The sequence below is a fragment of the Ascaphus truei genome, chromosome 22 (assembly GCF_040206685.1).
Source record: "Ascaphus truei isolate aAscTru1 chromosome 22, aAscTru1.hap1, whole genome shotgun sequence".
NCBI lineage: Eukaryota > Metazoa > Chordata > Amphibia > Anura > Ascaphidae > Ascaphus > Ascaphus truei.
The window spans coordinates 12,338,784-12,410,872 of NC_134504.1; the positions used below are offsets into that span (position 1 = coordinate 12,338,784).

At 49.3% G+C, this 72,089-nt stretch overlaps 2 protein-coding genes across 2 annotated transcripts; both read left to right on the top strand.

The window, feature by feature from the left end:
• Positions 1-12,554: 12,554 nt before the first annotated feature.
• On the top strand, positions 12,555-21,273 carry P4HB (prolyl 4-hydroxylase subunit beta). Its single transcript, XM_075579998.1, has 11 exons — positions 12,555-12,782; positions 15,140-15,346; positions 15,608-15,741; positions 16,092-16,229; positions 17,754-17,858; positions 18,361-18,486; positions 18,959-19,159; positions 19,431-19,551; positions 19,659-19,840; positions 19,929-20,015; positions 20,344-21,273. The coding sequence occupies exons 1-11, from the start codon at positions 12,578-12,580 to the stop codon at positions 20,419-20,421; spliced, it is 1,584 nt and encodes a 527-aa protein (XP_075436113.1). The 5' UTR covers positions 12,555-12,577; the 3' UTR covers positions 20,422-21,273.
• Positions 21,274-22,013: 740 nt separating this feature from the next.
• Positions 22,014-48,500, top strand: PPP1R27 (protein phosphatase 1 regulatory subunit 27). The gene is made up of 3 exons (XM_075579999.1): positions 22,014-22,335; positions 22,994-23,144; positions 46,017-48,500. Exons 1-3 carry the CDS (start codon positions 22,161-22,163, stop codon positions 46,138-46,140), a joined length of 450 nt encoding a protein of 149 aa, XP_075436114.1. The 5' UTR covers positions 22,014-22,160; the 3' UTR covers positions 46,141-48,500.
• The last annotated feature ends 23,589 nt before the right edge of the window (positions 48,501-72,089 follow it).

Sequence of the window (72,089 nt, forward strand, 5' to 3'; positions counted from 1 at the left end):
TCACCCGGAGGCTAACCCTAACCCATGGGGGGCTAACCCTAACCCCGGGGGGGCTAACCCTAACCCATGGGGGCTAACATTAACCCCGGGGGGCTAACCCTCACCCGGAGGCTAACCCTAACCCCGGGGGGCTAACCCTAACCCATGGGGGGCTAACCCTAACCCCGGGGGGCTAACCCTAACCCCGGGGGGGCTAACCCTCACCCGGAGGCTAACCCTAACCCATGGGGGGCTAACCCTCACCCGGAGGCTAACCCTAACCCATGGGGGGCTAACCCTAACCCCGGGGGGGCTAACCCTAACCCATGGGGGGCTAACCCTAACCCTGGGGGGCTAACCCTAACCCCGGGGGGCTAACCCTCCCCCGGAGGCTAACCCTAACCCATGGGGGCTAACCCTAACCCCAGGGGGCTAACCCTAACCCCGAGGGGCTAACCCTCACCCGGAGGCTAACCCTAACCCCGGGGGGCTAACCCTAACCCATTTGGGGCTAACCCTAACCCCGAGGGGCTAACCCTCACCCGGCGGCTAACCCTAACCCCGGGGTGGCTAACCCTAACCCATGGGGGGCTAACCCTAACCCCGGTGGGGGGTAACCCTAACCCCAGGGGGCTAACCCTAACCCCGGGGGGGGTAACCCTAACCCCAGGGGGCTAACCCTAACACCGGGGGGGGCTAACCCTAACCCATGGGGGGCTAACCCTCACCCGGAGGCTAACCCTAACCCCGGGGGGCTAACCCTAACACCGGGGGGGCTAACCCTAACCCATGGGGGGCTAACCCTAACTCCGGGGGGGCTAACCCTAACCCCGGGGGGGCTAACCCTAACCCATGGGGGGATAACCCAAACCCCGGGGGGCTAACCCTAACCCATGGGGGGCTAACCCTCACCCGGATGCTAACCCTAACCCCAGGGGGCTAACCCTAACCCCGGGGGCTAACCCTAACCCATGGGGGGCTAACCCTAACCCATGGGGGCTAACCAGCAGGTGCAACAGGCACATGACAATGTAAGGCTAAAGGAGACACTGTTCCAAAGAGCTTACACTCTAAGTAAGTCCTGGTAAATGTTTCTGGTGAGCTGTGCGTATCCTGCTCACACACTGAGCTGTGAGTAGCCTGCCCACACACTGAGCTGTGAGTAGCCTGCTCGCACACTGAGCTGTGAGTATCCTGCTCACACACTGAGCTGTGAGTAGCCTGCTATCACACTGAGCTGTGAGTATCCTGCTCACACACTGAGCTGTGAGTAGCCTGCTCACACACTGAGCTGTGAGTATCCTGCTCGCACACTGAGCTGTGAGTAGCCTGCTCGCACACTGAGCTGTGAGTATCCTGCTCACACACTGAGCTGTGAGTAGCCTGCTCACACACTGAGCTGTGAGTAGCCTGCTCACACACTGAGCTGTGAGTATCCTGCTCACACACTGAGCTGTGAGTAGCCTGCTCACACACTGAACTGTGAGTAGCCTGCTATCACACTGAGCTGTGAGTATCCTGCTCACACACTGAGCTGTGAGTAGCCTGCTCACACACTGAGCTGTGAGTATCCTGCTCGCACACTGAGCTGTGAGTATCCTGCTCGCACACTGAGCTGTGAGTTTCCTGCTCACACACTGAGCTGTGAGTAGCCTGCTCACACACTGAGCTGGGAGTATCCTGCTCGCACACTGAGCTGTGAGTATCCTGCTCGCACACTGAGCTGTGAGTAGCCTGCCCACACACTGAGCTGAGTAGCCTGCTCACACACTGAGCTGTGAGTATCCTGCTCACACACTGAGCTGTGAGTATCCTGCTCACACACTGAGCTGTGAGTATCCTGCTCACACACTGAGCTGTGAGTATCCTGCTCGCACACTGAGCTGTGAGTAGCCTGCCCACACACTGAGCTGAGTAGCCTGCTCACACACTGAGCTGTGAGTATCCTGCTCACACACTGAGCTGTGAGTATCCTGCTCACACACTGAGCTGTGAGTATCCTGCTCACACACTGAGCTGTGAGTAGCCTGCTCACACACTGAGCTGTGAGTATCCTGCTCACACACTGAGCTGTGAGTATCCTGCTCACACACTGAGCTGTGAGTAGCCTGCTAACACACTGAGCTGTGAGTATCCTGCTGTGATTATACACTGAGCTGTGAGTATCCTGCTGTGAGTATACACTGAGTACAGTCACAGCCGGATCTCCTGTCAGCACCGACACAGCCTGACCTGCTTCACACTCCGCTGCATCCCAGGGTAACACCGACCAGTTCCACGTGTCCCAACTCCCAAATTCAACCAGCACCCCCCCCCCCTTCACCCCCGTAACACACATACAGAGAGTTATAGAGACTGCTCAGAGTCATAGAGACTGCTCAGAGACTGCTCAGAGTCACAGAGACTGCTCAGTCACAGAGACTGCTCAGTCACAGAGAATGCGGAGAGACTGCACAGTCACAGAGACTGCTCTGAGTCACAGAGACTGCTCTGAGTCACAAAGACTGCTCAGAGACAGCTCAGACACAAAGACTGCTCAGAGACTGCTCAGTTACAGAAACTACTCAGAGTGACAGGCTGCAGACAGTCACAGAGACTGCAGATAGAGTACTGTCACAGAGACTGCTCAGTCACAGAGACTGCTCAGTCACAGAGAATGCGGAGAGACTACACAGTCACAAAGACGCTCAGAGTCACAGAGACGCTCAGAGTCACAGAGACTGCACAGAGTCGCAGAAAGAGCACAGAGTCACCCCTAGCGTGTTCTGTAGATGTATAATAACACGCAGAGCGATATAACACGCAGAGCAATATAACCACACACAGAGTAATATAATAACACACTGAGCGATATAACACACACACAGTCATATAATAACACACAGAGATATAACAACACACAGAGTAATATAATAACACACAGAGCGATATAACACACAGAGCAATATAATAACACACTGAGCGATATAACACGCAGAGTAATATAATAACACGCAGAGCGATATAACATGCAGAGTAATATAATAACACACTGAGTGATATAACACGCAGAGTGATATAACACACAGAGTAATATAATAACACGCAGAGCGATATAACATGCAGAGTGATATAACACACAGAGTAATATAATAACACACAGAGCAATATAACCACACACAGAGTACTATAATAACACACTGAGCGATATAACACACAGAGTAATATAATAACACGTAGAGCGATATAACACACAGAGCGATATAACAACACACAGAGTACTATAATAACACACTGAGTGATATAACACACAGAGTGATATAATAACACTCAGAGCGACATAATAACACACTGAGACATAACAACACACAGTCATATAATAACACGCTGAGCGATATAACACGCAGAGCAATATAATAACATGCAGAGATATAGAATAACACGCAGAGATATAGAATAACACGCAGAGAGATATCATAACACGCAAAGCGATATAACAATACGCAGAGATATAGAATAACACAGAGATATATAATAACACGCAAAGCGATATAACAACACACAGAGATATATAATAACTTGCGGAACGATACAACACAGAGTAATATAATAACACACAAAACTATATAACACGCAGAGTGATATAACAACACAGAGTAATATAACACGCAGAGCGATATAACCGCACACAGCGTAATATAATAACACGCAGAGCGATATAACACGCAGAGCGATATAACAACACACAGAGTAATATAATAACACACTGAGCGATATAACACACAGAGTAATATAATAACACGCAGAGTGATATAACACACAGAGTAATATAATAACACACTGAGCGATATAACACACACAGAGTAATATAATAACGCACAGAGTAATATAATAACATGCAGAGTAATATAATAACACACAGATAGATATAACACACAGAGTAATATAATAACACACAGAGCGATATAACACACAGAGTAATATAATAACACGCAGAGCAATATAACATGCAGAGATATAGAATAACACGCAAAGCGATACAACAACACACAGAGATATATAATAACACACAGAGTCATATAATAACATGCAGAGATATATAATAACACACGGAGTAATATAATAACACGCAGAAAAATATAATAACACGCAAAGCGATATAACACAGAGATATATAATAACACACAGAGATATAATAACACGCAGAGAGATATAATAACACGCAGAGATATAATAACACGCAGAGATATATAATAACACGCAGAGATATATAATAACATGCAGAAATATATAATAACACGCAGAGCAATATAATAGCACGCAGAGCAATATAATAACGCGCAGAGATATAATAACGCGCAGAGATATAATAACGCGCAGAGATGTATAATAACACGCAGAGACATAATAACGTGCAGAGATATAATAACGCGCAAAGACATAATAACGCGCAGAGATGTAATAACGCAGAGAGATGTAATAACACGCAGAGAGATATAATAACACGCAGAGATATAATAACACGCAGAGATATGTAATAACGCGCAGAGACATAATAACGCGCAGAGATGTAATAACGCAGAGAGATGTAATAACACGCAGAGAGATATAATAACACAGAGATATAATAACACACAGAGATATAATAACACGCAGAGATATAATAACACGCAGAGATATAATAACACGCAGAGATATATAATAACGCGCAGAGATATAATAACACGCAGAGATATAATAACACGCAGAGATATATAATAACGCGCAGAGACATAATAACGCGCAGAGATGTAATAACGCAGAGAGATGTAATAACACGCAGAGAGATATAATAACACGCAGAGATATAATAACACGCAGAGATATAATAACACGCAGAGATATAATAACACGCAGAGATATATAATAACGCGCAGAGACATAATAACGCGCAGAGATGTAATAACGCAGAGAGATGTAATAACACGCAGAGAGATATAATAACACAGAGATATAATAACACGCAGAGATATAATAACACGCAGAGATATAATAACACGCAGAGATATATAATAACGCGCAGAGATATAATAACACGCAGAGATATAATAACACGCAGAGATATAATAACACGCAGAGATATAATAACACGCAGAGATATAATAACGCGCAGAGAGATAATAACGCGCAGATATATAATAACGCGCCGAGATATATAATAACGCGCAGATATATAATAACGCGCCGAGATATATAATAACACGCAGAGACATAATAACGCGCAGAGATATAATAACACGCAGAGAGATATAATAACGGGCAGAGATATAATAACACGCAGAGATATAATAACACGCAGAGAGATATAATAACGGGCAGAGATATAATAACGCGCAGAGATATAATAACGCGCAGAGATATAATAACGCGCAGAGATATAATAACACGCAGAGATATAATAACGCGCAGAGATATAATAACGGGCAGAGATATAATAACGGGCAGAGATATAATAACACGCAGAGAGATATAATAACGGGCAGAGATATAATAACATGCAGAGAGATATAATAACACGCAGAGAGATATAATAACACGCAGAGATATATAATAACATGCAGAGAGATATATAATAACACGCAGAGATATAATAACACGCAGAGATATAATAACACGCAGAGAGATATAATAACGGGCAGAGATATAATAACGGGCAGAGATATAATAACACGCAGAGAGATATAATAACGCGCAGAGATATAATAACGGGCAGAGATATAATAACGGGCAGAGATATAATAACACGCAGAGATATAATAACACGCAGAGAGATATAATAACGGGCAGAGATATAATAACGGGCAGAGATATAATAACACGCAGAGAGATATAATAACACGCAGAGATATATAATAACACGCAGAGATATAATAACACGCAGAGAGATATAATAACACGCAGAGAGATATAATAACGCGCAGAGAGATATAATAACGCGCCGAGATATATAATAACAGGCAGAGATATAATAACACGCAGAGATATAATAACGCGCAGAGATATAATAACACGCAGAGAGATATAATAACGGGCAGAGATATAATAACACGCAGAGATATATAATAACACGCAGAGATATATAATAACACGCAAAGATATATAATAACGGGCAGAGATATAATAACGGGCAGAGATATAATAACGGGCAGAGATATAATAACACGCAGAGATATATAATAACACGCAAAGATATATAATAATGGGCAGAGATATAATAACACGCAGAGATATAATAACACGCAGAGATATAATAACACGCAAAGATATATAATAACGCCCAGAGATATAATAACACGCAGAGATATAATAACGCGCAGAGAGATATAATAACGCGCAGAGATATATAATAACAGGCAGAGATATAATAACATGCAGAGATATAATAACACGCAGAGATATAATAACACGCAGAGAGATATAATAACACGCAAAGATATATAATAACAGGCAGAGATATAATAACACGCAGAGATATAATAACACGCAGAGATATAATAACACGCAGAGATATAATAACGGGCAGAGAGATATAATAACACGCAGAGAGATAATAACACGCAGAGATATAATAACACGCAGAGATATAATAACACATAGAGATATAATAACGCGCAGAGATGTAATAACACGCAGATATAATAACGCGCATAGATATAATAACGCACAGAGATATAACGCGCAGAGATGTAATAACACGCAGAGAGATAATAACACACAGAGATATAATAACACGCAGTGATATAACACGCAGATATAATAACACGCAAAGATATATAATAACGCGCAGAGATGTAATAACGTGCAGAGATATAACACGCAGATATAATAACACGCAGAGATATATAATAACACGCAGATATAATAACACGCAGAGATATAACACGCAGATATAATAACACGCAGAGATATATAATAACGCGCAGAGATATAATAACACGCAGAGATATAATAACGCGCAGAGATATTATATCACGCAGAGATGTGATAACACGCAGAGATATAATAACACGCAGAGATATAATAACGCGCAGAGATATAATAACACGCAGAGATGTAATAACACGCAGAGATGTAATAACACGCAGAGATGTAATAACACGCAGAGATATAATAACGCGCAGAGATATAATAATGTGCAGAGATATATAATAACGCGCAGATATAATAATGTGCAGAGATATAATAACACGCAGATATAATAACACGCAGAGATATAACACGCAGATATAATAACACGCAGAGATATTATAACACGCAGAGATATAATAATGTGCAGAGATATATAATAACACGCAGATATAATAATGTGCAGAGATATAATAACACGCAGAGATATAACACGCAGATATAATAACACGCAAAGATATAATAACGCGCAGAGATATAATAACACGCAGAGATATAACACGCAGATATAATAACACGCAGAGATATAATAACGCGCAGATATATAACACGCAGAGATGTAATAACGCGCAGAGATATAATAACGCGCAGAGATATATAATAACGCGCAGATATAATAACACGCAGAGATATAATAACGCGCAGAGATATAATAACGCGCAGAGATATAATAACGCGCAGAGATATAATAATGTGCAGAGATATAATAACGCGCAGAGATATAATAACACGCAGAGATATAATAACGCGCAGAGATATATAATAACGCGCAGAGATATAATAACACGCAGAGATATAATAACACGCAGAGATATAATAACACGCAGAGATAATAACACGCAGAGATATATAATAACGCGCAAAGATATATAATAACAGGCAGAGATATAATAACACGCAGAGATATATAATAACACGCAAAGATATATAATAACGCGCAGAGATGTAATAACGTGCAGAGATATAACACGCAGATATAATAACACGCAGAGATATATAATAACACGCAGATATAATAACACGCAGAGATATAACACGCAGATATAATAACACGCAGAGATATATAATAACGCGCAGAGATATAATAACACGCAGAGATATAATAACGCGCAGAGATATTATATCACGCAGAGATGTGATAACACGCAGAGATATAATAACACGCAGAGATATAATAACGCGCAGAGATATAATAACACGCAGAGATGTAATAACACGCAGAGATGTAATAACACGCAGAGATGTAATAACACGCAGAGATATAATAACGCGCAGAGATATAATAATGTGCAGAGATATATAATAACGCGCAGATATAATAATGTGCAGAGATATAATAACACGCAGATATAATAACACGCAGAGATATAACACGCAGATATAATAACACGCAGAGATATTATAACACGCAGAGATATAATAATGTGCAGAGATATATAATAACACGCAGATATAATAATGTGCAGAGATATAATAACACGCAGAGATATAACACGCAGATATAATAACACGCAAAGATATAATAACGCGCAGAGATATAATAACACGCAGAGATATAACACGCAGATATAATAACACGCAGAGATATAATAACGCGCAGATATATAACACGCAGAGATGTAATAACGCGCAGAGATATAATAACGCGCAGAGATATATAATAACGCGCAGATATAATAACACGCAGAGATATAATAACGCGCAGAGATATAATAACGCGCAGAGATATAATAACGCGCAGAGATATAATAATGTGCAGAGATATAATAACGCGCAGAGATATAATAACACGCAGAGATATAATAACGCGCAGAGATATATAATAACGCGCAGAGATATAATAACACGCAGAGATATAATAACGTGCAGAGATATAATAACACGCAGAGATAATAACACGCAGAGATATATAATAACGCGCAGATATATAATAACGCGCAGAGATATAATAACACGCAGAGATGTAATAACGCGCAGAGATATAATAACGCGCAGAGATATAATAACGCGCAGAGATGTAATAATGCGCAGATATATAATAACGCGCAGAGATATAATAACGCGCAGAGATATAACGCGCAGAGATATATATTAACACCGCGCAGAGATATATAATAACATGCAGAAATATATAATAACACGCAGAGCAATATAATAGCACGCAGAGCAATATAATAACGCGCAGAGATATAATAACGCGCAGAGATATAATAACACGCAGAGATATTATAACACGCAGAGATATAATAATGTGCAGAGATATATAATAACACGCAGATATAATAATGTGCAGAGATATAATAACACGCAGAGATATAACACGCAGATATAATAACACGCAAAGATATAATAACGCGCAGAGATATAATAACACGCAGAGATATAACACGCAGATATAATAACACGCAGAGATATAATAACGCGCAGATATATAACACGCAGAGATGTAATAACGCGCAGAGATATAATAACGCGCAGAGATATATAATAACGCGCAGATATAATAACACGCAGAGATATAATAACGCGCAGAGATATAATAACGCGCAGAGATATAATAACGCGCAGAGATATAATAATGTGCAGAGATATAATAACGCGCAGAGATATAATAACACGCAGAGATATAATAACGCGCAGAGATATATAATAACGCGCAGAGATATAATAACGCGCAGAGATATAATAACACGCAGAGATATAATAACGTGCAGAGATATAATAACACGCAGAGATAATAACACGCAGAGATATATAATAACGCGCAGATATATAATAACGCGCAGAGATATAATAACACGCAGAGATGTAATAACGCGCAGAGATATAATAACGCGCAGAGATATAATAACGCGCAGAGATGTAATAATGCGCAGATATATAATAACGCGCAGAGATATAATAACGCGCAGAGATATAACGCGCAGAGATATATATTAACACCGCGCAGAGATATATAATAACATGCAGAAATATATAATAACACGCAGAGCAATATAATAGCACGCAGAGCAATATAATAACGCGCAGAGATATAATAACGCGCAGAGATATAATAACACGCAGAGATGTAATAACGCGCAGAGATATATAATAACGCGCAGAGATATAATAACACGCAGAGATGTAATAACGCGCAGAGATATAATAACACGCAGAGAGATATAATAACGGGCAGAGATATAATAACACGCAGAGATATATAATAACACGCAGAGATATATAATAACACGCAAAGATATATAATAACGGGCAGAGATATAATAACGGGCAGAGATATAATAACACGCAGAGATATATAATAACACGCAAAGATATATAATAACGGGCAGAGATATAATAACACGCAGAGATATAATAACACGCAGAGATATAATAACACGCAAAGATATATAATAACGCCCAGAGATATAATAACACGAGAGATATAATAACGCGCCGAGATATATAATAACAGGCAGAGATATAATAACATGCAGAGATATAATAACACGCAGAGATATAATAACACGCAGAGAGATATAATAACACGCAAAGATATATAATAACAGGCAGAGATATAATAACACGCAGAGATATAATAACACGCAGAGATATAATAACACGCAGAGATATAATAACGGGCAGAGAGATATAATAACACGCAGAGAGATAATAACACGCAGAGATATAATAACACGCAGAGATATAATAACACATAGAGATATAATAACGCGCAGAGATGTAATAACACGCAGATATAATAACGCGCATAGATATAATAACGCCCAGAGATATAACGCGCAGAGATGTAATAACACGCAGAGAGATAATAACACACAGAGATATAATAACACGCAGAGATATAACACGCAGATATAATAACACGCAAAGATATATAATAACGCGCAGAGATGTAATAACGTGCAGAGATATAACACGCAGATATAATAACACGCAGAGATATATAATAACACGCAGATATAATAACACGCAGAGATATAACACGCAGATATAATAACACGCAGAGATATATAATAACGCGCAGAGATATAATAACACGCAGAGATATAATAACGCGCAGAGATATTATATCACGCAGAGATGTGATAACACGCAGAGATATAATAACACGCAGAGATATAATAACGCGCAGAGATATAATAACACGCAGAGATGTAATAACACGCAGAGATGTAATAACACGCAGAGATGTAATAACACGCAGAGATATAATAACGCGCAGAGATATAATAATGTGCAGAGATATATAATAACGCGCAGATATAATAATGTGCAGAGATATAATAACACGCAGATATAATAACACGCAGAGATATAACACGCAGATATAATAACACGCAGAGATATTATAACACGCAGAGATATAATAATGTGCAGAGATATATAATAACACGCAGATATAATAATGTGCAGAGATATAATAACACGCAGAGATATAACACGCAGATATAATAACACGCAAAGATATAATAACGCGCAGAGATATAATAACACGCAGAGATATAACACGCAGATATAATAACACGCAGAGATATAATAACGCGCAGATATATAACACGCAGAGATGTAATAACGCGCAGAGATATAATAACGCGCAGAGATATATAATAACGCGCAGATATAATAACACGCAGAGATATAATAACGCGCAGATATAATAACGCGCAGAGATATAATAACGCGCAGAGATATAATAACGTGCAGAGATATAATAACGCGCAGAGATATAATAACACGCAGAGATATAATAACGCGCAGAGATATATAATAACGCGCAGAGATATAATAACACGCAGAGATATAATAACGTGCAGCGATATAATAACACGCAGAGATAATAACACGCAGAGATATATAATAACGCGCAGATATATAATAACGCGCAGAGATATAATAACACGCAGAGATGTAATAACGCGCAGAGATATAATAACGCGCAGAGATATAATAACGCGCAGAGATATAATAACGCGCAGAGATGTAATAATGCGCAGATATATAATAACGCGCAGAGATATAATAACACGCAGAGATATAACGCGCAGAGATATATATTAACACCGCGCAGAGATATATAATAACATGCAGAAATATATAATAACACGCAGAGCAATATAATAGCACGCAGAGCAATATAATAACGCGCAGAGATATAATAACGCGCAGAGATATAATAACACGCAGAGATGTAATAACGCGCAGAGATATATAATAACGCGCAGAGATATAATAACACGCAGAGATGTAATAACGCGCAGATATATAATAACGGGCAGATATATAATAACACGCAGAGATATAATAACGCGCAGATATATAATAACGCGCAGATATATAATAACGCGCAGAGATATAATAACGCGCAGATATATAATAACGCGCAGATATATAATAACACGCAGAGATGTAATAATGCGCAGCGACATATAATAACACGCAGAGACATGCTTCTGTATCAGTGCTAGGGGTGTCTCCTCTCTCAGGTTATTGTCTGATTAATATAATTAAGTGTAATTACACAATATAATGCCACTCTGCACTGACAGGTGCCGCAGCCAATCAGAACTATTCCCGCCTCCTGTAGTCACTTCCGGTCTGAGGGCGGGACCGGAAATGGAACGTTGTCCAGTCAGAATTCACCACGAGCAGTTTCCCTGGTGATATAAAGCGCATGCGCAGCGCCACGTCCCGGACACCGGAACTCTCCCTTCTCGCCGTCATGCTGCGCACCGTGCCCCGGCTCTCCCCGCTGCTCATCTCCGTGCTGCTGCTCGCGGTACGGGCGCAGATCCCCGAGGAGCGGGATGTGCTGCTGCTCACCAAGGCCAACTTCGGGGAGGCGCTGGGGGCGCACAAGTACCTGCTGGTGGAGTTCTGTGAGTCCCGGGGGGGAGAGAGAGGCGCCGGGGGGAGAGAGAGGCGCCGGGGGGAGAGAGAGGCGCCGGGGGGAGAGAGAGGCGCCGGGGGGGGAGAGAGGCGCCGGGGGGGGGGAGAGAGGCGCCGGGGGGGGGGAGAGAGGCGCCGGGGGGGGGGAGAGAGGCGCCGGGGGGGGGTGAGAGGGGTTGAGGAAGAGAGCGAGTATAGCATAGATTGGGGAGAGGGAGGAGGAGAGGGAGCATAGCATAGGCTGAGGGGGGGGGGAGAGGAGAGGAAGCTGGGGTCGGGGGCTAGAGGCAGAGGCCTGGGAGGAGAGGGGGGGGGCCGAGGCCGGGGAGGAGAGGGGAGGCCGGGGAGGAGAGGGGGGGCCGGGGCGGGAGGGGGGGGGGCGGCTGCTGTGACTGGAGTCCGCAGACACTGAGCGGATTTAGCCCCGGGGCGGCGGCTGTCACCTCCTGATATCATAGCAGGACCCCTCCAATCCCCCAATTTCTCCCCGCAGGGGGTCCCCCCTTTGCTTGCTCTCTGCTCCCCCCCGCAGGGGGTCCCCCCTTCTCTTGCTCTCTGCTCCCCTCCCCCGCAGGGGGTCCCCCCTTCTCTTGCTCTCTGCTCCCCTCCACCGCAGGGGGTCCCCCCTTGTCTTGCTCTCTGCCCCCCCCCCCCGCAGGGGGTCCCCCCTTTGGCTCTCTGCTCCCCTCCCCCGCAGGTGGTCCCCCCTTCTCTTGCTCTGCTCCCCTCCCCCGCAGGGGGTCCCCCCTTCTCTTGCTCTGCTCCCCTCCCCCGCAGGGGGTCCCCCCTTCTCTTGCTCTCTGCTGCCCCTCCCCCCGGGACACAGCACGTATTTGATTTGACGTGCGGCGATATTGCCCGTTCAACTGTGCCGCGCCTCGGCCAATCGGTTTGAGGGGGCGTGGCCAGGGCGGTGCCGGTTAGGGTGACGTGTACAGTGCAGACATGCCACTCCTGACCCCACGTGGTGTGCCCTCTGACCCCCGGCTCTGCCTGACACCTCCCTGTGCACCCCCGGGCTGTGAGCATGTTCCCAGCAAAGGCTTTATTACACCGGGACCGTTCCAATCACTGCAGGGCCCTGAGCAGGCTGACCCTGGGGGAGGAGGGCCCTGAGCAGGCTGACCCTGGGGGAGGAGGGCCCTGAGCAGGCTGACCCTGGGGGAGGAGGGCCCTGAGCAGGCTGACCCTGGGGGAGGAGGGCCCTGAGCAGGCTGACCCTGGGGGAGGAGGGCCCTGTTGAGCTTCAGCCCTGACTGCCCCAGTCTTATTCACACAGTTGTCCTACCGCTCAACCTATTAATCAGTGGTGCAAAGTGGATAAGGATACATATATAAAGGTTTCCCTAATCGGGGAGACACACGATTCCCTTGTGGATGCACTCTTTCAGATAAGTTACAGCTATGTGTTGAGAACAAATTGAATCTGAGCGATAGCTCAAACTCCTACTGTACTCTTAAAATCAAACAATTAAGTATTTCATTAACAAATATTCCATAATATATACAAAATATAAAAATTAATGACTGATATATATTTATTGATTTTAAGAGTACAGTAGGAGTTTGAGCTATTGCTCAGATTCAATTTGTTCTTAACGCCTAGCTGTAACTTATCTGAAAAAGTGAATCCAGAAGGTAATCTTTTGTCTCCCTTTTTAGGGAAACCTTTGTTTGATGCCCCAGTCGCATCCCTGGAGCATTGCACCGGTCCATTATTCTGGGGCTAAATGTGAAATGCAACACAACCATGAAATCTGTGCCTGCTGTTGTGCAGTTGTTCCTTGCTGTGTGTTCTCTCCTGCTCTGAAGTACCCGTTTACACTGTCTTACTAAAGTATTTCGTGTGATGTTTGCATGAAGTGATCTCTGCTTTGTCACGTGTCCTGAATGAAGTGGTTTGGTGGCATGAGCCACTAATGGTTAGAACAATATCTTTCTTCCCATCTAAGCATTTGTGCAGTTTCTGCTGTTAATCTGGTGGGCTGGATACTATTTGTGCTTCTCTGGGGGCTTGCACAAATCTATTGTGCCAGCTGCCATGTCTTTATATAGGATTTGGTATTGAAGTAAAGCTCTGCACAGTAACATCTCAACCATGTGCCTAATCTAATGCTTTAATGAGTTTTAATACAGGCTCTTATCTGCCTGGACTTTTCTGTCTGGGTCATCTGTGGTATCTGCAATAGCTCACCTGTACATTTACTAATTCTCCAATAAGCACATGCCAGGAAGGTCCCACATCCAGGGAAAAGATGGCTGCCCCTCTCTGGCTCTGCTTTAACCTGTTAACACCAGCATGTGTGTTCTGTCTGTTTCCTGACTTTGTGCTGCTGTGTATCTGCAGACGCTCCCTGGTGTGGTCACTGCAAGGCGCTGGTCCCCGAGTATGAGAAGGCTGCTGCAACACTGAAAGCAGAGGGTTCTGAGATCCGACTGGGTAAGGTAGATGCCACAGAGGAGTCTGAGCTGGCCCAGGAGTTTGGTGTCAGAGGCTACCCAACTATCAAATTCTTCAAGAATGGTGACAAGTCTTCCCCCAAAGAATACTCTGGTAAGCGTCTGTGAGCACAGACGAGGGTGAGATCTGTGGGTCAGCGTTCTGGGGAAAGGGTCGGAGGCAATCTATGCATACTGACCCTTAACTACAGGACAGGCTGGGAGGCTCAGCATGGGAGTTGTGTAGTGAAGATCTGTCTTTTAATACTATAGTAATATTTTTGGGTTGTTGGCAATTCATCATGAAGTCTCTGCAGAGGTGTCTGTCCTGGGTCACTGATATGTACAATGCATGCAATGCCTGTTCCCTGTGCAGCTGGTAGGGAGGCCGCAGACTTTGTGAGCTGGCTGAAGAAGCGCACAGGTCCGTCTGCCACCACCCTGACTGACGAGGCGTCTGCAGCTTCTCTGGTGGAGGCGAGCGACGTTGCAGTGATCGGATTCTTCAAGGTGAGACGATGGTCCCCCAGTGTCACTGACACGCATACAAACCCAAGTCCTGGCATTCAGTTTGTGTACTGGGCTGCTTGGCAGGAATCGTTACACAGACCCAAGCTTTGGAACAGCCTCTAAGGAAGCAGAACTAAACATTTTGCCACAAGGAAGATGGGTTTCCTTTTCAGAGAACGCCTAGTAAATTCCTATTGTCACTGTCACGTCTCGTATAAAATATGTAGCGTTTGTGCATTGGTTTCCTTGGTTCCTGAGACTGCTCGTGAAACTTGTTCAATGTCTAAAACGTTGGCGCGGTCAGTGAAGTGCAGTGGTACGGCTTTCTAAATGAATCTCTGCTCCCCCAGGATGTCGAATCTGACCCGGCCAAGGTTTTCCTGCAAGCAGCAGAGTCTGTGGACGATGTTCCCTTCGCCATCACTTCCAGCGACGTGGTCTTCACCAAATACAAGCTTGACAAGGACGGTATTGTCCTCTTTAAGAAGGTGAGGAGTGGCCCATCTCAGGATATGTCTTTGCAAGGAGCCTGCTCTGAGATTAATCGGCAGGAGGCTGCTTCTGTATGTTGCAATGAACCTTCTCACGGGGTTTGAGGAGAGGAGGGTCTCTGATAAAGAGAATAGCTTATTTTTATATGCTCAGAGGATCCTCATCAATGTAAGTAAATAATGACCTAGTGAGGTGGGCAGGAGGGGGCCAGAGGCAGGTCGTTTCTGAACACTAGGCATTTAACCCTTCTGTTGCTAGGGGGCTTGCAACACCATTGCAGGTCCATGTTACATGCCCCTCCTTGACAGTGATTGGGTTAACCCAGGGATGTTTTGTAGCGTGCATGATCTCTTCCGTGACCTATGTAGGTTGATACAAGCTTTATGGCAGCTTGTTAGCAGTCACCTGATCCCCATGTGAGACGCTCTGTCCTACCAACTTTCCTCTGCGGCTAAAGCATCAGGAAGTGGATACGTGGCTGTACACCCTGGCCCGGGTATTGCCCTGTTGGCAGAGGGTGTCTTGCGTGGGGGGTACATCCTGCTCTGGGTTTTGCCCTCTTGCTTTCGTGGTAAGAGGAGGGAGGTTCTCAGAAGCTGCATGTAGATGTTTGCTGCCTGATTATGACGCTGGGTTTGGCACAAGCAGCGCAGTTTTTCTGTCCCTCTGTCGGCGTATTAACTTCCTGCTGGCATGAAGCTGCCTGTCACGCCTGGTTAGTCAGTGGATGCCTTCAATATGAAATCATTTCTAACTTGGGTTTTAGAGCAGTGTTATTCAGGCCTTGCCCCAGCGCGTTATGGCAATGTCCGTGAATGGTTTCTGAGGGACTCTTCTAGTCTTGTTCGCATCCCTTCCCGCTGTGACACTGCCACCGGTACGCATCCCTTCCTGCTGTGACACTGCCACCGGTATGCATCCCTTCCTGCTGTGACACTACCACGGTACGCATCCCTTCCTGTTGTGACACTGCCACGGTACACATCCCACTGTCACGGGTACGCTTCCCTTCCCGCTGTGACACTGCCACGGTACACATCCCACTGTGACACGGGTATGCATCCCTTCCCGCTGTGACACTGCCACGGTACACATCCCACTGTGATACGGGTACGCTTCCCTTCCTGCTGTGACACTGCCACGGTACACATCCCACTGTGACACGGGTACGCTTCCCTTCCTGCTGTGACACTGCCACGGTACACATCCCACTGTGACACGGGTACGCTTCCCTTCCTGCTGTGACACTGCCACGGTACACATCCCACTGTGACACGGGTACGCTTCCCTTCCCGCTGTGACACTGCCACGGTACACATCCCACTGTGACACGGGTACGCTTCCCTTCCCGCTGTGACACTGCCATAAGTTATCGCAGCTAACGGGCCTGGTGCAGAAATGGTGGTAAACGGCTTGTTCGCATTGTGGCTTCTGGCAGTTGGTGGCAAAGTGATGTGCACAATTCCTACATGCACTGGCTACTCATTTCTGTTGGATTTTAACCCTTCTTTCTCCCTTAGTTTGATGAAGGTCAGAACCACTTTGAGGGAGAAATCACAAAGGAGAACATCCTGAACTTCATAAAGTCCAACCAGCTGCCTCTTGTGATAGAGTTCACAGAACAGGTACGTCTCTCCTTCCTCTTGCGCTTTAGTATTTTTTGTGTTGCTCCATGTACAGGCATACCCCGCTTTAAGGACACTCACTTTAAGTACACTCGCAAGTAAGGACATGTCATCCAATAGGCAAACGGCAGCTCGCGCATACGCCTGTCGGCACGTCCTGAACAGCAATACCAGCTCCCTACCTGTACCGAAGCTGTGCGCAAGCGGGGAGACTATAGAGCCTGTTACACATGCGTTATTTACATCAGTTATGCACGTATATGATGATTGCAGTACAGTACATGCATCAATAAGTGGGGAAAAGGGAGTGCTTCACTTTAAGTACATTATCGCTTTACATACATGCTCCGGTCCCATTGCGTACGTTAATGCGGGGTATGTATATATGCGTACGTTAATGCGGGGTATGCCTGTGTTACATACATGCTCTGGTCCCATTGCGTACGTTAATGCAGGGTGTGCCTGTACTAAACTTTATTTATTTATTTTTTTAAATCTGCAGACCGCACCAAAGATCTTTGGTGGGGAGATAAAGACTCACATTCTCTTCTTCCTGCCGAAAAGTGTCCCGGACTACCAAGACAAGCTGGACGACTTCAAGAAAGCTGCTGCCAGCTTCAAGGGGAAGGTGAGGGACCCGCGGACAGTTCAGGGGCACCCAGGAAACTGGATGTAATGGACTTTAAAAAAGCCACATCCTGCAGCCGTGAGTGACCTGTGACATCCAATATTTGGGACGGAGTCTGGCACAGGAGTAACGAAAACTGACCGCAGGACGTTCAGATGCGTCTTGGGCTACGGCCCCATTCAATGCGCGCGCGACCTGGCGCCGTGTGCACTAGTCTGGGCTGTGACCTGTGGTGAAGAGTAGATCATGACGGGGCGGCGCATGGCCATGACATCCCGTGGCAGGTTCACCCTCATTGGCTGAACTGCCGCTGTGACGTGGCCAATGCAAGGCCGCCGCGCCCACACGTTGACTGGGGCTAGAGGGCTGTACCTTGTGTGCAGCTGCGGCCCCCGGGGACGAAAGCCTGAAGTCCCTTCATGGGATCCCCAACGTGCTCATACCGGTGGGGTTTTTTTTTGTTCCTTATTAGATCCTCTTCATCTTCATCGATAGCGATCACAGCGACAATCAGCGGATCCTTGAGTTCTTTGGCCTGAAGAAGGAAGAGTGCCCAGCCATCCGCCTCATCACCTTGGAGGAGGAGATGACCAAGTATAAGCCGGATTCTGATGACCTCTCGGCTGATAAGATCAAGGAGTTCTGTGACCGCTTCCTTGAGGGCAAAGTCAAGGTGGGTCTGGCGAGCTACGGAGGACTGCAGTGATTGATGGGCTGTGCAGAAAAGGGAGTGTGCAAGGGGCATGACTAGTGTCGGTGGATAACTCAGAAGTGATTGGATTAGATACCGATTGTAAGTTACGTTAGTTTCTTGCACCTGCGCACAGATTTGCATTTTGATTCACAATCTTGGTTCTTGACTCTCGGAGGCATCTAATACCGTAAGTAAGTGGGCCGAATCCCAGGCACGGTGTGCTGATCCGTGTCTGCTTACTCTCCTCCAGGCCCATCTTATGAGCCAGGACGAGCCAGAAGATTGGGACAAGACCCCTGTGAAGGTCCTGGTGGGGAAAAACTTTGAGGAAGTGGTCTTCGATGAGAAGAAGAATGTGTTTGTAGAGTTCTGTGAGTTTCCTGCGGGACTTTTGTTTTATCAGCCGCTCCTGCAGAGTTTAGCTATAAATGAACCGCTGCTGCTTTTTTTTGACATGCTGCTTATCTTCCGCATTCAGACGCTCCATGGTGTGGTCACTGCAAGCAGATAGCTCCCATCTGGGACCAACTAGGGGAGAAGTTCAAGGACCACGAGGACATCGTCATTGGCAAAATGGATTCCACTGCTAATGAGATTGAAGCTGTGAAAATCCACAGCTTTCCCACACTGAAATTCTTCCCAGCAGGGGCTGAGAAGAAGGTATGTTGTGAGCATGGAGTGGCCAGGGATGAGCAGCACGAGCTCACCGTGCTTATCGCAAGACTTTGAACTCTTGTGTGTGTTTCAGGTGGTGGATTATAACGGGGAGAGGACGCTAGAAGGATTCACAAAGTTCTTGGAGAGTGGAGGACAAGAGGGGGCAGCTGCTGAGGAGGTGAGTTGGGGGTGATCAACTGTGCCAGGGGTACTGTGAATACGTGGGCTCTGCTTGGGCAACTCGTCCTGTCACCAGCCACCCGCAGTTAATAGCGATGTGACCATCACCATGTTTCATTAAGTGACCCAGCTATGCTATACTAGTCTTCAGTCATGATGGGTGTCTGTATATTAAATATATCTTGGTGGCCTTTATTGTAAATACTATATTGTAGCACCAATCCTGATGGTGCCATGCACCTGGTTATTAGTGCGAGTTGTGACATTGGCCTGTGCAATGCTGACAGACGCTCTGCCTTCAGCCTAACGTTGGGTTTCTATTGTAGGATCTGGAGGATTTGGAGGAGGCAGAGGAGCCCGAGTTGGAGGATGGAGATGACCAACATACAAAAGATGAATTATAAGAATGTGAAGTGAAACTTGCAGGAAACACTACAGGAGTGGGAAGGAAGTCTAAAGAAATTCTACAATGTCAGAATGCTGAGAATCCAGAGGAAATGATTGCAAACCGTTTCATCCATCTGTGTATATGGAATCTTGTTTGGGGAGGGGGGAGGGAGCTTTTGGTTTTGTGATGGTCAGTTTAATAGATTTGTTTTGTTTTTCACGGTTTTTGTTTTTTTTTAACACTTGTTTTACTTTTTTCCAGTGATTTGTTTCATGATGTAAAGTTCTGTATTTGTTCTCGCTTCCCCAAATAGTGTCGTCGTCCTGGCTGTCCTTGGCTTTATTGTGAACTTTATACTGTATATGGAATTCCTTGCATGGCTGGTGACTTAACAAAAATGGGCTTTATCCCACCCCCACAGCCGCTGTAGCTTATTTCCCTGGGCTGCCTTCTCCTCTAGAAGTGGGGGGTGGGGTGGAGGGGTCCTCACTTCAGTCGTGTCCATGCTGTAGCCTGGCGGGTGGGGGTACCTGGTGACAGCAGTCAGTATTTGATGCAGTGAGCTCCCTGTGTTTGGGGAGGGGGGGGGGGCAGAAGGAAAGGGATACTCACTGATCACACTACCCAAAATATCCCTGAGTTCAGGGCCCCCTCTCTGATCACCTTAGGCGGTACACTTCTCTCAATGCAATTTGTTTCCCATTGTTTCTGTTTGGGACAGGCCCTCTGATAAAGCAACCAATGACACGTTGGCCTCTGGACAGGGGTGGAGGTTTAAGCAGGATCAAAATGTGTAAATTCTACAAGCATTCCTCCATCTTTAAGTTGGAATGTGAAGTGTTGGCCAAATAAAGTTAATTTTAATACAGTGGTGTGTTGTGTTTATTGAGTCGTGTGCGAGTAACATGGGTATAGTTCACTTTTACTGCAGGCTATTGGACATGTTAGCATCCAGCTGTGCCAACATGGAATGGATATCCAGAGGTTTAAGACTAGAAGAACACAAGTAGGAAAGACAATGTCTGTATATTTATAGATATAATCCCCGGCTGTTCTAGTAAAAGGTGAGATATTTGATGCTAGAGGGTGGTGCTCAGAATGGTTCAGTTACTTCTCATGGAGCCGTGTGCTGTGGTTACAATGCGTGGCTTATTATGCAGCCGTGTTTCTCTGTGAGCTGCGGTTACAATGCGTGGCTTATTATGCAGCCGTGTTTCTCCGTGAGCTGCGGTTACAATGCGTGGCTTATTATGCAGCTGTGTTTCTCTGTGAGCTGCGGTTACAATGCGTGGCTTATTATGCAGCCGTGTTTCTCTGTGAGCTGCGGTTACAATGCGTGGCTTATTATGCAGCCGTGTTTCTACGTGTGCTGTGGTTACTGTCTTGCTGCTCTGTGACCCTGAGAAGCACTAAACAGCAGCTGCTTTCCTAATCAGTTGACCTGGTAAGATGAGACTAGCTTGTGCTGCACAGTGGGCGTCGGGAAGGGCTGGCTGCCTTGCAGCGCGATGAGATGTGTCCCTGAAATAGCTGGGAAGGGAGAGCTATAAAAGGGTTTGTGCTGCTGCCCTCGCTAGGCGCACTGTGTGTGCTTTGCTACATGTGGGATTCAGTGGCGTTCTGTGCTACAAGAGGGGAAGCATCGTGGGAGGGAAGGGAGATAAACACGATTCTGTGCAGACGGAGACCACGTACCCCACAGCGCTGGCGCTGAGCCCTCTGCCTGCCGCCGTCTCCAGTCACGGCATTCTCAGGATGAGGTATTACCAGGCTCCCACCCGCCGCTCCGCGCGGAGTCTGAGGTCCATGCGCACCGTACGCTTTCCAAATGACATTGTGTTCCAGGACCACATCCGGCAGGGCGACCTGGAGCAGGTTGGGAGGTTTATTCGGGCCCGGAAGGTGACACTGGACAGCGTCTATATATCGGGTGAGTGAGGGGCGGCAGAGACCCGGGATATAGAACGTACAAGGATTCTGCTTTCAATGTGTTCTGATCAACCACAACATAGCAGCTGTTCTATACCTTGGCTGCGCTGATCCTGCCGGGGTTTAAATGCACGCAAACACCCTTTGCTAATCTGTATGTTATTGTGGTTATTGGGCCATTCCCCTAACTGCATTAGCACAGGATCCTCAAACTAGATATAGCAAAGCCGAGGGCACGTGGGGTAACGAGAGAAGGTAACGCGTCCGAGGCAATGGATCTAAGGTCCTAAAATAGGCCGCTCCAGCTTTGCACCCCTCCGTTCCTCCTGTCATAAAACAAACTGACTGCAGGGAAGAAGAATCTGGCCCAGGCACGGAATATTCCTGTCATTCTAGATGTATCTGGGTGAAACGGGTAACGTGCGACCATCACAAAATGAATATATATCTTTATTAGAATTAACAGGCGTCCACCCCCCCCCGTGTCTGAGATTAGTTGTTGGGCGATTCATTATCGGGATTAGTTCTGAAGGGCTTTCTCATTTGAGTGGCAAGCTCTATTGTGTGATATATTGACGCTGTGACGGGGTGTGAGTTGGGGGGGACCTTATCTCTAACCCCAGTCTGAGGCTGCTGTCACCGCGCACTTTGTCACTCAGGTATGGCTGCTCTGCATGAAGCCGTTCTCTCGGGGAATCTGGAATGTGTGAAGCTGCTGATCAAATATGGAGCAAACATCGAGCAGAGAGACGAGAACGGCTGGACCCCTCTGCACATGGCCTGCAGCGAGGGGCACCCACACATCGCCAGGTGAGGGGGTACCTGCACATCGCCAGGTGAGGGGCACGCACACATCGCCAGGTGAGGGGGCACCCGCACATCGCCAGGTGAGGGGGCACCTGCACATCGCCAGGTGAGGGGGCACCTGCACATCGCCAGGTGAGGGGGCACCCGCACATCGCCAGGTGAGGGGGTACCCGCACATCGCCAGGTGAGGGGGTACCCGCACATCGTCAGGTGAGGGGGCACCTGCACATCGCCAGGTGAGGGGGTACCTGCACATCGCCAGGTGAGGGGGCACCCACACATCGCCAGGTGAGGGGGCACCCGCATATCGCCAGGTGAGGGGGCACCCGCACATCGCCAGGTGAGGGGGCACCTGCACATCGCCAGGTGAGGGGGCACCCGCACATCGCCAGGTGAGGGGGCACCCGCACATCGCCAGGTGAGGGGGCACCCGCACATCGCCAGGTGAGGGGGCACCCGCACATCGCCAGGTGAGGGGCACCCGCACATCGCCAGGTGAGGGGCACCCGCACATTGCCAGGTGAGTGGCACCCACATTCTGCGCTCATTTCTTCTCCTGTTTTGCAAGTGAGAGCTGCTCAGCACTGCGCGGCAATCATTAACTCCCCACACTTGTTCTCGGCCGGCTGACTCTCTGTCTGTCTCTCGTTCTTTACAACACACTCGTAATTCTTCAGATCTGCAAACGAAGCGGGAGAAAAAAAGAAGTGTGTGTATAAGATATAAATAAATATATATAAATATATATATATATATGTGTGTGTGTGTGTGTATGTATGTAGGAGTTTATATCTGTGTATATATATGTTTCCATTCATGTAGGTAGGATTGTGTGTATGTGTACTTATTCATGTAGATGTGAGTGTGTGTTTGTGTGTGTGTGTGTGTGTGTGTGTGTGTGTGTATGTATGTAGGAGTTTATATCTGTGTATATATATGTTTCCATTCATGTAGGTAGGATTGTGTGTATGTGTACTTATTCATGTAGATGTGAGTGTATCTACGTATGTATATCTATATGTATGTGTGTATTTTTTGTAGCTGTGTGAATGTCTGATTGATTGATATATATGATATATATATCATATATATCTATCAATCACACACACAAATTGTGAGCGCACACTCCTAATAATAGCAAATATATAACAATAATTTAATAAAAAAACAGACAATACGTGACCATGAATATGATTGAGATACACGATTGAAATATAAGTATAAAAAGGAAGTTGGTGGTTGCTACAATAGTTCCTTAAATGGAAAGAGGAATAAACTCCGAGGGTCAGAGACGTCTCTAGTTCTTTTTGTGTCTCGTGCCTTAAATATGCCTTGCAATCTCCTCCTGGAAGATATTGGTATGTAACTCCGATGTAAATGCAAGGCACAGACAGTTCCTGTAAATAGATGGTATATTACACACTCCTGACAATTGTGCCCAGATGTATGCTGATCCGAGAGCAACGCTAACAGCGCGCCCGGCGGCTGGAAGCCTCGTGTCACACACGGCTTCTCCATTTTGGCTTTATTTTGGTTAAATAAATCAGGACACGGTGTAATACGTCATGTGTTGTTGTGCATCTGAGGTTGTATTTACCTAATTTTAAGACCTGCTAAGGAACAGATGATTGTAATTATGTCCTGATATGTAACACCATACAATTCAAAGAGGGTGTACTTTCTTTTTCACACAACTGTATGTGTGTGTGTGTGTGTGTGTGTGTGTGTGTGTATATAGTCAAAATAAAACAGTTTGCACTCCTATAGGTGCTAGTAAGCCGCAGGTGCATGTCCCATATAGATAATGTAGGCATACGTTACCGTTCCGAGGCTTGATAAGCAAGAGACAACACTCAATTATAGAAGTATCAAAAGTGTATTAGTGATAGCAGTGATACATCAAGAAACCCAACGTTTCGGCACTACAGAATGGGACCTTCCTCAGGGGGATATATTTATATCATCTATGTTCATCTGCTATGTAACTATGTAACTATATATATAAAATCAAAAACGAATAGACGATACCGTTCTGTGGCTAACGAAATGCTTCTATTTGTGTGAGCTTTCGAGATACCCTGATCTCTTCTTCCGGCGGTGTTACATTGGATAAAGGAGGCAAGGGGTGTACTCAAAAACAGTGCATCTTGGAATGTGACTGGAGCTCATCCCTCCCCCCTGTGTAGTGTGTGAGTTATGACTAGAGGTGTTAAATAGTCCCTGAATGTGCGGCGTGGGAGTGTATACCAATGGTGTATACAAATTTTCTGTGTTATATATATATAGCAACTCGACTAACACAGCTATTTTCTGCTTTATATATATATATATATATATATATATAAACAGAAACAAAGAAAAAAAGAATCAAAATTTATTAAACACATACATGTTTTTTTCAGCTCAGTCTCTTACTTACTTTTATTAGTTTTGACCTTATTTTGCTGACTCCAGTGCTTAGCTTAGTTTTGTTATCAGTGTTTTGGATTAGACAGCTTTGGGGACACTGTGGATCTTTTGTATATGTTTTATGTGTTTAATAAATTTTGATACTTTTGTACACTGGAGTGCTATTTTGGGATCTTTTTTCTTTGTTTCTGTTTTCACATATTTATCATCCCTAGCACCGCCAGTAGTGTTGATATTGCACACTTTACGTTACTGGTTTTAGCACTTCTTATTTATGGTCTGTTGCAGGCATTTTTCGTGTTTCACACATATATATATATATATATATATATATATATATATATATATGTATGTGTATTCAGGTAGATGTGAGTATGTGTATTCAGGTAGATGGTGTGTGTGTGTGTGTGTGTGTGTATTCAGGTAGATGTGAGTATGTGTATTCAGGTAGATGTGAGTATGTGTATTCAGGTAGATGGTGTGTGTGTGTGTGTGTGTGTGGTCGTCACGTAGATGTGTGTGTGTATACACACTAACAAACTCTTAACAAACCAGCAACTATCAGATTTTTGGGAACACCTGTTAAAGGTACATTTCCTTGTCTGTCGTGTGCGCGGTGCGGGAACATCCAAAAAGGCCCCTCTTTCACTCGCCCACTAACTGGCCATCTATACCACATGAAACACTAAGCGCCGTGCAATACCGATTCTGTGGTATACTTAATTAAATGCCCTTGTGGCACGGCTTACGTTGGGGAAACGACGAGAAGACATTAAAGGCCGAGCGAGCCGGCATAAATCTGCGGTTAGGTGTCGGGTACAGGATCAGCCGGTTTCTGCTCACTTTTTACTGGCTGGGCACAGCATTATTCAACTGCGGGTGCAAGTGACAGATCATGTCCCCAAACCTAGACGTGGGGGCAACAGGATGCTTATCCTTAGTAAACGTGAGGCCTTCTGGATACACGAATTGGGGACTATGCAGCCCCAGGGTCTTACGATCTGACGGGACTCTGACTATTAGACTCTTTCTGTTACTATGGAAGGTTTGTGCAGGTTATTGGTCTGATTCAGCAGGGCTGGTCAGTGAGGACCTCAGTGATTCGCCTCTATGTCAGTCATCACCTTCTCCGCTTCCTTTTGAGTCTATGTTCATGCGAGTTGTTCCGGATCAGCGCCTACGCAGGGCTCACAGAGTCTAAGCCTGGGTTTCCCCGCTTATCTTATTTCCGTGTGTTCCAGAATAGCCACACGCGGCACATCTGATATATATATATCTTATTTTTTTACACTTGCTCCCCAGTTGACCTGGCCTTTAACCCCCTTTGAAGGGTGCGGGACTTTAACCCACTTCGTGGTGGGTTATTAGGGCGATCCGAGTAACAGCTTCTTGTTTGTTTCATTTCTTACATGTTGGGATTTATTCCCTTTTTCTTTGTATAGTACTGTTTATATGTTCTGTTCTTGTGTTTGCCTCTGTATTAGGCATCACTGGGACAGTGCAACTAGTAGGTGATCTCCCCTTTGGGAGCCCTGCATGGCTTATTTGACTGGTCTCTAGGGACGCTATTTACTTGTAAATGAATGGGGTCACAGAGGTACACTTTATGGGACATGGCGCCCCATTACCTCCCTAACTGTGAGGATTTAGAGCTTTATCCAGCGCTGTCGGGTGGTACGAGGCTAGGACGTGTGTGTTTGTGTTCTTCAGGGATTGCACATGCGCAGTAATTATGCACGAGTACAGGCGCACAGGGTTGTGATTACCTGCATAGCTGAGACTAATTAGATTACTGTTTTGTCACCACATATATTCCTGTACCTATATAACGGTGATCTGTTGCACTGTTCACTAGAGCTTGAGAAAGGACCGCGTGGGTCCGAAACATACGCTGCTCTAGGTTACGTTGGTTGCCTTGTTTCAATACATTTATTTTTTCATCTGGAGAGTGCTGCGGACCCTTTCTTTGTTATATATTTACTGGACTAGTCTGGTGTTCGCATGTGCAATCCCTGCAGAACACAAACACACACGTCCTATCCTCGTACCACCAGGCAGCGCTGGATAAAGCTCTAAATCCTCACAGTTATGGAGATAATGGGGCACCATGTCTGGCGTTCCCTGTCCCTCTGCGTGCACCTCAATTACTGTTAAGTATATTTTCTCTTATTTTTTTATGTAGTCTGCTGTATTTGAGTGCACCCAGCATTTTTGAATCCTATATATAGACATATATATGTATATTTATTCAGGTAGAGTAGATGTGTGTGTATACACTATGTGTAGCATTATCATCCCTCAGCCCGTGTCTCCCCACTGCTAGATGAAGCCTCCCCAATGATCTCCCAGGTCCTGCGGTTACAGCCTCTCTTCTCCACGTTGTTCCAATACATGTTCTGATTTCATCCTGCTATTTTACTCTTGGTGGTTGTCTTGGTCTTTTGATATCCCTTGGGATCCAGTAGAGCAGGGGTGCGCAAACTTCCTGCGCTGCGCCCCCCCCTGCTTGCTCTCCCCGTGTCGTGCCCCACCTGCGGCATCAAATGATGCCTCGGGGTCACGTGACATCACGTGACCCACAGCGTCATTTGACGCCACGTCTCTATGGCAACAGGCGTCAAATTACACTTGATGCTGCATTATCATGGAGACGAGTGGACACGGAAGCCGGGTAAGTGAGCTGCGCCCCCCCCCCCCAATCTTGCACCCCCCAGTTTGCGCACCACTGCAGTAGAGTACAATCTTCATCCAAAGATGGTGATTTCTTCTTGTGATATGTCCGTCCCACCGCCATTTAGATTTTTCCACCCCTGTGATAATACCCAGCATGCATCTCTCCATACTTCTTTGTTTTGTCTGAAGTATCTTCGCTTTTAGGGTCCGTGTGTCACAGCCATACCCGAGCATGGGCAGGATATACGGGTTGAAAACGTTTCTTTTGAGGCACAGTGGATGGTCCCCTTGCAAGATGGTCTTGTTTCTTCCAAATGCCTCCATCCCATCTTCATTCTCTTATTGATTTCATTCACAAGGTTCCCATCTATTGCTAATTGCCGGCCAAGGTGGACATTGTCTTCAACTTCTTCTAGCTCTATTCCGTTTATTTCAATCTTTGCAGCGCTGACACAGGTCATTACACTCTGCTCATATTACTCGACCTCCCTGCAGCATTTGACACCGTGGACCACCCTCTTCTCCTTCACATTCTCCATACTCTTGGTGTTCGTAACAAAGCTCTATCCTGGATCTCCTCTTACCTCTCCCATCGTACTTTCAGTGTCTCTTCTGCTAACACCTCCTCCTCCTCTATCGATCTCTCTGTGGGGGTACCCCAGGGCTCTGTCCTGGGACCCCTTCTCTTTTCTCTGTACACACTTTCTCTAGGTGACCTAATCATATCTCTTGGGTTTAAATATCACCTCTATGCTGACGACACACAAATATACTTTTCAACCCATTACCTTATACCTGCTGTACAGACCAAAGTTTCTGAATGTCTCTCTGCGATATCATCCTGGATGGCCCTCCGCCGACTTAAACTTAACATGTCAAAAACAGAGCTCCTCATACTTCCTCCCAAACCTGGCCCTACTACCTCATTCCACATTACTGTTGGAAATACGATCATTCACCCAGTAGCCCAAGCACGCTGCCTAGGGGTCACACTCGACTCCTCTTTCTCATTCTCCTCTCACATTGAAAACGTTTCTAAAACCTGTCGCTTTTTCCTCCACAATATTACAAAGATACGCCCTTTCCTCTGTTGCTCGACTGCTAAAACTCTGACTCAGGCCCTCATTCTCTCCCGTCTTGATTACTGTAACCTCCTGCTGTCCGGCCTTCCTGCCTCTCACCTGTCTCCCCTACAATCTATCCTAAACGCGGCTGCCAGAATCACTCTACTCTTTCCTAAATCTGTCTCCGCGTCTCCCCTCCTGAAATCCCTCTCCTGGCTTCCTATCAAATCCCGCATCTCACACTCAATTCTCCTCCTCACTTTTAAAGCTTTACACTCTTCTGCCCCTCCTTACATCTCAGCCCTAATTTCTCGCTATACACCATCCCGACTCTTGCCTTCTGCTCAAGGATGTCTTCTCTCTTCCCCCTTTGTATCTAAAGCCCTCTCCCACCTTAAACCTTTCTCACTGACTGCCCCACACCTCTGGAATGCCCTTCCCCTCAATACCCAACTAGCACCCTATCTATCCACCTTTAAGACCCACCTTAAGACACACTTGCTTAAAGAAGCATATGAGTAGCACCGTGGATAATACTACAACGATACATATAGCTTGGCCCCTTGCAGATGTACAAGAATGCCCTCCTACTGTCTCTGTACGTTCTTCCTACCTACCAATTAGATTGTAAGCTCTTCGGAGCAGGGACTCCTCTTCCTAAATGTTACTTTTATGTCTGAAACCCTTATTCCCATGATCTGTTATTTATATTATCTGTTATTTATTGGATTACCACATGTATTACTGCTGTGAAGCGCTATGTACATTAATGGCGCTATATAAATAAAGACATACATACATACATTGTTGAATATCACATTAGTCTCGCCGAGAGTCATACGGAGCTCATTTTCTTACTGGCTTCAGTGAGTTCTTGGATGTGTTGCTGGAGGTCTTCTGGACTTGTGGCAAAACTAACAACGTCACCTGCAAATCGTGGGTGTCTCAAATATTCAACGTTCATTTTGATTTCTTTTTCTTCCCAATCTAATGTCTTGAACAATTTTTCAAGTGTTGCTATGAAGAGCTTTGGTGACACGGTGTCTCCTTGTCAACCTCCATTACTGATCCGGGTGACACGGTGTCTTCTTGTCAACCTCCCTTACTGATCCTGGTGACACGGTGTCTCCTTGTCAACCTCCCTTACTGATCCTGGTGACACTGTGTCTCCCTGCCGCACTCCCTTACTGATCCTAGTGACATGGTGTCTCCCAGCCGCACTCCCGCGCTGATCCTGGTGACATGGTGTCTCCCTGCCGCATTTCTTACTGACCCTGGTAACAGTGTCTCCCTGCCGCACTCCCACACTGATCCTTGTGATATGGCGTCTCCCTGCTGCACTCCCTTGCTGATCCTTGTGATATGGTGTCTCCCTGCCGCACTCCCTTACTGCTCCTGGTGACACGGTGTCTCCCTGCCGCACTCCCTTACTGATCCTGGTGACACGGTGTCTCCCTGCCGCACTCCCTTACTGCTCCTGGTGACACGGTGTCTCCCTGCCGCACTCCCTTACTGCTCCTGGTGACACGGTGTCTCTCTGCCGCACTCCCTTACTGCTCCTGGTGACACGGTGTCTTCTTGTCAACCTCCCTTACTGATCCTGGTGACACTGTGTCTCCCTGCCGCACTCCCTTACTGATCCTAGTGACATGGTGTCTCCCTGCCGCACTCCCTTACTGCTCCTGGTGACACGGTGTCTCCCTGCCGCACTCCCTTACTGCTCCTGGTGACACGGTGTCTCCCTGCCGCACTCCCTTACTGCTCCTGGTGACACGGTGTCTCCCTGCCGCACTCCCTTACTGCTCCTGGTGACACGGTGTCTCCCTGCCGCACTCCCTTACTGCTCCTGGTGACACGGTGTCTCCCTGCCGCACTCCCTTACTGCTCCTGGTGACACAGTGTCTCCCTGCCGCACTCCCTTGCTGATCCTGGTGACATGGTGTCTCCCTGCCGCACTCCCTTACTGCTCCTGGTGACACGGTATCTCCCTGCCGCACTCCCTTACTGCTCCTGGTGACACGGTGTCTCCCTGCCGCACTCCTGCGCTGAACCTTGTGCCGGCCCAGTAGCTGCCTGCGCGCGCGTTTGTAGAGCTCGCGATGCGCGATCACATTTTGTAGAAGACAAGGATTTTGTCTTTTCTTGTGGCGACGGCGCGCTGGCCACGTTACGGCAGGCGGTTCAGCCAATGAGGACGAACCAGCCACGTGACGTCATGGCCGCGCCCCCGCCCCCCGTCGCGATCTCCTGCAGCTCAACCACAGACCGCAGATCGCGGCTTTCATCCGTGCATGCGCCGCCAGGCGCGTGTGCAGCAGTGACCACAGGGGCCGCAGTCTAATGGTTGATGTGGCCAACTTATAAATGTTCTTTATAATATCAATGTATGCCTTATCAATGCTTTGTCTACTTAATGCCTTTAAAACTGCTGAGGTGTTTATTTATTTATAACGTGTTACCAGGAAGTAATACAGTGAGAGTTACCTCTCGTTTTCAGGTCTGTCCTGGGCACAGAGTTAAGATGACAAACAACATATGGTTACAAGTACAGTTACATAAGTGAACAGGGTATACATTATATACAAGACATTGCATGCTGTAATGGACGTGCTCGCCCCAAACCGGGACCAGACCGCGGGGCTGAGGTGGGGATGTGAATCCACCGACCTTAGACCACGAAGCCGGTTCTGGATTGCGCAGTCCGTAGTCAATCGTAGCCGGTTCGGGGTTGGAGAAGGCAGGGTAATCCATGGACAAGCCGGGGTCAGAGTTGGAGACGTCAGAGTACTCGATATCCAGGCTGGGGTTCGGCAACGGGTAGGCTGGTGTGAGGCGCTTCAGCGTAGCAGCTGAATCGCGGGAATGGCCTCTGCGCGAGGAGTGGGAGCAGCCCAATATAAAGGTCCCTGCAAGGGGAGGATGCAGGCTGGCCTAGGAACACCGCAGTGTAGCACTGGGAGACCAGCGCTTCAGCACACGAATCAGGGAGCAGGCCTCTGCAAGGAGGGAATGCAGCAGGTCTCAGGAACAAGGCAAGGCTAAGGCAAGGTAGCTTGTGGCAAACACAGTTACATCCAAGTCCAACTTGGTTTATGCTCAGCAATGGGGGGAAAGGGAGAGCCCAGTATAAGGGCAGGGGGCCAATCCAAAGACAGGGGTGTGTGGGAATTCCTCCAATGACAGAGCAGAGAGACAGAGCTGCAGTGATTGCACTCACAGGTGATAGTGCTTGCAGATCCAAGGGGAGGTCTGTCTGAGAGCTCACCAACTCTGCAGGAGTGAGCTCCAGCCAAACCCAGGAACGGATTCCTTACACATGCACAGTTACAGATAATATATGTTATAGGCGTATGTAACAGTTACAGATCAGATTAAAATGTGAGGCAGCTTTAGTTTTGAAATAACTTAGACTGGTGCTGGGTGTGAGAGTCTCCGGTAGACTGTGGGTGCACGGTGAGAGAAGGAGGAACGTCCGGATACTTTGCTGAACCTTGGGACCATGAACAGTCTTTTGGAGTCTGATCTCAGATGATAAGTGCTGCGTGTGGTAGGGGTGAGGAGCTTGTTCAGACAGACGGGTAGCTTGCCCAAAAAGTATTTGAAGGCAAGACAGGAAAGATGAACTTTGCGCCTAGACTCAAGTGATGACCAATCTAGTTATTTGAGCATTTCACAGTGATGTGTGTTGTAGTTGCATTGGAGAACAAGACAGCATATTGAGTTGTAGAGGGTGTCAAGTTTGCTAAGGTGTGTTTGGGGTGCCGAGCCATATACTATGTCCCCATAATCTATCATTCGCATTAGCATCTGCTGTGCTATACGTTTTCTGACAGCATACTTAGGGAGGATTTGTTCCTGTAAAGTACTCCTAGTTTGGCATAGGTTTTGGATGTCAGGGTATCAATGTACATCACGAATGTTAAATGGGAGTCAAACCATATGCCCAAGTATTTAAAACTAGTGACAGGAGTTAGGGTGGTTACATACAAAACACACTAGATGGAGCTCAAACACTATATCTAAGTGCAAATAACAGTGATAAACAATAAAATATAAAATATAATCAATAAATTATAAAACTTCACCGTGCAATAAAATAAAAGTAAAGACACTCAAACCCTTCTGGGACTGTTTCAGGGTCCTCAATCAAGATAATGGAACGGAATCAGGGGAGCGTCAGTACCTGGAAAAATATATACAAACTACCATAGTGTGTACTGTTTGGCAATATAAACATGAGACATGGTAGTGCTCCAAGGAGCAAATAGAGGTGCTAGATAGGAATATGTCCATAAACAGCAGACAAATAGGGAGAACTATATCCCTGAAGGGAGACAACAGAGCCAAGGATTAAAAAGCCATATAAAATTTATCCGGAATGGTAAAAATCAAGGCTTACAAGATACCAGAGTATAACGGGCGTTGGTTACAGGTTAAAGATGATACATCGAGTCGCGACCTCGTGAACCTCCAGCGCGTCCACCTTCTCCACCGGTATCTGTCCTGTGCTGCAGGCTGGATGCCGATACGTCACTTCCGGGTTTCACGGATGTAATTGGCGCCACCGGAACATCAGCTGGAGACTGTCTCCCTCGGGATGTTGTATTGAGGGTATCCCTATCTAGCACCTCGGAGCACTACCATGTTTCATGTTTATATTGCCAAACAGTACACACTATGGTAGTTTGTATATATTTTTCCAGGTACTGACGCTCCCCTGATTCCGTTCCATTAGGGGTTAGGGTGGTGTTAGCGTTGGTTTTGATCTGGAGCTATGTCAGAGGTGTAGACTGAATCAAATGCTTCTTTGTGACCTACAAATCCGAAGCAGAATGGCAGGTCGTATTAATTACTTCAGAAAATCAATTCTTGTACAACTTCGATGTGGTCCATTGTGTTATATCCACTGCGAAATCCCGCTTCTTCTCTAAGCTGGGCAATGTCCAGGGACTGTTTGAGTCAATTAGTGAGTATATCTGTGTGTATTCATGTACATGAGTATGTATGTGTATTTATGTACATGAGTATGTATACTGTATGTGTATTTATGTACATGAGTATGTATACTGTATGTGTATTTATGTACATGAGTATGTATGTGTGTATTCATGTACATGTGAGTATGTATATGTGTATTTATGTACATGAGTATGTATGTGTGTATTTATGTACATGACTATATATGTGTGTATTTATGTACATGACTATATATGTGTGTATTCATGTACATGTGAGTATGTATATGTGTATTTATGTACATGAGTATGTATACTGTATGTGTATTTATGTACATGAGTATGTATGTGTGTATTCATGTACATGTGAGTATGTATATGTGTATTTATGTACATGAGTATGTATATGTGTATTTATGTACATGAGTATGTATGTGTGTATTCATGTACATGTGAGTATGTATATGTGTATTTATGTACATGAGTATGTATGTGTGTATTTATGTACATGACTATATATGTGTGTATTTATGTACATGACTATATATGTGTGTATTCATGTACATGTGAGTATGTATATGTGTATTTATGTACATGAGTATGTATACTGTATGTGTATTTATGTACATGAGTATGTATGTGTGTATTCATGTACATGTGAGTATGTATATGTGTATTTATGTACATGAGTATGTATATGTGTATTTATGTACATGAGTATGTATGTGTGTATTCATGTACATGTGAGTATGTATATGTGTATTTATGTACATGAGTATGTATATGTGTATTTATGTACATGAGTATGTATATGTGTATTTATGTACATGTGAATATGTATATGTGTATTTATGTACATGAGTATGTATGTGTGTATTTATGTACATGAGTATGTATGTGTGTATGTACATGAGTATGTATGTGTGTATTCATGTACATGTGTGTACATATTGTGACAAACGGCTTACTCCGGGGCTCCGTCGTTTGTCCGGGACTGTTTAGAACACGGTCTTTTAGGGTAGGTTAAATGATGAGGCGTCACGTACTGTTCCTTTAAACAGGCTATGCCTGGTTTATTCAGTCCCAGGCACTGAGACTGCCACAGTGCATACAACAGAAAACAGATCAAAACAAAAGCTGCTCACCTGAGCGATAACTTAACTTAGATATCCCTGACTCAGGGTTGGAAGTGGCTTTTCCACTTCCAACATCAAAACACGGTACTTTTGCAGTCTTACACAAATGAACAGAAAGATTGAACCTGTTTGGGGAAGAGGCTTCTCCCCTCTGTAGTTCAGCAGCCTTCCAGCCTCCTGGCTCTTGTGGGGAGCCCAGAGCAAACAGGAAATCAGTCTTTCATACCTGATTCCTAATTAGCATGACAGGTGACAGAAATCAGGCAGCAGACAAACTCTGGTCTGGATCTCTCATCCCTCAGTTCCAGCGCTTGCCAAACTGTGGGATGGAGTGTATGTATTATAAGGCTGCACTCCCAGGCCAAACAGGATAGAAACTGTCTAGTATCCTGGGAGCCCTATATACGGAATTTATTACCATCCCCTGGTTTCTGTCACATATCCTCCCCCCCAGCTCAGACCTCGAGGGATGAGCGACCATGGATATTAGGGAGTGCATCCTTGACAACCCGTCAGCATTGCCATGTTTGTGCCCTGACCTGTGTTCCACAGAAAATTTAAAGGGTTGTAGGCTTAGGAACCACCTGGTCACTCTAGCATTCTTTTCCCTGTTTTGACACATCCAGGTAAGGGGTGCATGATCTGTGACCAACCGGAATTTTCTCCCCAACAGGTAGTATTTGAGCGTCTCTACAGCCCACTTTATTGCGAGACACTCTTTCTCTACTATGGAGTAATTTTTCTCCTGGGGATTTAGTTTCCTACTTAAATAAAGGATGGGGTGCTCCTCACCTTGAGACTCCTGGGAGAGTACCGCCCCCAGCCCTACCTCAGATGCGTCGGTTTGGACTACGAACTCTTTGGAGAAGTCAGGTGTGACCAACACTGGTTGGGCACAGAGAGCTTCTTTCAGGCTTCTAAAGGCCTGTTCGGTTTCGGGGGACCACTTTACCATTAGCGGTCCTCTTGCTTTTGTGAGGTCAGTTAGTGGGGTTGCCTTAGTTGCAAAATTGGGAATAAACCTTCTATAGTACCCAATTAACCCCAAAAAGGTCCTTACTTGTTTTTTTGTAACTGGCCTTGGCCAATTTTGTATCGCCTCCACTTTGAGTGTTTGGGGTTTGAGTAAACCTCTGCCAATAGAATATCCCAGATACTTGGCCTCCTCCAGACCAATAGTGCATTTAGCGGGGTTAGCAGTTAGTCCAGCAGACCGGACTGCGTCAAGCACAGCTTGGACCTTTGGAAGGTGGGATTGCCAATCTTCACTATGGATTACCACATCATCCAGATAGGCGGCAGCATACCGAGCATGTGGTTTTAAAATTTTATCCATCATTCTTTGGAATGTGGCGGGAGCTCCATGTAAGCCAAAAGGCAACACCTTATACTGAAAGAGGCCGTCTGGGGTTGAGAAGGCTGTCTTTTCTTTTGCCCTTTCTGTGAGGGGAACCTGCCAGTACCCTTTTGTTAGGTCTAGGGTTGTGAGATATCGGGCTTTGCCCAGTCTCTCTACAAGTTCATCTACCCTGGGCATAGGATAAGTATCAAATTTTGACACCGCGTTTAGTTTCCGGTAGTCATTACAAAACCTTGTTGTACCATCTGGCTTTGGGACTAAGACTATAGGGCTGTTCCACCCACTTTGGGATTCCTCAATTACACCTAGTTTTAGCATTTTTTTAACCTCTAAACTTATAGCCTTTCTTTTGGCCTCTGGGATTCGGTACGGTTTAAGGTTAACTCGGACCCCCGGTTCAGAGACTAGGTCATGTTCAATTACGCTAGTTCTACCTGGCCGTATAGAGAAGATTTCTTTGTTTCTATTCACTAAATTCTGAACCTCTCGTTTCTGATGAACAGACAGGGTTTCAGCTATGCTAACCTCTGGGTCAGTTTCTTGATTCTCTGACGGACCTGGGGGTACTAGGGTTAACAAGACTTCTCTATCTTTCCAGGGCTTGAGTAGGTTTATATGGTAAATTTGCTCAGGTTTCCTCCTACCTGGCTGTCTTACCTTATAATTTACTTCTCCCACTCTTTCCAAGACCTCATATGGCCCATGCCATTTAGCAAGGAATTTACTCTCCACGGTGGGAACCAGAACTAGTACCCTATCACCTGGAGAAAAAATTCTGACCCTAGCACCCTTATTATATGTATTCCTCTGTGCTTCTTGAGCTTTCTCCATGTGTTCCCTCACTATGGGTAGGACTGCAGCAATGCGGTCCTGCATCTGGGCAACATGCTCTATTACACTTCTGTAAGGGGTAACCTCGTGTTCCCAAGTCTCTTTGGCTATATCCAGTAAGCCCCTTGGGTGTCGGCCATACAATAGTTCAAACGGGGAGAAGCCAGTGGATGATTGGGGAACTTCCCTAATGGCAAATAACAGGTACGGTAACAAACAATCCCAGTTTTTCCCATCTTTATCAACCGCCCGCCGTAACATGCTCTTTAAGGTTTTATTGAACCTTTCCACTAAACCATCTGTTTGTGGATGATAGACTGAGGTTCTGAGATGCTTGATTTTTAGGAGTTTACATAGCTCTTTCGTTACTTGGGACATAAATGGTGTTCCCTGGTCAGATAGAATCTCTTTAGGAATCCCGACCCGGGAAAACAGAACTACTAACTCTTTTGCTATGTTTTTAGCTGAGGTGCTACGTAGGGGAACTGCCTCCGGATATCGGGTGGCATAATCTAATATTACCAATATATGCTGATGTCCCCTAGCAGACTTTATTAGGGGTCCTACTAGATCCATAGCAATCCGGTCAAATGGTACCTCTATTATGGGAAGGGGTACCAATGGGCTGCGGTATGCCTTGAACGGGGCGGTGATCTGACATTCTGGGCATGAGGAACAATAATTCGTAATTTCTGCCAGAACCCCAGGCCAATAGAAGCTTCGGAGAACCTTTTCTTTTGTCTTTTCCACCCCTAGGTGTCCCCCCAATGGATGACTATGTGCGAGGTGTAATACTACGTTACGGAATGTCCGTGGTACCAACAATTGTTTAGTTGTTACTGATTTCCTTTTATCAACCCGATATACTAGGTCGTTCTCTACCTCGAAGTAGGGGTAAGCAAGTGACCTATCTGGTTGGCCAGGAGTACTATTCTGGTCCCGTATATTTCCCCTTGCTACCGCTAATGTGGGGTCCTCCCACTGGGCCTTCTTAAAACTCCCAGGACTGACCTCTATGTCAGCGAGGGTCTTATCCGGTTCTGGGGTGGTAAGTGTCTGCTCAACATCTTGATTTGGGGTATTCCCTACCAAAGTAGTGATGGGGAAGGGAATTTTACAGCACTCCTCCTTTTCCCCCTTCTTATTTGGGCCCTCGTCAACCTCCATTTCTGAAAAAGGGAAAGGATTTGTTTCTTCTAATACTTCATTATGGTCCGCTATTGAACTCTGGGCGCTATTCTGAGCGGGGGACCACATTTTTAGAAAATGGGGAAAGTCGGTCCCTATTAACACATCATGTGCCAGTTTGGGTACAATACCCACCTTGAAATCTAAAGAACCAAACTCTGTTTCAAAAAAAACATCAACAGTGGAATATTCATGATTATCCCCATGTATACAACAAATTGCCACTCTTTGTGAACTGTTTCCCTGTTTCTTCTTAATGGGCAAGAGGTATTCGGACACTAGTGTGACCATGCTCCCAGAGTCAAGAAGTGCCCGAACCCTCTTACCATTAACCTTTACAAATGCCCACAGATGGTTATTCAAGGGGTCCTCTGGGCTAGGGCCCATACATTGGGACAACAGCGAATAAGGTTCCACGCTGTTGCATTGCATGGGCTCATCATTTAGTGGGCAGATTTTTGCTGTGTGGCCCCTCTCATGACAATTTACACATTTAGGTACATAGTCTGTGTCCCACTTAGAGCCTTTTCCCGGCTCCCCATGTTGGCTATTGCCCTTAGTGTGCGAACCACTGTTGCTGGTGCTGCGTGAAGGTGGTCGCCGCTCTTCAGCGCCCCTTAAGCCCGGTACCCTTTTACCGTCTCTGGAAGAGTCCTGGAACCTCGGGTAGTGGGGTTGCTCCACGACTGTGGGTTGCGGGTGCTCTTCTGCTGCATTGTACCTTTCTACGAGGGCCACAAGCTCATCCGCATTGTGGGGGTCACTCCGACTGACCCAACGGCGTAAGGCAGAGGGAAGTTTCCTCAAGAACTGGTCCATGACCAACCGTTCCACGATGTGGCTGGCTGAGTTGATCTCGGGTTGTAGCCACTTCCGGGCGAGGTGGATGAGGTCATACATCTGGCTTCGGGTGGCTTTATCCATCGTGAAGGACCATGCGTGAAACCTTTGGGCGCGAACAGCCGTGGTTACGCCGAGGCGGGCGAGGATCTCGAACTTCAATTTTGCATAGACGTTAGCTTCGGCTGGCTCTAGATCAAAGTAAGCCTTCTGGGGTTCGCCGCTTAGGAAGGGTGCGATTAGACCAGCCCACTCAGCTTCTGGCCATCCCTCTCTCTGTGCCGTGCGTTCAAACGTGAGAAGATAGGCTTCCACATCATCCGAGGGTCCCATCTTCTGAAGGTAGTGGCTTGCCCTGGTCATTTTCGGTACTGGGGCTGCCGCTGCCAGTGGAAGGTTACTGATAGTCCCCCTCAGGATCTCGAGTTCCTGCTGTAAGCCCTGAGCGAACCGCTGTTGCTCCTCTCTCAGCAAGCGGTTTGTCTCTTGCTGGTGTGCATTCGCGTTTTGCAGGGCTTCATTCGTCTGTTGCTGGTTTGCATTCGCCTGTTGCTGGTTGGCATTCGCCTGTTGCTGGTTGGCATTAATCTCTTGCTGGGCTATTAGCAGCTGTTGATGGGCTGCATTCGTCTGCTGCTGGTTTGCATTAGTTTCTTGCTGGGCTATTAACAGCTGTTGCTGGGTTTCATTCGCGTCTTTCTGGGCAGCGACATTGCGTACCAGCGCACCCACCACGTCTTCCATCTTGTTTGCAGAGGATGAAAAAAACTTTTTTTTTTTTTTTTTTTTTTTCAAAGTTCTTCAACCCGCAGACCCCCTAGTGTTTTGCCCGCATTCTCCACCATATGTGACAAACGGCTTACTCCGGGGCTCCGTCGTTTGTCCGGGACTGTTTAGAACACGGTCTTTTAGGGTAGGTTAAATGATGAGGCGTCACGTACTGTTCCTTTAAACAGGCTATGCCTGGTTTATTCAGTCCCAGGCACTGAGACTGCCACAGTGCATACAACAGAAAACAGATCAAAACAAAAGCTGCTCACCTGAGCGATAACTTAACTTAGATATCCCTGACTCAGGGTTGGAAGTGGCTTTTCCACTTCCAACATCAAAACACGGTACTTTTGCAGTCTTACACAAATGAACAGAAAGATTGAACCTGTTTGGGGAAGAGGCTTCTCCCCTCTGTAGTTCAGCAGCCTTCCAGCCTCCTGGCTCTTGTGGGGAGCCCAGAGCAAACAGGAAATCAGTCTTTCATACCTGATTCCTAATTAGCATGACAGGTGACAGAAATCAGGCAGCAGACAAACTCTGGTCTGGATCTCTCATCCCTCAGTTCCAGCGCTTGCCAAACTGTGGGATGGAGTGTATGTATTATAAGGCTGCACTCCCAGGCCAAACAGGATAGAAACTGTCTAGTATCCTGGGAGCCCTATATACGGAATTTATTACCATCCCCTGGTTTCTGTCACAATATGTACATGAGCATGTATGTGTGTATTCATGTACGTGTGTACTTATGTACATGTGAGTATGTATATGTGTATTTATGTACATGAGTATGTATGTGTGTATTTATGTACATGAGTATATGTGTGTATTCATGTACATGTGAGTATGTATATGTGTATTTATGTACATGAGTATGTATATGTGTATTTATGTACATGAGTATGTATGTGTGTATTCATGTACATGTGAGTATGTATATGTGTATTTATGTACATGAGCATGTATGCGTGTATTCATGTATGTGTGTACTTACGTACATGAGCATGTATGCGTGTATTCATGTACGTGTGTACTTATGTACATGAGCATGTATGCGTGTATTCATGTACGTGTGTACTTATGTACATGAGCATGTATGCGTGTATTCATGTATGTTTGTACTTATGTACATGAGTATACAGAGCCACATACAGATTACCCGGGACTAGAGTTACGCACGCAAGCCCCCCGTGTCGGCGGTCTTGTGAACCCCTCCCCCCCCCCCATTTCACACCTCACGAACCCCCTCTATTTCCCCCTCTTCATGTTTTTCTCTCCCCTGCGTCTCAATCTTACTCCCTCTTTTCCTCAGTCACCCCCTCCCCCCCTCTCACTCGCCCTCACCTTCCGTCAATTACCCCACTCTCACTCAATCCCCCCCACAAAATACATACCAAAAAACCCTACTCCCTTAATACATACAAACCCCCCTCCACACCCCAAATATATACCAAAAAAATAACCTCAAATACTGGACATATAATCCGCCCCAATACATATAAAAATACCCCTAAATACATATTAAAATACCCCCACCCCCCAATACATATATAAAAAAACCAGACTAGGGATGGTCTCTGACCGGGCCCTCTGGCTGCGGAGGGCCCTGCTGCCGGTCCCGTAGTTGCTGCCAGGTCCCAGCTATCCCCCAGCGGCCGGCCTCTCTCCCTCACACTGTCCCACACCAAGCGTCTGACGTCAGCGCGTCACCGGGTCGCCCTCTCCTGCTGGCGCGCTAGACCATACTTGCTTCCGGCGTGCTGACGTCAGAGCGGCCCGTCGTGCCAGCGTCGGAAGCTCGGCGTGGGCCAGAGTGTGGGAGAGGCCTGCAGCTGGGGGAGAGCCAGGGCCCACTGGGCCCCCCGCAGCCACCGGGCCCGGGACAGTTGTCCCGGCTCTCCCCCCCTGTCGGCGTCCCTGTGAGTATGTATGTGTGTATTCATGTACATGTGAGTATGTATGTACTGTATGTACAATTGTATTTATATATATATATATATATATATATATAGCACCTGCCATGTACGCAGTGCTTCACAACATTACAACAGAAGGTAAATAATGTACAAACAACGGGAATAAGTCCAACAGGTAAATGACAACGTAAGGCTAAAGGAGACACTGTCCCCAAGAGCTTACACTCCAAGTGCTATGTTGGGAGGCTTACAGACACATTAGGAGTAAAGGTGCAGACAGGGGAGGTCACAGCGCACCGGGAGTTTGCAGCAGAGGCGTGGGAAGTTTAATCAGAGGCTTCTCTCCAGCCGGGCTTGGAATGGGGAAGTGAAGCTGTGTGACGAAGATTGAGTGGAAGAGGGTCCCATAGGTGGGGAGAGATTCAAGAGGGAAGGTAAAGACGTGAAAGGGCTGTAGAGACCAGAGGTGAGATATATGGAGGTGCAGAGGTGAGATATATGGAGGTGCAGAGGAGGGTAACGAGAGACCAGAGGTGAGATATATGGAGGTGCAGAGGAGGGTAACGAGAGACCAGAGGTGAGATATATGGAGGTGCAGAGGAGGGTAACGAGAGACCAGAGGTGAGATATATGGAGGTGCAGAGGGGTGTAACGAGAGACCAGAGGTGAGATATATGGAGGTGCAGAGGAGTGTAACGAGAGACCAGAGGTGAGATATAAGGAAGTGCAGATTCGGCTATCTCAAGTTGGATTCGGCTATCTCTGCCTGGATTTGGCTAGCCGAATCCGGGCAGGGATAGCCAAATCCGGGCAGGGATAGCCAAATCCGGGCGAAGACAGACGAATCCGGCGGAGACAGACGAATCCAGGCGGAGACAGACGAATCCAGGCGGAGATAGCCAATAGACTTTCTGTCATTTTTGACAGGACTGGCATAAGAGTCACTGAAGGAACGGTGTGCAGTGTATGTGTGCATGTGTATGTGTGTACTGTATGTGTGTACTGTATGTGTGTGTGTACTGTATGTGTGTACTGTATGTGTATGTGTGTACTGTATGTGTATGTGTGTAAAAAATATAGACTCTCATGCTCCAAAAAGCTAAAAGTGAATGTCTGCGATGAATAGTAAATGTGCACACAGTGTATAACCTGATACTTGTGCAAGACCACAGTTAGTGTGCTGCACTGATTACAAGTGAACAAAAGTCCAGTAGTTGATAACCGTTCTTCAAATGTCCATAGTCCGCCAGGGAGAGAGATCTGATGGGGGAGGCTCTCCTAACTGCAGGTGGGCACAAGGCCAACGGTCAGTCCTGTCCTCAAGACCCCTCAACAGGTCAGGTTTTCAGGACATCCCTGCTTCAGCACAGGTGGCTCACTTGAAGAGCCAGCTTCAGCACAGATGCCTCAATCAGTGGCTCAGTCTTCGCCTGAGCCACTTGTGCTGAAGCAGGGATAACCTGACCTGTTGGGTGGCCTTGAGGACTGGAGTTGAGCCGCCCTGCGAGTATCTGAAGACCGGCGATGGATGTCCACGGTCCGCGCTGCCGGGAAAGATGTAAAGGGCGTTTCCCCGGCGTACTGCTCATCTCCGGCCCGGTGCAGCTCTCCTGGTATAACACTCACTGATTCAGGAGGGGGTGATCCCCAGGTATAAAGTCTCCCGCTGCCGGGAGCTTCCCCTACGCCCTGACCAGCTCAGTCCTGAGTCCAGTTCTCCCGTGTAAGGCCACGCCGGTGAATGGAGAGAGCGCGATCCCCGGATATTTGCTCGCGGTAACTGGGAGCACGAATACGTTTCAAATCACACGATCGACGACCACTCCTGGTTGGCTCCAATGAGATTACCCCCCCGCGTTTTGCCCGCTCTGGGCGACTTTCTCGGGGTATGTCCTGGAAGGGTGATGAATATCTTTACATGACAAACAGTCGCCATGGTGATTAATTGTAATGGACGCCACCAACAGGAATGAAAAACAATGATCTTAAAAAAAAGAGAAAGCCTTCATGCGCTAAAGGCATAAAACATAATAATGAGTATATACGTGATAAATCCAGAACATACAAATGGCAAAATCCTGAATACCATGGATTCAGAATGTTTTCTATATACCTTCTGTAGACGGACGTTCACAGAGGTACACAATTAGAGACTTTTATAAGGTGAAATTATAATAAGGCTTTATTGTGCCTTTTCCTTTTCATCAGGAAATCATCCAAACACGGGGGGGGGGGGGGACACACTTGGGAGTATCTCTAGTGAAAATACCATGCAATTAATTCACAACTCCCTAAGTCAATCATGTCTCGCAGCCCCAAAACATATAGCATGAAATAAGCAGATATAAGCAGTCTCTTAAGAGTGAAAGTCTTATCTGTTTCTTGGAGGGAAAATCTTCTCAGTTCTCCTGGAACCGCACCCGTGCGTGCACAGAAAATGTCAGCATCCAGGTTTAGAAGTCTTATTTGGTGTCTTGCAATCAGCTATGCTGTGCAGAGCTCAAGACCGGTCAGCTCCAGAGATCTGTGTTCTCTTGGTCAGTCTCTCCAGGGAGACTCAAGAACACTGCTCTGTCTCCAAAGTTCAGCTCACAAGTGAGCTAAGGAGTCACTTCCTGTCTCAACAGAAAGGCTTTTGTAAGCAATCTAAATCAGGCAGGTGGTGTTTATTAATTGACTACCAGCAGTTAACCACCACACTGCTAGATTAAAGGCACATTACTTGAACAGGGATTACTCCCGTTACACCTTCCATATACTCTACCTTCAGAATGTATATATGTATGTATGTGCGTGTGTGTATATATGTGTAATTTATGAGTTTGTGTGTTTATATGTATATCTTTATTTACAGTAGAGTCCTGATTATCTGACCTTCATTTATCCGTCACCCCCCCCCCCCCCTTCTCGCTTATCGGCGGCAGAAGAAGAGGAGGACGGCAGACCCCAGGAGCGGCACCGGTGGAAGACAGCTGGCGGCCGGAGAAGAGGACCATGGCACCGGAGGAATGGAGTTAAGACAGCGGCTGGCGGGACCGGCAGGAGAAGACTATCAGACGCTGTGTGCGGAGCAGGAGCAGAGCGGCCGGAGAGGAGCGCACGGTTACACCGGAAGTCAGACACCGGAAGTCAGACACCGGTCAACTTCCGGTGTAACCGTGCGCTCCTCTCCGACCACTCTCGCCGCTCCTGCTCCGGACACAGCGTCTGATAGTCTTCTCCTGCCGCCGCCGGCCGCAGTAACTCCATTCCTCCGGTGCCATGGTCCTCTTCTCCGGCTGCCAGCTGTCTTCCACCGGTGCCACTCCTGGGGTCTGCCGTGCTCCTCTTCGTCTGCCGTTGGGAAGCGAGGAGGCGGGAGGGGGGGGGGGAGGGAGCTAATACTTTCCAGATTATCCGTTATGTTCGGTTATCCGCCAAGGTATCGGTCCGTCTGGGTCGGATAACCGAGACGCTGCTGTACATAGCGCCCATAGTGTACTCGGCGCTTTACAAAAGAGGCAACACAGGGAATTCTAATACAATAAGTGCAGCAAATACGATCAGACAATAGGAAAGGAAATCCCTGCCCCAGAGAGCTAACAATCTAAGTGATATATATGAGTATTTATGTGTTTGTGTGTATATATATATATATATACACACACACACACACACACACACACACACACACACACACACACACACGTGTATAGCGAGTCCACCGCTCACGCCTCCTCTTTCCCTCTGTCCCAGGTACCTCATTTCTCTTGGAGCGAATTGCGACGCGGTGACCAGCGATGGCGAGAAAGCGTCCGAGCTGATAGACTCAGAGAGCCGGGAGCTGAGAGAGCTCTTCCCGCAGGAGGGGGGAGACTGAGAGGCGTCCCGGAGACACCCTGTGAGGCGTCCCGGAGACCCGCTGAGAGACAGCCCGGAGACCCGCTGAGAGACAGCCCGGAGACCCGCTGAGAGACAGCCCGGAGACCCGCTGCAGACTGGCTCCTCAGGAGAGCACAGATTTAACCCTTTGCAGGTCTCAGGAGATTCTGTATACGCTGTATATAGTGTGACAGACCGGGGACAGTAACCCTTCCAGTCATCAAACTCAGAGAGGGAGAGGGTCCGGAGCGGGTATATGGAAACACTGCAAGAGTAGGGTGACCATCACACAGGACCTCCCACTCTCGGGGCACAGTATTTACCTGCTCGGCTTAACCCTCTCACTGCCACAGAGGCTTGCAGAGCAGTGCAGATTTGGTGTGTAAATGCAGAGCAATGTATAGTATTGGTTTTTTTATATACATATATACACACACACATACGTGTACTAAGTATATATATATATGTGTGTGTGTGAGAAAGGTGCAGAACAGTGTGTGTGAGAGAGGTGCAGAGCAGTGTGTGTGTGTGAGAGAGGTGCAGAGCACTGTGTGTGTGAGAGAGATGCAGAGCAGTGTGTGTGAGAAAGGTGCAGAACAGTGTGTGTGAGAGAGGTGCAGAGCAGTGTGTGTGTGAGAGAGAGGTGCAGAGCAGTGTGTGTGAGAGAGGTGCAGAGCAGTGTGTGAGAGAGGTGCAGAGCAGTGTGTGAGAGGTGCAGAGCAGTGTGTGAGAGAGGTGTAGAGCAGTGTGTGAGAGGTGTAGAGCAGTGTGTGTGAGAGAGGTGCAGAGCAGTGTGTGAGAGGTGCAAAGCGGTGTGTGTGTGTGTGTGAAAGAGGTGCAGAGCAGTGTGTGTGAGAGAGGTGCAGAGCAGAGTGTGTGAGAGAGGTGCAGAGCAGTGTGTGTGAGAGGTGCAGACCTGTGTGTGTGAGAGGTGCAGAGCAGTGTGTGAGACAGGTGCAGAGCAATGTGTGTGGGAGAGAGGTGCAGAGCAGTGTGTGTGAGAGAGGTACAGAGCAGTGTGTTTGGGAGAGAGGTGCATAGTAGTGTGTGAGAGGTGCAGACCTGTGTGTGTGAGAGGTGCAGAGCAGTGTGTGAGAGAGAGGTGCAGAGCATTGTGTGTGTGAGAGGTGCAGAGCAGTGTGTGAGACAGGTGCAAAGCAGTGTGTGTGAGAGAGGCGCAGAGCAGTGTGTGTGAGAGGTGCAGAGCAGTGTATGAGACAGGTGCAGAGCAGTGTGTGTGGGAGAGAGGTGCAGAGCAGTGTGTGTGAGAGGTGCAGAGCAGTGTGTGAGAGAGGTGCAGAGCACTGTGTGTGTGAGAGGTGCAGAGCAGTGTGTGTGAAAGGTGCAGAGTAGTGTGTGTGAGAGGTGCAGAGTAGTGTGTGTGAGAGGTGCAGAGCAGTGTGTGTGAGAGAGGTGCAGATCAGTGTGTGTGAGAGGAGCAGAGCAGTGTGTGTGAGGTGCAGAGCAGTGTGTGTGAGGTGCAGAGCAGTTCATGGTCTTCCTTCTGTGGGGTTATCTCACTGCGCAGAACGCTCTGCATGATTTCCACTTCCTGCAGTCACTGGGGCTCCCTGCACTGTAACCGAGAGGTGTATCTGTAGGATATATAACTCTATACAACATCCTAACTGCCCCTGTAACCTCAATCTGCGTTGCTCTGCGACCTTGCTGTGCTCTGCTGCCTCCCTCTGCGACCTGGCTCTGCAGTGCTCTGCGACCGTGCTCTGCTGCCTCCCTCTGCAGTGCTCTGCTGCCTCCCTCTGCAGTGCTCTGCGACCTCGCACTGCAGTGCTCTGCTGCCTCCCTCTTCTGTGCTCTGATGCCTCCCTCTGCCGCCTCTCTCTGCAGTGCTCTGCTGCCTCCCTCTGCAGTGCTCTGATGCCTCCCTCTGCAGTGCTCTGCAACCTCGCTCTGCAGTGCTCTGCTGTCTCGATCTGCAGTGCTCTGCTGCCTCCCTCTGCCATGCTCTGCTGCCTCCCTCTGCAGTGCTCTGCTGTCTCCCTCTGCCATGCTCTGCTGCCTCCCTCTGCAGTGCTCTGCTGCCTCCCTCTGCAGTGCTCTACTGCCTCCCTCTGCAGTGCTCTGCGACCTCGCTCTGCAGTGCTCTGCTGTCTTCCTCTGCTGCCTCCCTCTGCAGTGCTCTGCGACCTCGCTCTGCAGTGCTCTGCTGCCTCCCTCTGCTGCCTCCCTCTGCAGTGCTCTGCGACCTCGCTCTGCAGTGCTCTGCTGTCTCCCTCTGCTGCCTCCCTCTGCAGTGCTCTGCGACCTCGCTCTGCAGTGCTCTGCTGCCTCCCTCTGCCGTGTTCGTCAGATTCACATATTCGTGCTATTTTTTAATAAAACTTTTGAGAAATTAAATATTGTGTCAGTTTGTCTCTCTAATGACGAGGCTCCTGCTCTGCGGGTCTCTAGTGACGAGGTTCCTGCTCTGCGGGTCTCTAGTGACGAGGTTCCTGCTCTGCGGGTCTCTAATGACGAGGTTCCTGCTCTGCGGGTCTCTAGTGACGAGGTTCCTGCTCTGCGGGTCTCTAATGACGAGGTTCCTGCTCTGCGGGTCTCTAATGACGAGGTTCCTGCTCTGCGGGTCTCTAATGATGAGGTTCCTGCTCTGCGGGTCTCTAATGACGAGGTTCCTGCTCTGCACTCTGCGGGTCTCTAATGACGAGGTTCCTGCTCTGCGGGTCTCTAATGACGAGGTTCCTGCTCTGCGGGTCTCTAATGACGAGGTTCCTGCTCTGCGGGTCTCTAATGACGAGGTTCCTGCTCTGCGGGTCTCTAATGACGAGGTTCCTGCTCTGCGCTCTGCGGGTCTCTAATGACAAGGTTCCTGCTCTGCGGGTCTCTAATGACGAGGTTCCTGCTCTGCGGGTCTCTAATGACGAGGTTCCTGCTTTGCGCTCTGCGGGTCTCTAATGATGAGGTTCCTGCTCTGCGGGTCTCTAGTGACGAGGTTCCTGCTCTGCGGGTCTCTAATGACGAGGTTCCTGCTCTGCGCTCTGCGGGTCTCTAATGACGAGGTTCCTGCTCTGCGGGTCTCTAATGACGAGGTTCCTGCTCTGCGGGTCTCTAATGACGAGGTTCCTGCTCTGCGGGTCTCTAATGACGAGGTTCCGGCTCTGCGCTCTGCGGGTCTCTAATGACGAGGTTCCTGCTCTGCGGGTCTCTAATGACGAGGTTCCTGCTCTGCGCTCTGCGGGTCTCTAATGACGAGGTTCCTGCTCTGCGGGTCTCTAATGACGAGGTTCCTGCTCTGCGGGTCTCTAATGACGAGGTTCCTGCTCTGTGGGTCTCTAATGACGAGGTTCCTGCTCTGCGCTCTGCGGGTCTCTAATGACGAGGTTCCTGCTCTGCGGGTCTCTAATGACGAGGTTCCTGCTCTGCGCTCTGCGGGTCTCTAATGACGAGGTTCCTGCTCTGCACTCTGCGGGTCTCTAGTGACGAGGTTCCTGCTCTGCGGGTCTCTAATGACGAGGTTCCTGCTCTGCACTCTGCGGGTCTCTAGTGACGAGGTTCCTGCTCTGCGGGTCTCTAATGACGAGGTTCCTGCTCTGCGAGTCTCTAATGACGAGGTTCCTGCTCTGCGGGTCTCTAATGACGAGTTTCCTGCTCTGCGGGTCTCTAATGACGAGGTTCCTGCTCTGCGGGTCTCTAGTGACGAGGTTCCTGCTCTGCGGGTCTCTAGTGACGAGTTTCCTGCTCTGCGGGTCTCTAATGACGAGGTTCCTGCTCTGCGAGTCTCTAATGACGAGGTTCCTGCTCTGCGGGTCTCTAATGACGAGGTTCCTGCTCTGCACTCTGCGGGTCTCTAGTGACGAGGTTCCTGCTCTGCGCTCTGCGGGTCTCTGGTGATGAGGTTCCTGCTCTGCGGGTCTCTAATGACGAGGTTCCTGCTCTGCGAGTCTCTAATGACGAGGTTCCTGCTCTGCGGGTCTCTAGTGACGAGGTTCCTGCTCTGCGGGTCTCTAACGACGAGGTTCCTGCTCTGCGCTCTGCGGGTCTCTAATGACGAGGTTCCTGCTCTGCGGGTCTCTAATGACGAGGTTCCTGCTCTGCGGGTCTAGTGACGAGGTTCCTGCTCTGCGGGTCTCTAATGACGAGGTTCCTGCTCTGCGGGTCTCTAATGACGAGGTTCCTGCTCTGCCCTCTGCGGGTCTCTAGTGACGAGGTTCCTGCTCTGCGCTCTGCGGGTCTCTAATGACGGGGTTCCTGCTCTGCACTCTGCTGGTCTCTAGTGACGAGGTTCCTGCTCTGCGGGTCTCTAGTGACGAGGTTCCTGCTCTGCGCTCTTCTAATGACGGGGTTCCTGCTCTGCACTCTGCGGGTCTCTAGTGACAAGGTTCCTGCTCTGCGGGTCTCTAGTGACGAGGTTCCTGCTCTGCGGGTCTCTAATGACGAGGTTCCTGCTCTGCGGGTCTCTAATGATGAGGTTCCTGCTCTGCGGGTCTCTAGTGACGAGGTTCCTGCTCTGCGGGCCTCTAATGATGAGGTTCTTTGAGGAGGAGCTCTTTCAGGCTGCACAGAATCAGCTGCGACGCCAGGACGCCCCTCCCCCAAGTGTGGTGAATGGTGGGCGCTCCGTCGAGCCTTCTCCCTGCGCAGTGGCCAGTGACGTCACAAAGGGGGCGGGGCAGCGCAATCTCATTGGTTTAGACAGTCACATGTGGCGACTGTCCCTAAAAAAATCAAATGTACCCGGCTTCAACATTTTTGGTCGCGACGTCGCACTTACTATAAGCGCATGCAACGGAGTCAACGTATTTGTTTCGGAGCGACGTCGCAAGGCACTATAAGCGCCGCCTTAAGCGCCTAAGCGAAGCGGCCGTGGGGATTGCTGCTAACCCCTACGGACACAATAGTGCTATTGGAAGCCCTTGTATTTACTAGCCCTGGTTTGATTGACCATCTCCCGGCAGTACAGGACACACAGGGATCCCCCCCATCTCCCGGCAGTACAGGACACACAGGGATCCCCCCCATCTCCCGGCAGTACAGGACACACAGTGATCCCCCCATCTCCCGGCAGTACAGGACACACAGGGATCCCCCCCATCTCCCGGCAGTACAGGACACACAGTGATCCCCCCCATCTCCCGGCAGTACAGGACACACAGTGATCCCCCCCATCTCCCGGCAGTACAGGACGCACAGTGATCCCCCCCATCTCCCGGCAGTACAGGACGCACAGTGATCCCCCCCATCTCCCGGCAGTACAGGACGCACAGTGATCCCCCCCATCTCCCGGCAGTACAGGACGCACAGTGATCCCCCCCATCTCCCGGCAGTACAGGACACACAGTGATCCCCCCCATCTCCCGGCAGTACAGGACACACAGTGATCCCCCCCATCTCCCGGCAGTACAGGACACACAGTGATCCCCCCCATCTCCCGGCAGTACAGGACACACAGTGATCCCCCCCATCTCCCGGCAGTACAGGACACACAGTGATCCCCCCCATCTCCCGGCAGTACAGGACACACAGTGATCCCCCCCATCTCCCGGCAGTACAGGACACACAGTGATCCCCCCCATCTCCCGGCAGTACAGGACACACAGTGATCCCCCCCATCTCCCGGCAGTACAGGACACACAGTGATACCCCCCATCTCCCGGCAGTACAGGGAACCACACAGTGATCCCCCATCCCGCAACAGGACAGACCCACGTGATCCCCCCCTCTCCCGGCAGTACAGGACACACAGTGATCCCCCCATCTCCGGCGGCAGTACAGGACACACAGTGATCCCCCCCCATCTCCCGGTTACAGGACACACAGTGATCCCACAGGACACACAGTGAATCCCCGCATCTCCGGCATCTCCAGGATCCAACCGGCAGTACAGGACACACAGTGATCCCCCCCATCTCCCGGCAGTACAGGACACACAGTGATCCCCCCCATCTCCCGGCAGTACAGGACACACAGTGATACCCCCCATCTCCCGGCAGTACAGGACACACAGTGATACCCCCCATCTCCCGGCAGTACAGGACACACAGTGATCCCCCCCATCTCCCGGCAGTACAGGACACACAGTGATCCCCCCCATCTCCCGGCAGTACAGGACACACAGTGATCCCCCCCATCTCCCGGCAGTACAGGACACACAGTGATCCCCCCCATCTCCCGGCAGTACAGGACACACAGTGATCCCCCCCATCTCCCGGCAGTACAGGACACAGTGATACCCCCCATCTCCCGGCAGTACAGGACACACAGTGATACCCCCCATCTCCCGGCAGTACAGGACGCACAGTGATCCCCCCCATCTCCCGGCAGTACAGGACGCACAGTGATCCCCCCCATCTCCCGGCAGTACAGGACACACAGTGATCCCCCCCATCTCCCGGCAGTACAGGACACACAGTGATCCCCCCCATATCCCGGCAGTACAGGACACACAGTAATCCCCCCCATCTCCCGGCAGTACAGGACACACAGTGATCCCCCCCATCTCCCGGCAGTACAGGACACACAGTGATACCCCCCATCTCCCGGCAGTACAGGACACACAGTGATCCCCCCCATATCCCGCCAGTACAGGACACACAGTGATCCCCCCATCTCCTGGCAGTACAGGACACACAGTAATCCCCCCATCTCCCGGCAGTACAGGACACACAGTGATACCCCCCATCTCCCGGCAGTACAGGACACACAGTGATACCCCCCATCTCCCAGCAGTACAGGACACACAGTGATACCCCCCATCTCCCAGCAGTACAGGACACAAAGTGAACCCCCCCATCTCCCGGCAGTACAGGACACACAGTGATCCCCCCCATCTCCCAGCAGTACAGGACACACAGTGATCCCCCCCATCTCCCGGCAGTACAGGACACACAGGGATCCCCCCCATCTCCCGGCAGTACAGGACACACAGTGAACCCCCCCATCTCCCGGCAGTACAGGACACACAGTGATCCCTCCCATCTCCCGGCAGTACAGGACACACAGTGATCCCCCCCATCTCCCGGCAGTACAGGACACACAGTGATCCCCCCCATCTCCCGCCAGTACAGGACACACAGGGATCCCCCCCATCTCCCGGCAGTACAGGACGCACAGTGATCCCCCCCATCTCCCGGCAGTACAGGACGCACAGTGATCCCCCCCATCTCCCGGCAGTACAGGACGCACAGTGATCCCCCCCATCTCCCGGCAGTACAGGACACACAGTGATCCCCCCCATCTCCCGCCAGTACAGGACGCAGTGATCCCCCCATCTCCCGCCAGTACAGGACGCACAGTGATCCCCCCCATATCCCGGCAGTACAGGACACACAGTGAACCCCCCCATCTCCCGGCAGTACAGGACACACAGTGATCCCCCCCATCTCCCGGCAGTACAGGACACACAGTGATCCCCCCCATCTCCCGGCAGTACAGGACGCACAGTGATCCCCCCCATATCCCGGCAGTACAGGACACACAGTGAACCCCCCCATCTCCCGGCAGTACAGGACACACAGTGATCCCCCCCATCTCCCGGCAGTACAGGACACACAGTGATCCCCCCCATCTCCCGGCAGTACAGGACACACAGTGATCCCCCCCATCTCCCGGCAGTACAGGACACACAGTGATCCCCCCATCTCCCGGCAGTACAGGACACACAGTGATCCCCCCCATCTCCCGCCAGTACAGGACACACAGGGATCCCCCCCATCTCCTGGCAGTACAGGATGCACAGTGATCCCCCCCATATCCTGGCAGTACAGGACACACAGTGAACCCCCCCATCTCCCGGCAGTACAGGACACACAGTGATCCCCCCCATCTCCCGGCAGTACAAGACACACAGTGATCCCCCCCATCTCCCGCCAGTACAGGACGCAGTGATCCCCCCATCTCCCGCCAGTACAGGACGCACAGTGATCCCCCCCATATCCCGCCAGTACAGGACGCAGTGATCCCCCCATCTCCCGCCAGTACAGGACGCACAGTGATCCCCCCCCATATCCCGGCAGTACAGGACGCACAGTGATCCCCCCCATATCCCGGCAGTACAGGACACACAGTGATCCCCCCATCTCCCGCCAGTACAGGACGCACAGTGATCCCCCCCATATCCCGCCAGTACAGGACGCACAGTGATCCCCCCCATCTCCCGGCAGTACAGGACACACAGTGATACCCCCCATCTCCCGGCAGTACAGGACACACATTGAACCTCCGCCACTATGCTGATATCGCAAGTATCTCCGGGGGCGATGTGTACTGTGACATACCTGTTCTAAGCAGCAGGATTCATGCTTTCTTTCTTATGACTTGATGCGAGTGTCTGAATATTGAGTTAGCCGTTTGCACGTTCTAGGCTATGTGAGGCTATCACTGCTATCACTATGAGTGCTAGGAGAGTGTTTCTCTATCTTCCAGTCATTGTGGGCTTATTTTAGGCTCCATGGAGATTATTTGGAGATACTCTCCATTGTTGTTCTGATTTTTCAGCTTAGTAGTGGGTTAGTGCCTGTTATTTACAATCACTAAGCATACACTTAGTTCCACCGCTGTTGCTCTATACTCAGAGCTATGCACGCAGGGAGTCCCTACTAAGGGGCTGCTTGTATATGTCCTACTACGAGTACATCTGCTATAGTTCCTTCTCAGTGAACCCCAGTGTTCACTGGTACACTTGCACCTTCCGCTAATATTCCCACTGTGGGTATTGCCATTTCACATGCTCATCTGTGTGTGCGTTAATATAGTTAACAAACAGACAGATACCCAGGAAGCTCTCAGAAACCCCCCAAAATTACCACATGGTCGTGGGAGGGGAGAGTTGGTTTAGCAGCTCAATTTCGATTTTTTGTTGGGCTACCCTGCCGTCATTTTTTATCAGGGGCAGTTGCCCTATTATTGAGTAGAGGTTAATATTTTTGAAGCTCATCGTGCTCCGGGGAGTTATTAATACCCTAATTTTTATTACTTGTGGCGGTGAAGGGGTTAACCAGGCTTTATAATAAAGGTCAAGCCCACTTGGTTAACCCTGACCCGTGTGTTAGGGTCTTAGAGTGTCAGCTCTGGGACCCAGGTGTGGAAAATGTATTACTGCAACGGTATACTGATTTTGTGCCAATAAAGAATGATGTGTTTTTTGCCTTTACTGGGGAGCTGGGACCGGGAGATTTGTAGGCTGTAAGTTTCAGGGTGGGTTTGTCGGAGAAAGTCTTTACAGAATGTGGCTATGTATCGGGGGTTCCAAGTTATGGGATACCCCAAAAGTTATATCCGGGAATTGAGTGAGATTCTCGGATACAGCCAAGCACATTACTCCGCCAAACTCTGACGCTGAAAGCGTTATTACGGCTCACCGCCAGGATCCCTGCTGCAGCGTCATCCAGACAATGTAAATGGGTATGAAGGGGTTAAACTGTATCTGTGGCATACACAGAGTCTCTAGTGTAGCAGGGGTTCCCCAATATAGCAGAGATACCCACTTACATACCTAGGTACACTGCACCTAGTTTAGGGGTTCAGGGGCTGCTCCAGTTAGGTTATGAGGCTGAGCAGGTTTTTAAAGTGTCAAAAAGTTTTAAAAGTTATTTTCTCATGTGTGCCAGGAACGAGGCTCGTGATTGTAGGGACTATACACTCACTCCGTCCCTGACACCAAATAGGAACCCATGACTTTTAGCACACAGAAAACAGGGCACGATATCTTTTATTAAACGGGTATAGTTTAATGTGTATAGATATTGATAACCTGTATATGAACTGAGGGCTTTCTAAGTCATAGATTCTGGAAAACCCAGATGGCAATCAAAGGGCAGGGAGGAGCGGGGGGGGGCAAAGGGCAGGGAGGAGCGGGGAGGGGCAAAGGGCAGGGAGGGGCGGGGGGGTAAAGGGCAGGGAGGGGCGGGGGGGCAAAGGGCAGGGAGGGGCGGGGGGGGCAAAGGGCAGGGAGGGGCGGGGGGCAAAGGGCAGGGAGGGGTGGGGGGCAAAGGGCAGGGAGGGGCGGGGGGGGCAAAGGGCAGGGAGGGGCGGGGGGGGCAAAGGGCAGGGAGGAGCGGGGAGGGGCAAAGGGCAGGGAGGGGCGGGGGGGTAAAGGGCAGGGAGGGGCGGGGGGGCAAAGGGCAGGGAGGGGCGGGGGGGGCAAAGGGCAGGGAGGGGCGGGGGGCAAAGGGCAGGGAGGGGTGGGGGGCAAAGGGCAGGGAGGGGCGGGGGGGGGCAAAGGGCAGGGAGGGGCGGGGGGGGGGGCAAAGGGCATGGAGGGGCGGGGGGGGGGCAAAGGGCATGGAGGGGCGGGGGGGGCAAAGGGCGTGGAGGGGTGGGGGCAAAGGGCAGGGAGGGGCGGGGGGGCAAAGGGCAGGGAGGGGCGGGGGGGCAAAGGGCAGGGAGGGGCGGGGGGGGCAAAGGGCAGGGAGGGGCGGGGGGGGCAAAGGGCAGGGAGGGGCGGGGGGGCAAAGGGCAGGGAGGGGCGGGGGGGCTAAGGGCAGGGGGGGCAGGGAGGGCAGGGGGGCAAGAGGGCAGGGAGGGAGGGGGGGGGGGAGGGAGGGGGGGAGGGGGGCAAGAGGGCAGGGGAGGCAAGAGGGCAGGGAGGGAGGGGGGCAAAGGGCAGGGGGGGCAAGAGGGCAGGGAGGGAGGGGGGCAAAGGGCAGGGGGGGCAAGAGGGTAGGAAGGGGGGCAAGAGGGCAGGGAGGGGGGCAAGAGGGCAGTGAGGGAGGGGGCAAGAGGCCAAAGGGTAGGGAGGGGCAGGGAGGCCAAAGGGCAGGGAGGGGCGGGGGGGCCAAAGGGCAGGGAGGGGCGGGGGGGCCAAAGGGCAGGGAGGGGCGGGGGGGCCAAAGGGCAGGGAGGCCAAAGGGCAGGGAGGGGCAGAGGGCCAAAGGGCAGGGAGGGCAGGTGGCAGGGAGGGCAGGGGGGCTAAGGGCAGGGAGGGGTGGGGGGGCTAAGGGCAGGGAGGGGCAAGAGGGCAGGGTGGGCAGGTGGCAGGGAGGGCAGGGGGGCAAGAGGGCAGGGGGGCAAGAGGGCAGGGAGGGAGGGGGCAAGAGGGCAGGGGAGGCAAGAGGGCAGGGAGGGAGGGGGGCAAGAGGGCAGGGAGGGAGGGGGGCAAAGGGCAGGGGGGCAAGAGGGCAGGGAGGGAGGGGGCAAGAGGGCAGGGAGGGAGGGGGCAAGAGGGCAGGGAGGGAGGGGGGCAAAGGGCAGGGGGGGCAAGAGGGCAGGGATGGAGGGGGGCAAGAGGGCAGGGAGGGGGGCAAGAGGGCAGGGAGGGAGGGGGGCAAGAAGCCAAAGGGCAGGGTGGCAAAGGGTAGATGGACAAAGGGCAGGGGGGCAAAGGGGAAAAGGGCAGGGGGAGGGAGGCCAGGGGGCAAAGGGCAGGGGGAGGGAGGGCAGGGGTCAAAGGGCAGGGGTCAAAGGGCAGGGGTCAAAGGGCAGGGGTCAAAGGGCAGGGGGAGGGAGGGCAGGGGGCAAAGGGCAGGGAGGGCAGGGGGCAAAGGCAGGGGGAGGGAGGGCAGGGGGCAAAGGTCAGGGGGAGGGAGGGTAGGGGGCAAAGGTCAGGGGGAGGGAGGCCAGGGGGCAAAGGGCATTGGGAGGGAGGGCAGGGGGGGCAAAGGGCATTGGGAGGGAGGGCAGGGGGGGCAAAGGGCATTGGGAGGGCAGGGGGAGCAAAGGGCATTGGGAGGGAGGGCAGGGGGGGCAAAGGGCATTGGGAGGGAGGGCAGGGGGGGCAAAGGGCATTGGGAGGGAGGGCAGGGGGGGCAAAGGGCATTGGGAGGGAGGGCAGGGGGGGCAAAGGGCATTGGGAGGGAGGGCAGGGGGGGCAAAGGGCAGGGGGAGGGAGGGCAGGGGGGCAAAGGGCAGGGGGAGGGCAAAGGGGGGCAAAGGGCAGGGGGGGCAAAGGGCAGGGGGGCAGGGAGGGTAGGGGGGGCAAAGGGCAAACGCGTTAAATAACCCATTCCCCAGCGTGTACTCAACTTGCACACGGCCGCCCTCCTCCTCCACCTCGGGCTCCTCTGTGGAGAGGCTGAGACGCTCTGGTGAGGAGGTGCTGCGCCTCCCGCGGGGAGAGGCGGAGACAGCCGGAGGAGAGGCCTGTGTGAGGGGAGAGCCGCGTGCTCTGTGTGTGTGGGGTGGGGGGGGGGGTGAGCGGGGGTGGGTGAGCGGGGGGGGGGGGGTGAACGGGGTGGGTGAGCGGGGGGGATGAGCGCCGGGTGAGGGAGTGGCCTATGGGTGGTGAGAGCCGTGGGGAGATGAGAGTCCCCCGCTGTGTCCCGGGCGCTCGCTCTGCTCCCCCGCTGACTGTAGCGGCGCCGGGGGGGGGGGAGGAAAAAGCGCGGGAAAGCGGGAGACCCGGGGAGAGGAGGTGTGTGTGTGTGTGTGTCGTCACTCCGCCTCAGGCCAATGAGAGGTGTGCGGGGGCGGGCGGGCCAAGGGAGCAATCTCATTGGCCTGGCAAGGTCCAATGAGATTGCCGCTAGGGACACAGGGAGGGACACAGGGAGACACATACAGACACGGACACATAGGACACTTTCAGAAATATATAGTAGATATATCATATCATTTTTTCACTTATGGACGATCTGAGTTCCGTGCTTTTTCTAGTCATTACATAACCTACTATAGACTTTAGTGTTATTGAGTGCAGTTATGTAGGGGGCTTTTACTGGACCATTGGCCCCTTCTGGGACCAGTGTTTCCCAGTGTTTTTATGTTTATATCCCTGTATACCTTTCCTTCCTAAAAAGATGTCCAACCTTTTTTTTTTTAACAAATCTATTGTATCTGCCATCACAGTCTCCATGGGTGAATTCCACATTGTAACTGCCCTTACTGTAAAGAATAATTTCCTTTGTTGCTGGTGAAATCTCCTTTCCTCCGACCTTAAAGGGATGCCCCCGAGTCCTTTGTACTGCCCGTGGGATGAATAGTTCTTTTGAAAGCTCCTTGTATTGTCCCTGAATATATTTGTATATAGTTATCATATCCCCTCTTAGACGCCTCTTTTCTAATGTAAATAAATCTAATTTAGCTAGTCTCTCCTCATAAATTAGATTGTCCATCCCCTTTATTAATTTGGTGGCTCTTCTCTGTACTCTCTCTAGTTCCATAATATCTTTTCTAAGGAGTGGTGCCCAAAACTGTACTCCATATTCAGGGTGTGGTCTAGCTCAGGGGTGCGCAGACTGGGGTGCGTTCCTCCTGTGGGGGCGTGGGATTTTTCTGGGGGGGGTGCGGGCAGTTGCTGAGGTCCCGTGCTCTTCCCCGAGGCATTTAAATTAAATGCCGGGGGACCCCGCGAGTCCTCTGCAACCTATACTTACCAGGATTCAGCCAGCTTCAGGACGCGTGACCATGGCAACACAGCGTCAAATGACGCCGCGGGGTCATGTGATGTCACGGTTGCACTGGTAACGTGACGTCAAATGACGCCATGGGTCACGTGACGTCACACGACCCCGCTGCGTCATTTGACGCCTTGCGAGGTAAGGATGGGGGCGGCCAACGGAAGAAGTAAGGCGGGGGGGGGGGGGGGCACCGCAAAAAAGTTTGCGCACCTCTGGGTTAGGGTATGGGTGGCCATGCTGGGGTAAGGGTTGGGTGGGCATGTTGGGGTAAGGGTTGGGTGGGCATGTTGGGGTAAGGGTTGGGTGGGCATGTTGGGGTAGGGTATGGGTGGCCATGTTGGGGTAAGGGTTAGGCTGGCATGTTAGGGTAAGGGTTGGGTGGGCATGTTTGGGTAGGGGTTATGCGGACACGTTGGGGGAGGGTATAGGTGGGCATGTTGGGTAGGGTATGAGTGGGCATGTTTGGGTAGGGTATGGGTGGGCATGTTGGGGTAAGGATTGGGTGGGCATGCTGGGGTAAAGGTATGGGTGGGCATGTTGGGGTAAGGGTTAGGTGGGCATGTTGAGGTAAGGGTTATGAGGGCATGTTGGGGTAAGGGTTATGCGGGCATGTTGGGGGAGGGTATAGGTGGGCATGTTGGGCAGGGTATGGGTGGGCATGTTTGGGTAGGGTATGGGTGGGCATGTTGGGGTAAGGGTTATGCGGGCATGTTGGGGTAAGGGTTATACGGGCATGTTGGGGTAGGGTATGGGTGGGCATGTTGGGGTAAGGGTTAGGTGGGCATGTTGGGGGAGGGTATAGGTGGGCATGTTGGGTAGGGTATGGGTGGGCATGTTGGGGTAAGGGTTATGCGGGCATGTTGGGGTAGGGTATGGGTGGGCATGTTGGGGTATGGGTTAGGTGGGCATGTTGGGGTAGGGTATGGGTGGGCAGGTTGGGGTATGGGTTAGGTGGGCATGTTGGAGTAAGGGTTATGCGGACATGTTGGGGTAGGGTATGGGTGGGCATGTTGGGGTTAGTTTTGGGTGGGCATTGGGGTTAGGGTTGGGTGGGCAGGTTGGGGTAAGGTATGGGTGGGCATGTTGGGGTAAGGGTTATGCGGGCATGTTGGGGTTAGGGTTGGGTGGGCAGGTTGGGGTAGGGTATGGGTGGGCATGTTGGGGTAGGGTTGGGTGGGCATGTTGGGGTTAGGGTTGGGTGGGCATGTTGGGGTAGGGTTGGGTGGGGATGTTGGTGTAGGGTTGGGTGGGCATGTTGGGGTTAGGGTTGGGTTGGCATGTTGGGGTTAGGGTTGGGTGGGCATGTTGGGGTTAGGGTTGGGTGGGCATGTTGGGGTTAGGGTTGGGTGGGCATGTTGGGGTTAGGGTTGGGTGGGCATGTTGGGGTTAGGGTTGGGTGGTCATGTTGGGGTTAGGGTTGGCATGTTGGGGTAAGGGTTGGGTGGGCAAGTTGGGGTAGGGTATGGGTGGGCATGTTGGGGTTAGGGTTGGGTGGGCATGTTGGGGTAGGGTTGGGTGGGCATGTTGGGGTTAGGGTTGGGTGGGCATGTTGGGGTTAGGGTTGGGTGGGCATGTTGGGGTTAGGGTTGGGTGGGCATGTTGGGGTTAGGGTTGGGTGGGCATGTTGGGGTTAGGGTTGGGTGGGCATGTTGGGGTAGGGTTGGGTGGGCATGTTGGGTGGGCATGTTGGGGTTAGGGTTGGGTGGGCATGTTAGGGTTAGGGTTGGGTGGGCATGTTGGGGTTAGGGTTGGGTGGGCATGTTGGGGTTAGGGTTGGGTGGGCATGTTGGGGTAGAGTTGGGTGGGCATGTTGGGGTTAGGGTTGGGTGGGCATGTTGGGGTTAGGGTTGGGTGGGCATGTTGGGGTTAGGGTTGGGTGGGCATGTTGGGGTTAGGGTTGGGTGGGCATGTTGGAGTAGGGTATGGGTGGGCATGTTGGGGTTAGGGTTGGGTGGGCATGTTGGGGTAGGGTTGGGTGGTCATGTTGGGGTTAGGGTTGGGTGGGCATGTTGGGGTTAGGCTGAATAAATAGGTTCATTTAATCTCCTGCCGGTTAAAGAAAGATGAATATACCTGGGTAAATAGTACATATACATTATTACTATACATATATATAAATATACACACCTGCATAACCCCCCGGCAGTGAAAGTTTATAATAGTAATAGCATATGACGTCACGGCGAATAATAACGGGAGGAGAGTTCCGATTCATAGGACCGCGCCTCCCCCTCAGTGACGTCACCGCGTCACCACGTGACCCCTAGAGGTATTTATTTATTATGGTCAGTTAGAGACGGACACGTGACTGCCGCTCGGGCTCGGCCGCGCCCCCTCTCTCCCTGTGACGTAACTTCCGCTCCGGGCCTGCCAGCTGGGAACCGGAGAAAAGCGGCGGAGGGTGAGAGATACCGGAAGTACCGTGACGCAGAGCGGGGCAGGCGCCGGTTACACTGACTCAGGGGGGGAGGGACCACAAATATACATATATACACATATACACACATTTATATACACAGCGTTATACACACATTTATATATACAGCATTATACACACGCATATTTATATATACAGCGTTATACACACACATATTTATATATACAGCATTATACACACATTTATATATAGAGCAGATACATACATACACACATTTATATATACAGCGTTATACACACACACCTATTTATATATACAGCGTTATACACACACACCTATTTATATATACAGCGTTATACACACACACCTATTTATATATACAGCGTTATACACGCACACCTATTTATATATACAGCGTTATACACGCACACCTATTTATATATACAGTGTAATACACGCACACCTATTTATATATACAGCGTTATACACGCACACCTATTTATATATACAGCGTTATACACGCACACCTACTTATATATACAGCGTTATACACGCACACCTATTTATATATACAGCGTTATACACGCACACCTATTTATATATACAGCGTTATACATGCACACCTATTTATATATACAGCGTTATACACGCACACCTATTTATATATACAGCGTTATACACGCACACCTATTTATATATACAGCGTTATACACGCACACCTATTTATATATACAGCGTTATACACGCACACCTATTTATATATACAGCGTTATACACGCACACCTATTTATATATACAGCGTTATTCACACACACCTATTTATATATACAGCGTTATTCACACACACCTATTTATATATACAGCGTTATTCACACACACCTATTTATATATACAGCGTTATACACACACACCTATTTATATATACAGCGTTATACACACACACCTATTTATATATACAGCGTTATACACACACACCTATTTATATATACAGCGTTATACACACACCTATTTATATATACAGCGTTATACACACACCTATTTATATATACAGCGTTATACACACACCTATTTATATATACAGCGTTATACACACACCTATTTATATATACATCTTTATACACACACATATTTATATATACAGCATTATACACACGCACCTATTTATATATACAGCATTATACACACGCACCTATTTATATATACAGCGTTATACACACACCTATTTATATATATAAAGCGTTATACACACACCTATTTATATATACAGCGTTATACACACCTATTTATATATACAGCGTTATACACACACACCTATTTATATATACAGTGTTATACACACACCTATTTATATACACAGCGTTATATACACACACCTATTTATATACACAGCGTTATATACACACATTTATATATACACAGCGTTATATACACGCACACACTATACAACGTTATATACACAGCGTTACACACACACGCATATTTATATATACAGCGTTATATATACGCACATTTATATATACAGCGTTCTACACACATACACACACTTGTATATACGGCGTTATATACACACACATATTTATATATACGGTGTTTTATACACACACATTTATATATACAGCTTTATATATATATATATATATATATATATACAGCGTTATATACACACACTTATATAAACACAGTTATATATACAGCGTTATATACACACATTTATATATACAGCGTTATACACACGGACATATTTATATATACAGCGTTATACACACGCACATATTTATATATACAGCGTTATACACACGCACATATTTATATATACAGTGTTATACACACCTATTTATATATACGGCGTTATACACACACATATTTATATACACAGCGTTACATACACACACATTTATATATACAGCGTTATATATACGCACACATTTATATATACAGTGTTATATACACGCACACATTTATATATACATCGTTATATACACGCACACATTTATATATACAGCGTTATATACAGGCACACATTTATATATACAGCGTTATATACACGCACACATTTATATATATAGCGTTATACACGCACACCTATTTATATATACAGCGTTATACACGCACACCTATTTATATATACAGCGTTATACACGCACACCTATTTATATATACAGCGTTATACACACACACACCTATTTATATATATATACAGCGTTATACACACACACCTATTTATATATACAGCGTTATACACACACACCTATTTATATATACAGCGTTATACACACACACCTATTTATATATACAGCGTTATACACGCGCCCCTATTTATATATACAGCGTTATACACGCGCCCCTATTTATATATACAGTGTTATACACGCGCCCCTATTTATATATACAGCGTTATACACGCACCCCTATTTATATATACAGCGTTATACACGCGCCCCTATTTATATATACAGCGTTATACACGCGCCCCTATTTATATATACAGTGTTATACACGCGCCCCTATTTATATATACAGCGTTATACACACACCTATTTATTTATACAGCGTTATACACGCACACCTATTTATATATACAGCGTTATACACGCACACCTATTTATATATACAGCGTTATACACGCACCCCTATTTATATATACAGCGTTATACACGCACACCTATTTATATATACAGCGTTATACACGCACACCTATTTATATATACAGCGTTATACACGCACACCTATTTATATATACAGCGTTATACACGCACACCTATTTATATATACAGCGTTATACACGCACACCTATTTATATATACAGCGTTATATACACACACACCTATTTATATATACAGCGTTATACACGCACACCTATTTATATATACAGCGTTATACACGCACACCTATTTATATATACAGCGTTATACACGCACACCTATTTATATATACAGCGTTATACACGCACACCTATTTATTTATACAGCGTTATACACGCGCCCCTATTTATATATACAGCGTTATACACGCGCCCCTATTTATATATACAGCGTTATACACGCACACCTATTTATATATACAGCGTTATACACGCGCCCCTATTTATATATACAGCGTTATACACGCACACCTATTTATTTATACAGCGTTATACACGCACACCTATTTATTTATACAGCGTTATACACGCACACCTATTTATATATACAGCGTTATACACGCACACCTATTTATATATACAGCGTTATATACACACACCTATTTATATATACAGCGTTATATACACACACACACACACACACCTATTTATATATACAGCGTTATACACACACACCTATTTATATATACAGCGTTATACACACACACCTATTTATATATACAGCGTTATACACACACACCTATTTATATATACAGCGTTATACACACACCTATTTATATATACAGCGTTATACACACACACCTATTTATATATACAGCGTTATACACACACACCTATTTATATATACAGCGTTATACACACACACCTATTTATATATACAGCGTTATATACACACACCTATTTATATATACAGCGTTATATACACACACACACACACCTATTTATATATACAGCGTTATATATACAGCGTTATATACACGCACCTATTTATATATACAGCGTTATACACACACACCTATTTATATATACAGCGTTATACACACACACCTATTTATATATACAGCGTTATATACACACACACACACCTATTTATATATACAGCGTTATATACACACACCTATTTATATATACAGTGTTATACACACACACCTATTTATATATACAGTGTTATACACACACATACATACATACAGTGGTCGACAAATCACCAAAAAATGTAGTCGCCGAACAAAAAAATCTACTCGCCACCTAGTACCACACGTGTGCTGCTTGGGCCAATAGGAGCTCGCCACGATGTTAAATCCACTCGCCCGGGGCGAGCAAATGTATAGGTTTGTCGAACACTGTATGTATATATATATATATATATATATATATATATATATATATATATATATGTTAAAGGCACTCCGTCAGGTAGATATTGGTGGGTGCAAATCCTATATAAAACAGATAAGCTATACGATACCGTTTGACCGAATATCAGAGGCAGCACTCCAGGAGATAGTCAAAAAGAATTGTATTTAGTGTGACATATAAACCAACATTTCGGTCCTCCACACGGGACCTTTCTCAAGGTGATGAACGTTCATCACCTTGAGAAAGGTCCCGTGTGGAGGACTGAAACTTTGGTTTATATGTCACACTAAATACAATTCTTTTTGACTATCTCCTGGAGTGCTGCCTCTGATATTCGGTCAAACGGTATAGTGTATATATATATATATATATATATATATATATATATATATATATATATATATATATATATATATATATATATATATATATATATATCTCGAATATATATATACAGCGTTATATACACACGTGTGTGTATATATCAACTGTAAATATTACTGTATGTTCATTTGCATGTCTTAGACAGGTCTGCAACTCTGTCTTTCACCATTATCACCCAGCACTTCCACTGCAGCAAGGGATTCTGGGAAATGGCATGCAAATGAGCACACAGTGCCACCTTTTATCTCAAGCTCCTATTACAGAGCAGCCCTTAAGCCAATGCATGCTGCTTTAAACACAGCTTTTAAGCAAAGGCTGGGGTAAGATGCAAAGCCAGTAAACCCACTCACAGACATGTTTCAACCTTGATGGGTATCATCAGTGTGAGGTTGGTTGCTGGCTATGCTGGTTTGAGATTAAGAGTAGGTATTCACCACACTTATTAAGGTTATGGTGGGGAAAAAAAGTGACAAAAACCCTCCACAGTAAAGCATAAAGCAACTATAAATATTCCTGTATGTTCATTTGCATGTCTTAGACAGGTCTGCAACCCTGTCTTTCCCCATTATCACCCAGCAAACAGCACTTCCACTGCAGCAAGGGGAACTCACTGGGTGCCTGACTCGCTGGCCGACTGGCTGGCCGACTGGGTGCGTGACTCGCTGGCCGACTGACTGGCCGACTGGGTGCGTGACTCGCTGGCTGACTGACTGGCCGACTGGGTGCGAGACTCGCTGGCCGACTGGGTGCGTGACTCGCTGGCCGACAGGGTGCGTGACTCGCTGGCCGACTGACTGGCCGACTGGGTGCGTGACTCGCTGGCCGACTGGGTGCGTGACTCGCTGGCCGACTGACTGGCCGACTGGGTGCGTGACTCGCTGGCCGACTGACTGGCCGACTGGGTGCGTGACTCGCTGGCTGACTGACTGGCCGACTGGGTGCGAGACTCGCTGGCCGACTGGGTGCGTGACTCGCTGGCCGACTGGGTGCGTGACTCGCTGGCCGACTGACTGGCCGACTGGGTGCGTGACTCGCTGGCCGACTGGCTGGCCGACTGGGTGCGTGACTCGCTGGCCGACTGACTGGCCGACTGGGTGCGTGACTCGCTGGCCGACTGACTGGCCGACTGGGTGCGTGACTCGCTGGCCGACTGGGTGCGTGACTCGCTGGCCCACTGGGTGCGTGACTCGCTGGCCGACTGGGTGCGTGACTCGCTGGCCGACTGACTGGCCGACTGGGTGCGTGACTGGCCGGCTGACTGGCCGACTGGGTGCGTGACTGGCCGACTGGGTGCGTGACTCGCTGGCCGACTGGGTGCGTGACTCGCTGGCCGACTGGGTGCGTGACTCGCTGGCCCACTGGGTGCGTGACTCGCTGGCCCACTGGGTGCGTGACTCGCTGGCCGACTGGGTGCGTGACTCGCTGGCCGACTGACTGGCCGACTGGGTGCGTGACTCGCTGGCCCACTGGGTGCGTGACTCGCTGGCCCACTGGGTGCGTGACTCGCTGGCCCACTGGGTGCGTGACTCGCTGGCCGACTGGGTGCGTGACTCGCTGGCCGACTGGGCGCGTGACTCGCTGGCCGACTGACTGGCCGACTGGGTGCGTGACTGGCCGGCTGACTGGCCGACTGGGTGCGTGACTGGCCGGCTGGCCGACTGGGTGCGTGACTGGCCGACTGACTGGGTGCGTGACTGACTGGCTGACTGGGTGCGTGACTGACTGGCTGACTGGGTGCGTGACTGGCTGACTGGGTGCGTGACTGGCTGACTGGGTGCGTGACTGGCTGGCTGACTGGGTGCGTGACTGGCTGGCTGACTGGGTGCGTGACTGACTGGTTGACTGGGTGCGTGACTGGCTGGCTGACTTGGTGCGTGACTGGCTGGCTGACTTGGTGCGTGACTGACTGGCTGACTGGGTGCGTGGCTGACTGGGTGCGTGACTGACTGGCTGACTGGGTGCGTGACTGACTGGCTGACTGGGTGCGTGACTGACTGGCTGACTGGGTGCGTGACTGACTGGCTGACTGGCTGCGTGACTGACTGGCTGGCTGCGTGACTGACTGGGTGACTGACTGACTGGGTGCGTGACTGACTGGCTGACTGGGTGCGTGACTGGCTGGGTGCGTGACTGACTGACTGCGTGACTGGCTGACTGGGTGCGTGACTGACTGACTGGGTGCGTGACTGACTGGCTGACTGGGTGACTGGGTGCGTGACTGACTGGGTGCGTGACTGACTGGCTGACTGGCTGCGTGACTGGCTGGGTGCGTGACTGACTGGCTGGGTGCGTGACTGACTGACTGGCTGGGTGCGTGACTGACTGACTGACTGGGTGCGTGACTGGCTGACTGGGTGCGTAACTGACTGACTGACTGACTGGCTGCGTGACTGACTGGCTGCGTGACTGGCTGGCTGACTGGGTGCGTGACTGACTGACTGACTGGGTGCGTGACTGACTGACTGACTGACTGGGTGCGTGACTGACTGACTGGGTGCGTGACTGACTGGCTGACTGGGTGCGTGACTGACTGGCTGGGTGACTGACTGGCTGACTGGGTGCGTGACTGACTGGCTGGGTGCGTGACTGACTGGCTGGGTGCGTGACTGACTGGCTGGGTGCGTGACTGACTGGCTGGGTGCGTGACTGACTGACTGGGTGCGTGACTGACTGACTGGGTGCGTGACTGACTGACTGGGTGCGTGACTGACTGACTGGGTGCGTGACTGACTGACTGGGTGCGTGACTGACTGACTGGGTGCGTGACTGACTGACTGACTGGGTGCGTGACTGACTGACTGACTGGGTGCGTGACTGACTGACTGACTGGGTGCGTGACTGACTGACTGACTGGGTGCGTGACTGACTGACTGGGTGCGTGACTGACTGACTGGGTGCGTGACTGACTGACTGGGTGCGTGACTGACTGACTGGGTGCGTGACTGACTGACTGGGTGCGTGACTGACTGACTGGGTGCGTGACTGACTGACTGGGTGCGTGACTGACTGACTGGGTGCGTGACTGACTGGCTGGGTGCGTGACTGACTGGCTGGGTGCGTGACTGACTGGCTGACTGGGTGCGTGACTGACTGGCTGACTGGGTGCGTGACTGACTGGCTGGGTGACTGACTGGCTGACTGGGTGCGTGACTGACTGGCTGGGTGCGTGACTGACTGGCTGGGTGCGTGACTGACTGGCTGGGTGCGTGACTGACTGGCTGGGTGCGTGACTGACTGGCTGGGTGCGTGACTGACTGACTGGGTGCGTGACTGACTGACTGGGTGCGTGACTGACTGACTGGGTGCGTGACTGACTGACTGGGTGCGTGACTGACTGACTGGGTGCGTGACTGACTGACTGGGTGCGTGACTGACTGACTGACTGGGTGCGTGACTGACTGACTGGGTGCGTGACTGACTGACTGACTGGGTGCGTGACTGACTGACTGACTGGGTGCGTGACTGACTGACTGACTGGGTGCGTGACTGACTGACTGACTGGGTGCGTGACTGACTGACTGACTGGGTGCGTGACTGACTGACTGACTGGGTGCGTGACTGACTGACTGGGTGCGTGACTGACTGACTGACTGGGTGCGTGACTGACTGACTGGGTGCGTGACTGACTGACTGGGTGCGTGACTGACTGACTGGGTGCGTGACTGACTGACTGGGTGCGTGACTGACTGACTGGGTGCGTGACTGACTGACTGGGTGCGTGACTGACTGACTGGGTGCGTGACTGACTGACTGGGTGCGTGACTGACTGACTGGGTGCGTGACTGACTGACTGGGTGCGTGACTGACTGGGTGCGTGACTGGGTGCGTGACTGACTGACTGGGTGCGTGACTGAGTGCGTGACTGACTGACTGGGTGCGTGACTGACTGACTGGGTGCGTGACTGACTGACTGGGTGCGTGACTGACTGACTGGGTGCGTGACTGACTGACTGGGTGCGTGACTGACTGACTGGGTGCGTGACTGACTGACTGGGTGCGTGACTGACTGACTGGGTGCGTGACTGACTGACTGGGTGCGTGACTGACTGACTGGGTGCGTGACTGACTGACTGGGTGCGTGACTGACTGACTGACTGACTGGGTGCGTGACTGACTGACTGACTGACTGGGTGCGTGACTGACTGACTGACTGACTGGGTGCGTGACTGACTGACTGACTGGGTGCGTGACTGACTGACTGACTGGGTGCGTGACTGACTGACTGACTGACTGGGTGCGTGACTGACTGACTGACTGGGTGCGTGACTGACTGACTGACTGGGTGCGTGACTGACTGACTGACTGGGTGCGTGACTGACTGACTGGGTGCGTGACTGACTGGGTGCGTGACTGACTGGGTGCGTGACTGACTGGGTGCGTGACTGACTGGCTGCGTGACTGACTGGCTGCGTGACTGACTGGGTGCGTGACTGACTGGGTGCGTGACTGACTGGGTGCGTGACTGACTGGCTGCGTGACTGACTGGCTGACTGGGTGCGTGACTGACTGACTGACTGGGTGCGTGACTGACTGACTGACTGACTGGGTGCGTGACTGACTGACTGACTGACTGGGTGCGTGACTGACTGACTGACTGACTGGGTGCGTGACTGACTGACTGACTGACTGACTGGGTGCGTGACTGACTGACTGACTGGGTGCGTGACTGACTGACTGACTGACTGGGTGCGTGACTGACTGACTGACTGACTGGGTGCGTGACTGACTGACTGACTGACTGGGTGCGTGACTGACTGACTGACTGACTGGGTGCGTGACTGACTGACTGACTGGGTGCGTGACTGACTGACTGACTGACTGACTGGGTGCGTGACTGACTGACTGGGTGCCTGACTGAGTGCGTGGCTGACTGACTGGGTGCGTGACTGACTGACTGAGTGCGTGACTGACTGACTGACTGGGTGCGTGACTGACTGACTGACTGGGTGCGTGACTGACTGACTGACTGGGTGCGTGACTGACTGACTGACTGGGTGCGTGACTGACTGACTGACTGGGTGCGTGACTGACTGACTGACTGGGTGCGTGACTGACTGACTGACTGGGTGCGTGACTGACTGACTGACTGGGTGCGTGACTGACTGACTGACTGACTGGGTGCGTGACTGACTGACTGGGTGCGTGACTGACTGACTGGGTGCGTGACTGACTGACTGGGTGCGTGACTGACTGACTGGGTGCGTGACTGACTGACTGGGTGCGTGACTGACTGACTGACTGGGTGCGTGACTGACTGACTGGGTGCGTGACTGACTGACTGACTTGGTGCGTGACTGACTGGCTGACTGGGTGCGTGGCTGACTGGGTGCGTGACTGACTGACTGGGTGCGTGACTGACTGACTGGGTGCGTGACTGACTGACTGGGTGCGTGACTGACTGACTGACTGGGTGCGTGACTGACTGACTGACTGGGTGCGTGACTGACTGACTGGGTGCGTGACTGACTGACTGACTTGGTGCGTGACTGACTGGCTGACTGGGTGCGTGGCTGACTGGGTGCGTGACTGACTGGCTGACTGGGTGCGTGACTGACTGGCTGACTGGGTGCGTGACTGACTGGCTGACTGGGTGCGTGACTGACTGGCTGACTGGCTGCGTGACTGACTGGCTGGCTGCGTGACTGACTGGGTGACTGACTGACTGGGTGCGTGACTGGCTGGCTGACTGGGTGCGTGACTGGCTGGGTGCGTGACTGGCTGACTGACTGCGTGACTGGCTGACTGGTGCGTGACTGACTGACTGGGTGCGTGACTGACTGACTGACTGGGTGCGTGACTGGCTGACTGGATGCGTGACTGACTGACTGACTGGCTGCGTGACTGACTGGCTGCGTGACTGGCTGGCTGACTGGGTGCGTGACTGACTGACTGACTGG

Excerpts from the sequence above, each read along its gene's own strand:
- P4HB (XM_075579998.1), top strand. The coding sequence starts at position 12,578 with ATGCGCAGCGCCACGTCCCGGACACCGGAACTCTCCCTTCTCGCCGTC. Across the intron at positions 15,347-15,607 it reads TTCCCCCAAAGAATACTCTG|CTGGTAGGGAGGCCGCAGAC; the intron begins GTAAGCGTCTGT and ends TTCCCTGTGCAG. Across the intron at positions 20,016-20,343 it reads AGGGGGCAGCTGCTGAGGAG|GATCTGGAGGATTTGGAGGA; the intron begins GTGAGTTGGGGG and ends TTTCTATTGTAG.
- PPP1R27 (XM_075579999.1), top strand. The coding sequence starts at position 22,161 with ATGAGGTATTACCAGGCTCCCACCCGCCGCTCCGCGCGGAGTCTGAGG. Across the intron at positions 22,336-22,993 it reads GGACAGCGTCTATATATCGG|GTATGGCTGCTCTGCATGAA; the intron begins GTGAGTGAGGGG and ends TTTGTCACTCAG. Across the intron at positions 23,145-46,016 it reads GGGCACCCACACATCGCCAG|GTACCTCATTTCTCTTGGAG; the intron begins GTGAGGGGGTAC and ends CCTCTGTCCCAG.